The sequence below is a fragment of the Artibeus jamaicensis genome, unplaced genomic scaffold (genome assembly GCF_021234435.1).
Source record: "Artibeus jamaicensis isolate MK-2021 breed Jamaican fruit bat unplaced genomic scaffold, CSHL_Jam_final contig_447, whole genome shotgun sequence".
Taxonomy (NCBI): Eukaryota; Metazoa; Chordata; class Mammalia; order Chiroptera; family Phyllostomidae; genus Artibeus; species Artibeus jamaicensis.
This window is the reverse complement of record NW_026521834.1, coordinates 3193157-3260496: the sequence shown is the minus strand read 5'-3', so window position 1 is coordinate 3260496 and position 67340 is coordinate 3193157. Positions and strand designations below refer to the sequence as shown.

Here is a 67340-nt window from a genome sequence, read left to right as displayed (position 1 = left end):
AAAAAATATTTAGACATATGTTATGTAGGCCTCTCGCCCCAGCCCCACAGACCTGAGGGGCAGGCCCACTGGCTGCTCCTCCAAACCCTCACTGAGGGCAATGGAAGGAAAGCAGAACACAGATAAACGGCCGACTGCTGGAGGTGAGGCCTCTCCTGGGGCCCAGAGGCCCCTCCAGGTCACACTCCTAGTCCACCTGCAGAGAAAAGAAAGGGTTACCTGGTAACCGGGTGGAAACCCGCCTTCATCCTTTCCCCAGAATAATAAACCCTACCAAGAGAGGGTGCTCTCGCTCTGTGGCCGCAAGTACAGCAGACTACATTGTTTATCCATCTGCTAACCTGAGGGACACTCTGACAGATGCACCGTCCCTGACCTCATGCTGGCTTCTATCTAGTGGGGAGGCGACAGCATGGTCACACAAATTAACTGTGCAAGCCCATCCGGTCCAGATGAATGAGCCCGGTCCAGACTGCTCTGGCGTCAGCATCTCCCCCTAAGCAACACCCGTGAGGGTCCTGCCCTTGGACCTCTTCACTCAGCTCTGGATGTCTGCATAGACATCAGCCCACAAGGACAAACAGTCTGTTGCTCCGTGTCCTGTAAATTCACACAGATTCCAGAAAGAATCCTGGCTCCACTCTACACGGGAGCTGATATTACCAAACGGAAGGGCTGGACGGCAGTGGGTTCGCTCAAGTCCCCTCGACCTCAGTGCTCCCCAGGAGCACAGGGTAAATGCTCACTTACTTCATGTGTTTGTAACGAAAGGGACCCTTTGGGCAATTCCCTGAAACAAAGGAACTGCCTGCTCCAAACATGAATTGAAGTTACTACCTCTAGAGACAAAAACAAAAACTTCTTGTGACTTTTCAGTGACAATTTTTCCCTTTTTAATTCAAGTTCTCAATATCTGAGGGTCCACTCTCAGCCACGGCTCCGTTTCAGTCTGAGCCCTGAGGGGTGATGGGTGAGCAGCGGAGCACCCATGTAAAGAAGCGAGAAAACTGGGAGTCACCGACAGCGAGATGAGCTCACCAGAGAGAGGGGGGAAGAGAGAGAACAGAAAGCAGGGCCAGAGGAGGAGAAGAAAGGAAGAGTCAGAAATAGACAGGCAGGAGCAGAGAGCAGGAGAACCAGAGAAGGGAATTTGAGAAAGAGGGCATGGGTGATGGTGTGGGCTGCGTCAGGCACGCGTGAATGGGAACTGAAAACTCTGCATCTATGGCAGGTAACCTGCAAGAAGCTATTTCAGTGGAGTTGGGAACAGAGGTCAAATCCCGAAGTGTTAAGAGGTGAAGGGGAGGACAGAGCTGAGACAGTACTTGAGGGCTCAGGAGACAGAAGGAAAGCTGTTTCAGGATAGGGGAAGGTGAAGAAAGTGGAAATTCAAGGGAGAGAGACTAACTGATGCAGCGAAGTCCGAGTGGGGCCATGGGACAGCAGGGGAATGAGGGTTGGAGAGAACAGGGGCAGGCTTCCCCCCACCGAGGCAGGCGGAGCAGCAGAAGACCAGAGCCGGGCTCAGCCACGCTGGCTGCCATCACCTGCCCAGCCTTCCTGACGCCTGAAAATAAGCAATGCGGTCATGGCCACCCCACCACTGTGTTCCGGGGGTCCGAGCTGCGGTGCCGCGGGCCCCGTGACCGTGAGGCCCAACTCCTGCTCGCTGGCCCCACGGTACGCACTGCCCTCTCCCTGGGCGGTAGGCCCCGCGCTCCGTGCGGGGCTGTGTAAGGGGCCAGGCCCCGACCTCGCGGAACTCCGCAGGGAGCACTTTAAGCCGAATTCCACAGCGGTGGTAAGGCTAGATAGAGGGTCCTGTGGACTCTTCATATTGGGGAGGGGCTGCCGGGAAACAGTAAAATAGGAAAAGAGATGACAGATTAGTAGAAAACCGAATCTGGGGAGGAGCCAGGAGAACAGAAGGGGCAGGGCTGGCCCAGGCGGAGGGCACAGTACACTCAGAGGTGCGGAGGCGAACGGCGGCCGGAGAGCAGAGCCGAGCTTGCTCATCCAAGGGACGGGTCTGGAGTCATAGGATCAGGGCCATCTGTTCTATTTAGCCAAGAACACAGAACATAACAGTTGCCTAATTAGGAGTACAAACCTCCGTAGGTCACTGTATCCTGGAGCCAGAACACCTGTGTATGTCGTGTGCTGAACAAAACGCGTACCCTTGCAGAGGCGAAGCCAGTGCCCGTCAGACGCATGGGAGGGAGGGAGGGGGGTAGGAAGGGCCCGCGCTGGGCAGGCTTGGTGGGACCCGAATGTAACTGAGTGTATTGTGTTTTTGAACTGGTTAAATTCAGTCCCACCAAATGTACCAGACGGGAGGCCTATGAAGACTGACTGACAGCGGGAAACCAGGTACAAACAAGCCCCGAAGTGCCCCCGACTCACGCTTCGCGTCCACTACCATCCCAGGTGTGGGCCTCGCAGACGCACCACGGTTGTCGGTTTAAAAACCTGCAGCCCGTGGCCCCGGCCGCTGTGGCTCCGCGGCCTGAGCGCCGGTCTGCAAACCGAAAGGTCCCTGGTCCGATTCCTGGTCCCGGCACATGCCTGCGGGCGACGTTTCTCTCACACATTGATGTTTCTCTCCCTCCCTTCCCCCTCTCTGAAAATAGACAAAATCTTAAAATAAAAACAAAAAAACCCCGCACACCAGGGAGGCAGCAGCTGTGCTGGGAAGCTGCTCTGGGCCGCCTGCCGGTGCAGCCGGCCACAGCCCCCGGTTCGCCGAGGGCGCAGGCCGTCCGTCTGTGAGTCCACCGTAAAGGCCACTCTCGGAGCAGGTTGGAGAAGCTTCTAGCAGGGCCTAAGGATCGTGGAGGACCTTCCAGGGAGCCCGTGCGGGTCGGGGCCGGCCGGACACGCTGGGAGGGAAGAGGCGCAGACCAGCCGAGACTCCGGGTTGCGGACGAGGCGTCTGGGCTCGGCCTCCATTCACGTGTTCGTTTTCGTAGTTCTGTGTTTCCCTTTGTTTCATAGGAATTCCTTCTCCAAAAATGGTAAGTTTGCCTCCCACACATCAAAGGGTACGTGGGGAGAGGGACACAAAGACGGAATCGAGGCTCAATTCCCGTCCCTGCTCCTTGGTCTCAGGGCGCCGGGCTCGGGGCGAGCTCACCGAGCGGTGAACGGCGAGGTTCCCGCGCGCGGGGAGGACTCAGGCCAGAAACGGACGGACCCGCTCGGGGCCCCACAGGTACCAGTGGCAGCGGGCTTTCCAGCCCCACTGCGACGTGGTGGCAAAGCCGCCTCACATGTCTGCGTCCCAGTCTCTTCAGTTTACAACGGGCGCAATGATAGAGCTACTGCGAAAATGAAGAGGGTACACGTGAAAACACGCGGGGCTGTCTCCCCACGACCCCTCCTGACGACCAGGAGCCAGGGCAGCCCCTCCCTCCCTGGCGCTCGCAGGGGACAGGCCCCGAGAATGACTCCGCCAAACCGAGCGGAGGCCGCGTCTCCCTGCCCTTCCTGGCTCCCTCGGCCAAGACTCAACAGGGTTCAGCACACGGTTCCTGGAACATCCTGGCTACGCTAGAACGATGCCCGCCCAGGCCAGCTGTTCAAGGCCCCAGACAGTCCTGCGGCCCGGCCAGCTGCTGCAGCAGGAGACCCACAGTGCCAAAGCACTAGCACAGGTCTGGACGTGCCTGGACACTCCCTGGAGCCATCATGACAGGGAGACACGGCTGGGAAGGCCTCTGCTGAGCAGACTCTGTCAAGGCCCAGACGGGAAGAGCCGCCGTGAGGGCAGGGTCCCCTTGCAGACACCAGCCCCGCTTCTCAGGAACAGCGGGTGTGAGAGTCTGCAGCCGCCCTCCCTCCTCCTCTCCTGGCGGGCCAGGTGATTCCCTTCTGGGAAGTTGCCTCTGTGGCCTCCTCATCCTGGTACAGCTTGATTTACCTAAACAGGACATGCCAGGTGGCTTAGACAAGGGACCTGGCCTCCTCGGGCAGGTGTGGAAAAACCCAGAAAGCAGGGAAATGGGCCAAGGTCCCGAGGGCTCCAGCCTGGCCTTCTCTGCCACCCCCCAACAAAAAGAACAAGGCCGACCCTCTCTCAGAGACCAGAAGGGCAGAGGACGAGCCCCAAGTGGAGAGTCGGGAGCCCTGGGCCCTCGTCCTGGCCCTGCCACCTGCCACCTGCTGAGTGACCATGAGCAACTGCTCCCCCTCAGTTTCCTCCTCCACGGCCAGAAGCCAGAGCCAGATCAGCGAGGCCTGTCACAATACTCGCTTTCTGGGACATCGTATATTTTGGTGACCTCCCAGAAAGCTTCACACAGTCCTCAACACCAACCTTCCACAAGCCCTGACACTGGGAAGCCATTGAAGACAAAAGCAAGCAGCCAGCAGGCAGCAGGTCCACCCCTCGCCTCCAGGGGAGGCATCACTGCCCGCAGCCTCGGCTGCTCCTTGGCTTTACCTGAAAGAAAAAGGCGAGACCCCCAAAGTGTGGAGAGGAACTCAGCACTTCACTTGGCCTTCAGACTACGAGGCACTGTGCAGATTCCAAATTAGGCCACGAAAGTGGCAGCAGATGATGTCCATATAATAAAAGTTGCTAAACTCTGTCCCCTGTTCATCAGATCACAGGGGAACATGACAAAGGCCATTCATCACAACTCTCTGCAGCCCAGCAGGGATGTTCGAGGCCAAGTCCAGGGTCCTTGGGTCCTTCCCGGCAGCCTCTCGTCAACACCAGCAAAGAGGAGGCTGGGCAAGTAGGAGGCTCTCTAGCCGCCAGGTCCTGGCAGTGAGCTCCAGCGAGGATGACCCCAGAACAGGCAGGAAAGCTTGGCCACCTTAGAGAAGCCCCGTAGTCTCTGGGCCTTACTTTACTTGCTGTAAATGAGGTTAAGAATAATGATTGGGTTCATGCAAGAGAGAAAACATACAATACATAGATGTGTGCTGTAAAAAGGGCCACCCAGAGGAACTGGTAATGGTGGAAAACCAGAAGAGGTATAGATTTTTTGCAGTAGTGTAAGGGAGCCTGCTTACAAGAGCCAATTTTTAGGTGTTCAGTAATTTTGCTAGTCAGCTGACTTCACACTGGTAGCTTGAAATCACCTATAGTGGAAGTATTTACACCAGAGAAATAGTCAAACACTAAAAATCAAGACTCCTCGGCCACCCTCCATTATTTAGGATTTACCAAGACACCATTGCTGGTGATGCAACCGGAGTCAGTTTGTTGCTGCTTCAAACACACCATAACTGTTCATGTTCAAGTGGATGTCGACTACTTCAAGATGGTAAGCTTGGGGAGTCCTGTCAGTTCCTAACATTTATAAAACTTTTCTATCTCTACATTTGTTGTTACCTACTATGTGTCAGGCACCAGACCAAAAAAAAAAAAAACCCACTCTTTCCTAAAATGCCCCGGCAGCGGAGGAATGAGAAAGCACTCACTGTAAGACACTCCAGAGGGGGAGGCCCATGCCCCAGCTGTGGGGTCCGAGTCCAAGCCACTAGGAAGGGCACTTTAGACAGACAGAATGGCATATGCAAAAGCACAGAGGCATGGGTGATAAACCAACTTTTTTTCCCCTTTAATCCTCACTTGATATATTTAAAGGGAGGGAGAGAAAGAGCAAAACATCAATGTGAGAGAGAAACATTCATTGGTTGCCTCCTCTGTGCACCCCAACCAGAGATCAAACCCACAACCCAGATATGTGCCCTAACTGGGGATTGAACCCACATTTTGGTGTATGAGAGGGTGCTCCAACCAATTGAGCCACCTGAAGACAGCCTTTTTAATTCCTCACTAAGAAGTGGCTTTGAGGACGTTTTAGAGTTGTTACATTACAGGTATCATTCTAGCAAGGAAAAAAATGCATCCCTCATCCTGCCCTCTTCATCAGAATTTAGCACCGAATGCCCTTTGACTGTTTCTGAAACCCACGTCCATGTTCAGTGGGTGGAGCTGAGACCAGCTCCTCAAAACAAAGACTGTTTCCAAAAGACATGTGAGAGCAACACCCTTGAAGCGTCTGAGCCCAGACTCTCAAGGGGACTCCTCCAGGCTGCAGCAGGCACGCACACGTCCTGGACCGTGCACTTTCCATCTCATTGCTCATTCCCAAAGCATTACTCAGTGACGCTTTCAGGGAACGAGGAGTGCCAACTTTTTTCTCTTAAGATGTGTCTACATTCTGCCTGGGAGAATGCCAGAATTTAAATTTCAAAAATGAAGGCCAAAAAAAAATCTAAAAGCATCCAGGCAGGGAAAAAAGTTTACCTTCAGGGGAACCAAAGTCAAGGTGACCGGAGACTGCAGCATTAAACACTATTAGACAGCAGAACTAGGTCATGAACTCCGCACCAGCCACACCTTTGTCCACGGGTAGAGGTAACAGAATGTCATCCTCTAATTCACAGGAGTTCAGAAAATACACCACCCACACTCTGTTTTTGGAGAAAAATATATTTGAAAGCACATCAATGGTCTGGAAAGGAATTAAAATACAAAATTCAAAGATGGAGAAATTGAGGTATCATGAGAGTTGAAAGTGAGCAGCAAAAATTGGATGTTAACCATTCATATGAAATTCTAGAATACACAAAACTAGTCTATGGTGAAAGAAATCAACAGTCATTGGTTCCAGAATGACAGGGATTGACTGGGAAAGGTTTTAAGGAAACTTTTTTTTTTATGGAAACTTTTTAGAGTGATGGAAATGTTCTTTATCTTTTTTTAAAAGATTTTATGAATTACTTTTAGAGAGAGGGGAAGAGAGGGAGAGAAACATCAATGTACAAAAGATACATTGATCGGTTGCCTCTCATATGCACCCAACTGGGGACCTGGCCCACTACCCAGGCACTTACTTGCCCTGACCGGGTATTGAACCAGTGACCTTTTGATTTGTAGGCCAGCACGCAATCCACTGAGCCACACCAGCCAGGGTGGAAATGTTCTCTGTCTTAAAAGGATTTGTGTTACACAGGTGTGCACATTTATTTAAACTTGAACTGTACACTTAAGGCCAGTATATTTCACTGTATGCCATTATATCACAACTAAATAAATAAATATCTTAACATTGAATCTCCTAATCTATTAATATAGTATAATATCTGTTTCTTCAGGGCCTCCTTAATTTCTTTCAGCAATGTTTTAGTTTTTAATATACAGGTCTTGCATGTCTTATCAGATTTATCACTATTTCATATTTTCATGCTATTGCAATTGGCATTATTTATATTGACTTTCAATTTTTCATTGCTAATGACTAGAAATACAACTTATCTTTTAATTATACTTTATTGATTATGCTACTACAGTTGTCCCAACTTTTCCCCTTTTGTCCCCCTCCACCCAGCACCCCTGCTCCCTCAGGCAGTCCCCACACCTTTGTTCATGTCCATTGGTCATGCATATAAGTTCTTTGGCTCCTCCATTTCCCCTACCGTACTTTACATCTTCATGGCTATTCTATGACCACCAATTTGTACTTCTTAATCCCCTCACCTCTTCACCCATTCCCCCACACCCCTCCCATCTGACAACCATCAAAACACTCTCCATATCCATGATTCTGTTTTTCCTCTTTGCTTAGTTTGGTTTTTTATTCAATTGTTGATAGATATGTATTTATTGCCATTTCATTGTTCATACTTTTGATCTTCTTTTCTTAAATAAGTTCCTTTAACATTTCATATAATAATGGTTTGGTGGAATTCCAGCCAAGATGGAGACATAGGTAGAAATGCTTTGCTTCCTCACAAAACCAAAAGAAGGATAACCACCAATATAAAAACAAAAAACAACCAGAACTGCCAGAAAATCAAACTGCATGGAACTCTGACAACCAAGGAGACAAAGAAACATTCATCCAGACTGGCCAGAGGGACGGAGACAGGCAGTGGGGCTCAGAGGACGTGAGGCAAGACAGCAGACTGCGAAGGAGAGGCGGCTGGTGGATCGGGTGGTCCCACATTCACATGTGGAAAAAATGGGAGAAACACTGGGGGAGCAAGACAGACCTTGAAACCCAGGGTTTCAGCATGGGAAACTAAAGACTCAAAACATCTAGCTGTAAAATCCTCTTGGGGTTGCGAAGGTGGGTGAAACTCCCAGTCTCACAGGAGAGTCCATTGGAGAGGCCCACAGGGTCCTAGAATGTACACAAACCTTCTTACCCAGGAATCAGCACCTGAAAGGACTGAATTTGCTTGTTGGTAGCAGGGGAAGTGATAAAAAGTGGGATGAGAGCTGAGCAAGTGGCATTGTTCCCTCTCTGACCCCTCCCCCACAGACAGTGCCACAATGCAGTGACCTGGGTTGCCCTACCCTGGTGAATACCTAAGGCTCCACCCCTTACAACGTAACAGCTGTGAGACAAAGAATATGGCCCAAATGAAAGAACAGATCAAACCTCCAAAAATACAACTAAGCAATAAAGAAATAGCTAACCTATCAAATGCAGAGTTCAAAACACTTATAATCAGGATGCTGACAGAAATGGCTGAGTATGGTTGCAAAATAGAGGAAAAAAGTGAAGGTTATGCAAAATGAAATAAAGAAAAATATACAGAGAACAACAGTGATGGGAAGGAAACTGGGACTCAAATCAACAGTTTGGAGCAGAAGGAAGAAATAAACATTCAACCAGAATAGGATGAAGAAACAAGAATTCAAAAAAATGAGGAGAGGCTTAGGAACCTCTGGGACAACTTTAAACATTCCAACATCTGAATCATAGTGGTGCCAGAAGGAGAAGAGGAATAGCAAGAAATTGAAATATTATTTGAAAAAATAATGAAGGAGAACTTCCCCAAGCTGGCATAGGAAATAGACTTCCAGGAAGTCCAGGAAGCTCAAAGAGTTCCAAAGAAGTTGGACCCAAGGTAGCACACACAAAGGCACATTATAATAACATTAGCCAAGATTAAAGATGAGTAGAGAATCCCAAAAGCAGCAAGAGAAAAGAAGAGAGTTACCTACAGAGTTCCCATAAGACTTCAGCTGATTTCTCAAAAGAAACCTTGCAGGTAAGAAGGAGCTGAGAAGAAGTATTCAAAGTCATGAAAGGTAAGGACCTACATCCAAGATTACTTTATCCAGCAAAGCTATCACTTAAAGGGAAGGGCAGATAAAGTACTTCCCAAATAAAGTAAACTTAAAGTTCGTCATCACCAAGCTCTTATTATATGAAATGTTAAAGTGACTTATCTAAGAAATAGAAGATCAAAAACTATTAACAATAAGATGACAACTAACTCACAACTATCAACTACTGAACCTACAAAACAAAAACAAAAATTAAACAACTAGAACAGGAACAGAATCACAGAAACGGGGGTCACATGGAGGGTTATCAGTGGGGAGCAGGGGTAGAATGGGGGGAAAAGGCACAGAGAATAAGAAGCATAATCAGTAGGCATTAAATAGTGGGAGGTTAAGAATAGTATAGGAAATGGAGAAGCTAAAGAACTTAGATGTACAATCCAATCCATGGACATGAATGGAGGGGGAGAGCATACCAGAAGGTGGTGGGTTGTGGGGTGAAGGGGGATAAAGGGAAGAAAAGAATTGGGACAACTGTAGTAGCATAATCAATAAAATATGCTTAAAAATAATAATGGTTTGGTGATGATGAACTTCTTTAGTTTTTCATTGTCTGGGAAGCTCTTCATCTGCCCTTTGATTCTAAATATCTTTGCTGGGTAGAGCAATCTTGGGTATAGGTCTCTGCTTTTCATGACTTTGAATATGTCTTACCAATCCCTTCTGGACTGCAAAGTTTCTTTTGAGAAATCAGTTGACAGTCTTATGGAACTACCCTGTAGATAACTGGTTTTCTCTTGCTGCTTTTAAGATTCTCTCTTTATCTTTAACCCTTGGCATTTTAATTATGATTTGTCTTGGAGTGGGCCTCTTTGCATCCATCTTGTTTGGGACTCTCTGTTCTTCCTAGACTGGTATGTCTATTTCCTTCACAAAATTAAGGAAGTAGGACCCAATTTCTTTCATTATTTTTTTTAAGATTTTATTTATTTATCTTTAGAGGGGAAGGGGGGAAGGAGAGAGGGAGAGAAACATCAATGTATGGTTGCCTTTTGTGCACCCCCTGCTGGGAACTGGCCTGCAGGGAACTGGCCTGCAACCCAGGCATGTGCCCTGACTGGGAATCGAACCGTGAGCGTATGGTTTGTAGGCCCACGCTCAATCCACTGAGCTACACCAGCCAGGGCTCATTATTTTTTCAAGTAAGTTTTCAATCTCTTGCTCTTCCTCTTCTTCTGGTACCCCTATGATGCAAATGTTGGACTGCTTGAAATTGTCCCAGAGGCCACTTACACTATCCTTGTTTTATTGGATTGGTTATTCTCGTTGTTTTGATTGGTTGGGGTTTTGTTTGTTTGTTTTATTTTGTTTTGTTTTGTTTTACTTCATCATGTTCCAAATCATTGATGTGATTCTCGGCTTCATTCACTCTACTGTTGTTCCCCTATAAATTGTTCCTTACTTCAGTTAATGTATCCTTTGTTTCTGACTGGGTATTTTTTATGCTATTGATCTCCTCACTAAGTTCCTTGAGCATCCAAAATACTTGAGCAGTGTTTTGAGCTCTGCACCTCTTAGATTTCTTATCTCCCTTTCATTTAGTTCTTTTTCTGGAGTTTTGATCCATTCTTTCACTTGGGCCATGTTTCTTTGTCTCCTCATTTTGGCAGCCTCTCTACGTTTGTTTCTATGAATTAGGTAGAGCTGCTATGACTCCCTGTCTTTGTAACGTGTCCTAATGTAACAGTTGTCCCATAGGGTCCAGTAGAATACCCTTCCCTATCACCAAAGGTGAATACTCAAGGTGCACCCTTCATGTGAGTTGAATACACCCTCCTCTTGTAGTTGAGATTTTATTGCTGTTGGCAGGTGATTGGGTGGATTTACCCAGGACAGTCAGCTGCAAGGACTGGCTGTGACCACTGACCACCCACCTCCACCCACCATGGATGATCAGCTATGCAGGGGCAGGATGTTGATGCTCTGATGTGATCTGTAGTTTTCCACTAGGTGCACAGGCTCTGGGGTTTCCAGGGTGGTGCAGACCAAGGTCAACCCCTACCTGTGTTCTACCCAGGGCCACCCTACATGAGCTACGAAGCAATCTGCAGATGGTTGCTACTTGTGCTGGGCTTAGTGGTTCCCAGGTGAAGTCAAGCTGTGAAACTAGGCTGGCCACTGTTAGTGCTGGGCCTGGGGCCACTTAACAAGAGGTGCGGGTGCTGGTGGAGGCTCACTGAGACCAGCTGTTGATTGAGAGAATTTAGGAACTTGTGAAGCATGAGCCAAGACCAGCCATTCATGTGGAAAACCTGCCTGCCAGCTCTGTGGCTGCCTGTGGGGAGGCCTCAGAAAAGGTACAGTGGCTTTTGCCCACCTTTCTCTCTGGGAGAAAGCTGTCCCCCAGATCTCACCTTGATGCCAGACACTTCAGTTCCTCCCCATACAACACTGGTGCCTTTGAAGCTGCTACCCTGGTGCTAGAGCTCAGAGTAAGTCCATGTGCGGGTTAAGAGGAACTCCTGCGTTTCTTCCACTGACTCAATCCCCACTGGTTTTTGCAACCAGAAGTTATGAGGACTTATCTTCCTGGCACTGGAGCCCTGGGCTGCAGGACCTGATACAGGACTGAGACTCCTTGTTCCCAAGATATTCCTCCCAATTTTTTATCCACCACAGGTGGGTTTAGGACTGTGTCTCCACTTCTCTGCCCCTCCTACAAGTCTGAATGAATGTGGTTTAATTCCATAGTTGTCAGACTTCCATTCAATTCAACATCTGACAGTTCTGAGTGATGGTTCTTCTATAATTTAGTTGTAATTTTTATGTGGTTGAGTGAGGAGGTGAGCTGTGTTTACCTATGTCTCCACTTTGATTGGAAGTCCACAACTGATTTTTATATATTGATCTTGAATCCTGCAATCCTGTTGTATACAATATTAGTTCTAGTACTTTTTTTGGAGAATCCACCAAATAGTTGACATAGATAAATGTCATCTATGAATAAGACAGTTTTACTTCTTCTCTATTGAATGCCTTTTATTTTTTTCTTATTGCATTGACTGGAACCTCAGTATAATACTGGATAAGTGATGAAAGTGGACATCCGAGCCCTGGCTGGTGTGGCTCACTGGACTGAGCACTGTCCTGAAAACCAAAGGGTCACCGGTTTGATCCCCAGTTGGGGCAGATGCCTGGGTTGTGGGCCAGGTCCCCAGTAGGGGCTGCACAAGAGGCAACCACACGTTGCCTCTATCTTTTCCTTTGCTGATGTATCTTTCCCTTTCTCCCTCCCTTCTCCTCTCTCTAAAAAATAAATAAATAGAATCTTTTTTAAAAAATGAAGAAGGTATTCAGCCAGAAGAAATGAAAGCAAAAATCCACACAAAAGCTTGTACATGAAGGTTCACAGGGGCTTCATTTGTCACACCCAAACACTGGAAGCAACCCAGATGTTCATCAGCAGGTGAATGGCAAACAACTGAGCAATAGTCACACCACACGCCACTACTGAGACCTGAAATAATTATGCCGAGTGAAAGTAATAAGACAAAAAATAATGTCTACTATATGATTCATTTATATAAAATTATTGAAAATTCAATCAAGTCTGCACAGACAGAAGGCAGACCAGCGGCTGCCTGTAGATGAAGGTGGGATGTCAGGGCGAGGGAAGAGGAGGGGAACATGAAGAAGCTCTGGCGGTGATGCGATGTCCAGTGTGGTCGTAGTAATGGTTTCATGGGCATATAAAAACATCAAAACTTATCAAATTGCACACTTCACGTGCCATTACTACATGCCAATTATATCTCAATAAAGCTGTTCAGAAATGGAATAATAAAATGTTAAGACAATGTTAGTGCAAATTATTACTAAAAGAACATATTCATATTACAAAATAACTTAGTAGCAATACTCTGAGGTTAACCACAGACAAAGCTAGGAAACACTAGTGGGGTGGGAGAGAGTCCTAAAGTAAAAGCAGCTAAAGCTCCCATTAGCTATCAAATGTCGGGGTTATTCTTGATTTTGATATTTACAGAATATCAGGGCTTTTTTAAGGAAGGAGGAACTTCCAGTCCAGTGGCAGCGACTCTGGTTAACCACTGGGGCCTCCCATTTTAAAAGTCATCAGTGCCAACCCAGCCAAGACTGGGGACAGGACACTGGCTTCCCATGTCACATGCTGTGACTCTTCCAAATTCCCAGAGGCAGGAACCAGGGCAGCAACCTCTCCAAGGACACATAAGACCCACCAACCCCACCTCCTCTTTCTGCTTCATCTCTGCCTCCTTGATGTTTAAAATTAATGCAGTCAGTGATCATCCAGAAATCCGACTGCTGAGTACACACCTGAAGGAAAGGAAATCACTCTCTCAAAAGACATCGCTGCACCCAGCTTCTCTTCCTCTCTTTCTCCCTCCCCCTCTCTAAAAATAAATCAATAAAATCTTTTAAAAAATATATGGTACATTTTACACATATATGAACACATATATATACAAAAATACACTGGAATATTATTCAGCCAAAACAGAGGAAACCCAGCCTTTTGCTACAACATGGATGGAGCAGACAGCATTTAAGCAAAAGCAGAGTGGTGACTGCCAGGACCAGGGATGGGGATGAGGAGACATCAGTCAAAGGTGCAAATTTCCAGCCATGAGACGGCGAAGTCCTGGGGTCGAATGCGGAACACGGTGACTATACTCAGCAACACTATAGCGTATGGTTGAAAGTTGCCAAGAGAGTAGATCTTAAATGTTTTTACCACCAAAATATATGTATAGATGTGTGTGCGTGTGTATAAACATACATCGTGTATGTGTGTGTGTAGCAATTACGTGGTGTAATGAAGGTGTTAACTAACCATATTTTGTAGTAATCATTTTGTAATATATACACAAACCAAATCATGTTACACAGCTTGAAATTATACATGTTATCTGTCAGTTACATCTCAGTGAAGGTGGGAGGAAAACCAGTCAGTAACCTCTCGGTCTGATTCCACACTGTAGGGTTACATCCATCCTGAGCACCGAGTCTCTTCACGGGCGCAGGCAGGGAGGGACCGGCTGCTTTGAAAACCAGGGAGGTGGCCCTGTGCCCCTCACACTGCCAAATGCAGGGCTTCTGGGCACGGGCTTTGGTGACAGATGTGCTGCCCCGGTGCTGGCTCTGCAGTCACTCCTTTGCCCACAGGCGGACCCACGAGGCCCTCAGATCACACGGGAATAAACCCCCACCCCCTCGGTATGAAAGGCTTTTTCACAGAACCTAGCAAATGGCAATCCTGAAAAATACAGGTTTGTTATTATTATTAAAATTATCATTGAGGCGATGTCTGTTAAACCAACACCTGAGAGCTTTAAATTTGGTCAATATTTTTTTAATTCTTTTTCCCCCCATTACTTATAAAGGCTCTTTCCAAGGCCGTAGGCTTTAAAATACCTGAAGGCTGGTTGGGGTAAGCACTCAGTGGTCACTGCTCATCCCCTGCTGCCACTGCCCTCGCTGGGGGACAGGCACTAGGGACACAAAGACAAACAGGGCTCAGGCTCATTCCCCAAGGAGCTTTCCATCGAGGGGAGAGGGAGAGGTGCACCCCAAGGTGCCGGGGAACCAGAGGTCAGTGCCACGGAAAACCCGTGGGGCTCTGAGGGAAGGAGGCTGGGATTCCAGGTCCCCGGGGCCGACGCGCCTGTGAGCGCCGTCCAGAGTCCTCGGGCACTGCCCCCGCTGCCTGGAGATGCCCCTCACAGGCGCACTGCAGACGCGGCCGAACAACCCCAGTCCTAGAAACGCCAGCGGTGGGGCCAAGAGGGGGAGTCAGGAAGGTGCACTCCCTGGGCCACAAACTTGGGATGAATATGAGGTGCTCGGAGGCAGCGGGCCGGCTCACAAATGGCCCTGAGAAGAGCCCCTCAAAGGGCCAGAGCTCCACCTTGCAAAGGGCCTGGCAGCCTTCAGACCAACCAGTCCCAGCTCCAGCAGCCGAGCAGAGGGTCCAGGCCCTGGAGCTGGGGCGGCGCCTCCTGGTGGGGAGCAAGGGAACAGCGCTGCAGGGAACGACCGCCTACTGGCTTCCAGGTGCGTTCTGGAGCCCTGCCTCAGCCTGCACTCCGATGCAGACATTTTCTGAGCACCACTGTGAGCCAACACAGCTCTAGAAGCTGGGGACACACTGTGAGAGACACATGGCCCCTGCCGTCAGAGAGCTGTTTATCCTCCAGTGAGAATCCCAGAAGGAGACACAGGCAGGTCAGGTTAACAGAACCTGGTGACCAATGGGCCCTAGCACTCGGGGGATGGAGAGGAGCCCACAGTGACTGTCGAGCCCTTAGGCCTGGTTCACTGACGTACCAGGAACAGGTGATCCACAGGGGGTGTAAAGTTCAATTTGGGTCACCTTGAGTCTGATGCAATTTCTTTGGTTGGCTCATCGGTGGGAACCAACAGAATTTGTGGGAGGAAAACAAAACCAGGGCCAGAGTGGGATGTTCAGGCTGGGCCTGAGGATGGCAGGGAGCCATGGACTCTGTGCTGTACCCACAGGCAGGGGGCAGAGGGACCCAGCCTGTGTTCCAGTCTGAATGCTGACACCCATTCCCCTACCCCAGACAAGCTGTTCCACTTTCCGAGCTCTTGGCATCTGCTAAATGCAGGTGACAAAACTCTCCTCGCCTATTTCACAGGGTGGCTTTGAAGAATCTGGAAGAAATGTACGAATTGTATAAGGCTCTCTAAATAAAAGGGGCACTGACGTCTGGTACCTCTGCCCCTCTGCCATACCTCTGCCCCCAGGGTACCTGCCGCACTGAGCCTCTCTTGGCGGCCATCCCAGAAGATGAGACCCTAAGACCCCAAGCCTGCCTCCAACACAAACAGAACTGCTGCCTGCATGGCTCAGGCCAAGGTCAGCCTCTGCAGGACATGTTCCAGCCCAGGTGGAAGGCAGCGCAGGAACCCAGAGCCACCTGGACTACCCACCTGGACCACCCAGGGCCCCTGAGTCCCACCCAGGCTGGGAAACAAGAGATGTCCAGTTCTGAGCATGTGCTCCGAAGAGGTTTATTAATACCCACATTCTTGCCAAGAACGAGGGGCTAAAATCATCCTGCTGGGGAATCAAGGCCGCCACAGGCTGACAGGCCGGACACCGATGGGGACGGTGGTGTTTCTGCCTCAAGCATAGCCCTTTGCCCTTTAAGTCCCCTCCCGTGAGGCAGAGCAGTCCAGTTCACAGAGAAATGAGGTCTTGGAGGTTTCTTGACTTGTCTGACATCTGCCAGCCCCCCAGAAAGCTAGACCCAGACCCTCTGTGCGCTCCCCACCTTGGCCAGAATCAGCAACCACACGTTAGGCAGAATCGCCAACCACATGTCAGACAGAATCGTCCCCATCCTCACCCCTGCAGCTTCTGGTGCTCCCAGAACCTGACAACTACAGTCTGGTGCGGACAAACTCGACCAGGTCCTCCAGCTGCTTCTCCAGGCGCTGCTCATCTCCATGGTTCTCGATGACCCAGTCGAAGTCCCCAAAGTTGTCCAGGCCACATTCTGACTCCCCATCATCCACTCCTGTAGAAGAGGCATGGGGAAGTCAAGCCCGCTCCCTCTGGACAACCAGGCATCGAGCATGCGCGCAGAGGCTGACCGCCCGGATGGAGAGGCCCCCTCTTCAGCCGCTCTGGAGCCAAGCTCCACCCACCCAAAGCGGGTACTTGCAGACCTGAAACACCCTGGGGGCAGGTTCAGTAACCTGCAGCCACCTGAGCCCTCAGAGGGTTCTGCCGACTAAACTCTTCACTTGTCACTTCCCACAGAGGGGGGACTGGGCCATCTGAAGTCACGGACAATGCAATAGCGTAGCAGGTCCCCAACCCTTTAGGCACCATGGACTGAATTCATGGAAGGCAATTTTTCCACAGACAGTGGGTAATGTGAGTGAAGCTTTGCCCACTAGCCCGCTGCTCAGCTCTGGGTGTGGGGCCCAGGTCGTCACGGACCACGGACTGGCACCAGTCTGAGGCCCAGGCACTGGGGACCCCTGTGACAGGGCACTGCATCCTCACTTTATGTGAAGCTCAGCATGTTGCCTGCTTTCTGTCCCTAAATCTCCAATTCCACCCTCTTGGGAGGCAGTATATGCCCCCTCATCTGACAACAAGACGAGTGATACCAGCATCACCGGTGGGTGTGATGTATCTACAAAATGAGCTTCAAAGCACTTAGTACAGGCCTGGCCTGTGGTGAGCGCCAAGGAGACGAGCAGCCATCAGGAGGGGTGGGACCCGGTGGATCTGAACTCTCCCAAGCCACAGTGAACTAGGGCAGGAGGAGGCCTGCGCTCTGCTTCTGAATTGCCGCAGAGCAGGTCCTGGGCTTGCACCACCAAGGCTGCCTGGTCCAGCTTCCTCCGGCCCAGCCCACTCTTACTCAAACAGCAACGAGTTGTCAGGCCTGCCTCTGACCCACTATCAGCCCCAACTAGGCCAGGGATGGGTTCCAGACAGACCTCCAGGAGTCCACTGGCCTAGGAAGGACAGCCCAGGTAAAGGTATAAAGCCAGAATCATGGGGAACCTCTACTCCCCGCCCCACCCTACCACAGGACGCCTGCCTCTACCCCACACCAGTCTGACCTGGGGACACTTGTAAGTCTCAGATCCCCTTTTCTTTTTATTTTATTTTATTTATTTATTTTTCAAGAGAGGGGAAGGGAAGGAGAAAGAGTGGGAGAGAAACATCAATGTGTGGTTGCCTCTTATGTGGCCCCTACTGGGGACCTGGCCCACAACCCAGGCATGTGCCCCGACTGGGAATAGAACCGGCGACCCCCTGCTTCACAGGCCTGCGCTCAATCCACTGAGCTACACCAGCCAGGGCTCAGATCCCCTTTTCTAATCCTTCAATCATTCCCCCACAGCCTACCAGGGAAAGAGCAGGTGGCCTGGTATAAAAGTGAGGTATACCAAGGTCTGGGGGCAACGGTTTTGTCCGGCTCACCTGGTGTGAACACCCAGCCCCGCTGCCGTCGGCTCTGCTCCAAGGCCACCACACGAACTGTCCGGGTCACAGCCCCGTAGCTTTCCCGGAACCACTGGATGTCAGACGCCCTCCGAGTGTCACTCACCAGCTGCAGGGCAGGAACACAGACAGGTGACCATGAGGACACGGTGCAGGGAGCAGCAAGTCAGGGCACTGAGGGAAAGGGGGAGAGGGGAAGACCGGCCCCACTCCAAGTAAGCGGGGGCACGACAAGCCGGTGGGCGCGCTACGGAACCCAGACGGGTGCCTCCTCCCCACTGTCACGCTACCAGCTGGGACAGACACCCCCTCTTCCCTCCAGGCAGCCCTCCCTGGTTGCTGCAGCCCACAGCCCACTCTGCCCACACGCTCTCTGTCCTGGACACACGCGTGTCCGATGGGCGTGCTGGTCATAGCTGTGCTACAAAAAGGGCCTCGGGCTTTGAAATCGGTTCAGCCAGTTCAACATATTCATTTCACAGATGAACAAACTGGGCCAGAAACAAAGATATGGTCCCTGCTCCATCCCAGCGCCTATTAAATCATAAACATGACTTTTGTCAGTCAGCCCCCTGCCCTCAACCTTTCAAAGGCTTCTTCTCATCATTCTAATAAAATCCGAAGTCCTCACCGTGGCTTACGAGGCCAGATGTTGTAACCCCTGGCACCCACTTCACGCCACCTTCCCCTTGTGCGTCCCACGGCAGCCGGCCGACCTTCTCAGTGTTTCCGACGTGCCAACCAGGTCTGCTCCTCGGCGCCTTTGCCCGCCTTACTCCCTCTGCCTGGAATCACAAGTAGGCTCCCTCGCTTCATGGAGGTCTCTGCCCAAATGTCGCCCCCTCGGAGAGGCTTTTCCTACCACCCTGGTGCCCTTCCTGGCCCCCCTGATTCTGGTATGCTACTTATTTTCCTCTGAGTACTAAGTACTCTTAAAAGTATCACTATTTATTTGTTTGTACGCATGCTTATTGTCTGTCTGCCCTACCGAGAGTCAGCTCCATGGAGGAAAGGACTTTCTCATTCACTGCTATGTCCCTGGCCCCTAGCGCACTGTTCAATGAATGAATGCATCAGCAATTGCCTGTTACATGCCAAGCACGGGGGATAGGGTGGAGAGCAAAACAGAGTCGGTGCTTGCTCTCTCAGAGCTTATGGTTTTGTGGGAGACAGACCCTAAGCAAGCACCTTCACTGACAACCACATGATCACGGTGCGCAGAAACAAGCATCTCAACCTCACCGCTGCCCAAACTGAACTCCTGATTTTCTCCCCAAACCTGTTCCTCCCACACCTTTCCTGTCTCAGAAAATGACAACTCCATTCGTCCAGCTGCTCAGAACAAACTCCTTGGCACCATCTTCTGTCCCCACACTCCACAGCTAACACACCAGTAAGTCCTGCTGGTTCGATCTTTAAAATCTGCGCAGAATCAACCGCTTCTCTCTCCTCTCCTTGCCACCATAGGCTGGGCTGTGGCCACTTTGCCTGCCTGCAGAGAGATCCTCTGCCTGGCTCTCTGCTTCCACTCTTGCCCTTCCCCCTGCAGCTAGAGCGAGAGCCTTTAAACCTTAGATCACATCATGCCCCTACTCTGTTCAAAACCCTCCACTGAGTCACCATCTCACACAAATATCTAGGCTCTTTCAAAGAACCTGCATGATCTGACCTCACTTGCCACTCATCCCCTCACCCACAAACATCTGTTTGGCTTATGCCTTTACCTCCTTCGGATCCTGCTCAAATGTCACCATAATGGAGAGGCCTTCTTATACCCTTAACAAAGCAGCGGCCCAGACTTCCTCATACCTCTGGCCTGCTTTATTTTGCCCTTTATTACTTATCTCCAGCTGACAGTTTCTATATTATGTTAGGACCTACCTGCCTCTACCCCCAGCTACAACATAAGCTCCCTGAGGACAGGGCTTCCTGGCATGTTTGCACTAATGGATCCCCAAGTCACCTAGAACCAGGCTTCATCCAGGAGATAATGCCAAAATGAATGTGGACAAAGAGGGTAAGGTGCTGTGGGAGCACCTGCCAGGGAGCATCAGTGAAGACCTGGGTGTCAGGGAAGGCTTCCCTGCGGAGGTGCCACGGGAGCTGAGCGAAAGCTAGCCAGGTGAAGAGGGAAAGAAAGGGCAGTCCAGGCAGGCAGAAGAACATGTGCAAAAGCCCTGATTCCACAAGGAACTCAACTTATTTGCAGAACAAAAAAAAAGGCCAATGTAGCTGCAGCTTAAAGAGTAAGGAAGCTGCCCTGGCTGGTGTAGCTCAGTGGATTGAGTGCAGGCCTGTGAACCAAAGGGTCACTGGTTCGATTCCCAGTCGGGGCACATGCCTGGGTTGTGGGCCAGATCCCCTGTAGGGGGTGTGCAAGAGGCAACCACACAGTAATGTTTCTCTCCCTCTCTTTCTCCCTCCCTTCCCCTCTGTCTAAAAATAAATAAAATCTTTTTAAAAAATTTTTTTGAGTGAGGAGGTTAAGCTGGATCTTTCAAGGCCCAAAAATTCATGTGAAGGATTTTGGTTTTGTTCATTAGAACAATGAGATAAAGGAGTGACACGACTTGGTTTGTTCTTAAACGGCCACTCTGGCTGCTCCGTGATGAATGACTTAAGTGGGACAAAAACTAAAGCCAGGGCCAGTGTGGGGCTGCTCGGCTGTCTGGGGGCGGGAGTCGGTTTGGGCCACGGGAGGCGGCAGTGGAAGCAGAGACGTAAATGGGCGCATCTGAGATTTTCCTGGGGAGACGAAGCCAGGAGAAACGGGCGTTCGTTAACGCTGCCCTGCAGCACTTACCCAGACCGGCTGGGAGACGCCCTGCACGACCTTCCTACAGAAGAAGCCGGGGTCAGCCTGGCGCTTCTCCTCGCCCCAGAGGATCATGTCCCTCCGATAGGCCTCCTTGTAGGTGCTGGCGTCCAGCAGTCTCTGGAAGTCCAGTCCGTGCTCCTGCCCAAAGCACATCATGTCCATACCCCAGCCTCTCCACCTCAATGGCCTCTCCTAAAACAGAGGAGGGGCCAGCCCTTCTCTCACCTGCCCTCCCCCCGCCAAGACGATGCAAGGGCCAACAGGGTGTCCACCAAGACAGAGTTCTGCAAGGGAACAGGCTCTGGGAACAAGGAAATCCTGAACGTGGACAGAAGAGAGGTCTTGGGGTAATTTTTCCACTTTTTTTAAATGCACAATGTGGTTGTGTGTTTGTTTCTTTGTTTGTTTGTTTTTACAGCCGTTTTACCTTCCCAATTATTTCTGAGTTAAACTAGTCCTGAAATTGTATAGTTTGCACCCCCTGGGCACAGGCTTGGCCTTCAGCTCAAGTTGGAACTAGGAAAACACTGCATTCCATGTCCTCCCACTGCCCGCTCTGGCATCGCTCGCCCCGTCCCAAAGCCCAGGAGACACGGCTTCCCTGCCTCTCTCCTTTCCCTGTTACCCCCATCCTCACCCCCAATCCCTGGCCCAGCTGCTGAAACAGCAGCACTTGCCTTGGCTCCAGGGCCTCCTGGGGCCTCCCACACCCAGAGGACCCCTGGAGAAGAAGGCACTGCCCTGATCCCCTGCGGAGCTGCTTCCCTCCCAACCTCCCTTTCTCCAGTGACACTGACAAGCAGGAGGGGTCCATCCAGAGCGTCCCAGAACAAGAAGGGTCTGAAAAACACCACTCAGTTCGGGTTCTAGCTCTCCTACTAACTCGCAGCAACAAGGCCTCTAGCCTCGGGCACTGTTTCTTCACCGGCAAACTGAGGCGCCGAGACCTGGCCAGTCTCTTCTACCTGCACCTCTGGCTCTCAGGTGATGCCAGCAGCCACCTTTCCTTGTAAATTTGTTCAACTGCTCTTCACGGCTGTCAGGAAAGAGAAGCCGCTAGGAGCATTATGGTCTCCTTGTCGGTTATATTTCCCACTGTGATTTAAATCAACGCATCAACATTTAGTTTTGTTTGTGTGTTTGAATGAGAATGAGGTGTAGTGCTGGACTTCCAGACCAAGGAGCAGGCTGGCCTATCAGAGCCTCCTACTGAGTTTTCCAAAATGCAAACTGCCGACCCTCTGACCCCACCCCACTCCCCAGTCTGGCTTGAGCCAGGCATAATCTGAGAACTCTGTGGAAGCAGACTATGGTTTTCAAACTCCTCAGAGCCCTGGGGTGCCTTGGCAGTGCCTGGGTCCCACTGGGGAAGACTGAGTGCCCCCCAATCACAGTCACTCCTAGTATGTCTACTGAATATGAGGAACTTTGTATCCCATAGTCCCTACTTAGAAAAAAAGAAAGAAAAAGGGAAAAGTGAAAACTACTAACCCTGTACGCCTGGGACCCCCCAGGCTGCAGTTCTATCGTGGGGCCTGTTTAACTGGAGGGAGAAGCCTTTGTGGTACAGGAGAACGCACCCCATGAGAGAGGGGAAAGGGGGGCAAATCCATCTTGGGTGGCCCCAGAAGGCTCAGTCTAAGTGACCAAGGGACCATGAGCACAGATACCTGGAAGGGTGTGCCTAGAAGTCAAGGACGAAAACACAGGCCGCCATGGGGCCTTCATCGTGTGGGAAGCTCACCTCTTTACATATTCTAAGTCTAAGGTTCTAAGAGTGCCTGCTTATTTTTTTAATCCTATGTTAACAATCCTATTTATTTTTTATAAAACCTGCATGGTTCAAAATTCAAAAAATACACAGTCACTTACAATGAAAAATCCTTTCCCAGCCCTGTCCCCAGCCCGTGCAGGCCACCAGTGGTACAGCCTGGCATGTGTCTGCCCCAGCTCTTAATACACCCCAAGCTCTAGAGCAGTGTTTGATACGCCGCGGGCACGCCATGAATGTCTGTTGGATGGCTGAACGTGTGAGCAGATATTCTTACATTTTCCCCACTTTTGTACAACATTCTCAATACACTGTCCCAAATCTTGTTGTTTCACTTGATAACACATCTTGACAATTCATGCAACTGAGCTGCTCAGGGGAGAGTCCCTGGACGAGGCTGCAGCAGGGACGTGCCACCGTGCTCCACTTTCCGGCTGACAGCGAGCGTGCAGACCTTGCTAATACCAGGGCGCCAGGGCTGCTGACTTGCCTCCGCAGCCTTCCCTCGACGGGCTTTCTTGAAAATGCTCTGAGGGAGTGGCCTGAAGTGAGTGAGGCCGAGGGGAAAGAAGTGCAAGCCGAAATGCCCCCACGAAATCCACCCACAGAAAACCAAGAGCTGGCCACTACCCTGCCAACGGTGGTCACAGGGACCCTACTAGTGACTTAAACGACAGCCACAGGTACCAAACGCAGGGAGCTAGCTCCTTCCGACCCACCAGGTGTCACAGAGAGCCACCACCTACCTGAGCGTACTGCTCCTTGAGTGGGCTGGAGAGCCGGAGGACAGCACAGACATCGGCCCCAAGTCTGTGGGATGGGGAGATCCAGACCCAGTTAGCCTGGATCTTCTGGGCCGCAGAAGAGTCCAGAGGCCTGGGGCGAAGTCCCATTTCTGCTCCTGGTATCTTTCTAACTGTGTTAGGTCTCAACATCCCTGACTCTATTTTCTCATCTATAAGATGGAGATACCAGTTTCTATTCTGTCTCCCACAGGATCATTATGAAACGTAAATGAATGTGAAAGCGCCCTGAAAATAACAGGTAAAACAAATAAAATTATGACAATGTGGTATTCTGGCTAGATTGGGTTACTGTTGGACCCCTGACTGTCTCTCAGCAGGGGTATCTCAGTCTCAACTGATGGGGTCACTGCAACACCAATTCACTCATTCAGCTCAGTTTGCTCAGCCAGCCTGTATTGTACAGTGCTGTGTGCTCACACATTCACTCAAGCACTGACATAGCCAGATAGGTATTCTCATTTTCATGTTTCAGATGAGGAAACTGAGGTTGAGTGAGTGAGAAGTGACTCACCCAAAGCAATGCTGCAAGTAATGAAGCCAGTGTTGTTAAAATGAAACTAATAGCTAACATTTAGTTCCTGCACCTTTATGAGGTGTCAAAAATTGTTCTAAGCCCTTCCTTCACATACATTATTTCATTTAATCCTTACAGCCAACCTATTATTACCGTGGTCCCACAAATGACAAAACTGAGGCACAGAATGGATAAGAAACTTATACAAGATCACGAACTAGTTAAGTGATGAGTCAGGATTTGAATCCTGGCAATATAATTCCAGAGCCTGTGCTTCTGACAACTATTTAACTTCTGTGTTTCTAGGTAAGGAGAAATGCAGTTTAGGAATAGGTGGTGGATCCTTGATGGTGAAAGATTCAGGCAGTGACCTCTGCCCTGGGCTTCCCCGCAACCCCTTAGAATCCCTGCGGTGCCCGATAGCAACCTCCAGGTGCCCCCACCACACTGGTCTTCCAGAGGAGAGGAGGCCCACCCTGCTTTCTCCCTGGCCCCTCTCCTCTCCCAGCCCATGGCTCCACAAAAAATGCTACCACACAGAACATCTTGCTTTAAAAGAAAGGTATTATTTGGAGGACAGTGAGGTAGAGCAGAAAGAACCCATTCCTTGGAGCTAGTTTAAAGTTTGAGTACTGGATCTGACGATGACTTTGTGACCTGGCAAATTAGGGTTTTGTTTTGCTTTACTTTTCAGAGCCTCAGTCTCTTCATCTGTGAAATGGGGACAGTAATACTGCCACACAGTACCTAACAAAGAGGTTTGGGGGATTAAATGAGATACTACATACACACAGTGCCTGGCACAAAATAAAGCCTTGATAAACCCCAGTTATTAGGCAGTGTGCTGGGCAAGGATTTGTCTTTGGAGTATGACACAGTTGGGGTGTGGTCTTGAGCAAATCCTTTATCTGTGACTCAGTTTCTTCATCTGTCCATTCTGTGCCTCAGTTTTGTCATTTGTGGGACCAGGGTAATAATAGGTTGGCTGTACGGATTAAATGAAATAATGCATGTGAAGGAAGGGCTTAGAACAATTTTTGACACCTCATAAAGGTGCAGGAACTAAATGTTAGCTATTAGTTTCATTGGTCCGTAGATTAAGAATGGTGTGTAAAAAGTGACTTGGTAGTAACTGCTATTAATGCTTCTTGACAAGAGAGACCTACAGTTTACAGTCTTTGGAGAGGTGGCCACTTGGTAATTTGAGGTGGACATGTATCCCGCCCCCCCCCCCCGCCCCTGCCTCTTCCCGCGGCTCAGTGACCCTCCCACCAGTAACCCGGGCGGGGACCCCCCACACACACACACACACACATAGATCATTCCATCACACCCTTAACACAGCCCCCGTGTCACGTGACACGGCATTTCCTCCTCCCCTCTTCCTCCCCGCCTCTCCGACACCTGCTCTGCAGCGCCTCGGTCACGAAGTCCTTCCCGGATTTCCTCTTCCCGCTGAACAGCAGCACCAGCCGGGGTCCTCCTCCCAGCGGGGTCATGAGGGCCCCCGGGCTTTGCGATTCTGAAGAGGACACTCACTACTTCCAACCCTTAAATCGGGCCACCGGCGCGAAATGGATGCGGCCACTAGGAGGAGAGGCAACAGAAATGGCTTCCGCACGTGTCTCCTCCACAGCTGTAAAGAGAGGACCGCCAGCTCTCATACGACTTCTGAACATTTTAATTAACATCTAAACTAATTAAATACGGAAGCAAAGAAGGCTAATTCCCAGAGAGGCCTTCTCCGCTGCAGAAGCTCCCCTCCCAGCGCTCGTTTAGAATAGTCCAGCCCCGCCCTGACCCTGACGTCATAGCCCCGCCTTCGTAGCTCACAGGCCTAGCGAGGACTGGTTGCAACTATTTTCCTGCTAAGGAAATGAAGTTTTAAATGATGTGAGCGACATCAATAATACAGGGTAAAAGCGGGCCTTGAAGCCGCCCCGGCCGCTATTACCTACTTTTTTTCTGGAGTCCCGCTCTCAGCCCAAAGTTCAGGGGCAGACTCAGCGGACAGCCAGCCAGCCCCAGCTGAGTGGGGAGAATTGTCTTTAGCCATGACTCGCTGTCTGCTATTTCTCTGAGCTCGTCAAAACAGAGCCTGTAACCCGTTACCGCCTCCGTTTGAGGAGCTATAAAGTCTTGAAGTCATACAAAGAGAAAAAGTGAGGTGTGGAGGCCTCTTAGAGAAACTATTAATTCCCTGGATACTGAAAACATGGCACAGATGCTCAGGAAAGAGGGGTCGGTGGTCAGATGCAAAAAGGACTGGCTTCGGGAAGGTCTTTGTCTTCTTTAAGCAGCTCTGAAAGCGTCGCACTCATCAATGCACTTAGAAGGCAGCGTAGAGTGGGGTTTGACTCCAGCTTTGACACTTGGCAGGAACGCCACCATCAGCAAGCCAGGCCAAGTTCATCATTGATAATGCCCACCTCACAGCGTTCTGTGAAGGGATTGCGGAAAATATGCTAAAATACTTGGTAAGTTCTCAAATATCATCCAAATGTGGAGTTGTGGTTTATTCTGAGCACTTTCTGACTTTAGAGTTTATAATTCAACCCAGGATCAGATTTTCCAGCTCACCTTCCAAATATTTATTTGGAACTCCACTGAAAGCCTGAACCGCACCTATGCCAGCGGAAACGCACAGGATGACCTACACTCACACGCCTGCTTCCCTGAGGCTCCATGAGAAAGGACTCAGAACCACCCCTCAGTCTCCACGCCTACGTGAGCAAAAGCACACGCTGCCCCTCCCTCTGCCCGCTGGAATGGAGCCCCCGGGAATTCCCAGGCAGTGATCAGAAGTGTCCTAGCCTCTTCTCAGAAGTTCTGCTCTGCTCCCTGACTCAATGGAACCTCACTATCCCCCACTGTCCTCTCAAGTGGGGGCTTTTTATGTTCTCCCAGCCCTCGCAGTTCAGCACAGACTCTGTCTGGCTGGGGCCTCCCTCCCTCCCCATTTTGGCCTCCAGATTGTTATTCCCTGACATATACCACCTGGCTGACCCACCCTTTTTCCCCTCCTCAGTACTGACAACCACCAATCCCGAGACTTACCCTCATTTACTGAGACTTGGTCACTGGTGCCTGGTCATCTCCACCTGTCATCAGTGTCAGTGACTTCTCTACTTGCATGGTCAGCCCACCCAACACTCTGACCATTCTGTGCCTTGGCCTCAGGTAACCAAAGGCTTTTTCGTCCTCTCCTCAGACACTAGCTCCCATGGACACACCCAGGGCCTTGTCATCCCCAGAAGCCGTTCACCCTGCAAGGTCACTTTCTCAAATACTGCCCAGAGCAATACTTCCCTCCCAGGGCACCACTGGCCCATGAAACTCTTTACATTATATAACACCTGCTCTCCTTCCTTCCACAACCAAAGAGAACATGGAATGAGTGAAGATGTGTGAAAAGCCTTTGTAAGCTGGACAGGGCTGCACAAATGTGAGGTAGTGTTTTGGGGTAAAACCGCTGGTCTGAAAGTTGGGGTGTTACTGAGGGTGAGGCAGGAAAGTGGAGAGCAGCAGGACTGTCTGACGGGAGTGGAAACAACCTGGGAAGGGAGCGCCAGGGCGCTTGGGAACTGAGATGAGAAGCCAGAGGTGCCGGACACCCTTGCCTGATGGAAAGCCCGGAGACAATGCTTATGAAAGCCAGTGCTGGCTTCAGACAACGGAGGAGTGCACCCAGAAGTGAGGCACACAGTTACCCTAAGGATCACCTCACAACAGGGGAAGACCATTTAAAAGACACGTTTGTCTCTCCGACCCAGAGGATGGCCTGGAAGTCAAATTTAGACATTTTAAGGGAGCCTGCTCACTGTGTTAACACAGCCAGGAGAGCCTGTGCCTGCAGGGGACCGGTTCCTGCAGCTCTGAAGAACCTGGAAAAGCTGGGCATTGTGTCTGCCCCTTCAGCCCTGCCAGGCAGAAGGAGTCCTCAGCAGGGGTGTCCCAAGGTCCGTCTTTCCAAGGCAAGCTTGTCCCATAGTGGAAGCAGATGTCATCCTGGCACATAACACCACTAACTACCCTTGCTTCGACTCCATGATTCTGGTTCCAATATATCTTCCCATGGTCCTTGTCCAGCTGCACCAAGTGTGCCCTCACCAGTGTTTTTTAGTGTAAAAGGGCTTGCGAACCAGTCTCATGCATTGGTGACCATTGCTTTTGGCCAATGGGGCCTGGCAGCGGAGGGACAGAAGAGGGTGAGGGTTATAAGGAAGCAAGACAACAGGGGAAGAGAAGGAGAGAAGAGGGGTAATCTGAGTTGTTGGGGAACTAATGGGAAATAATCTTATTCATTCTTGTATTCATTCAACATGCATTCAAATGTCCAAAATGTGCCAGGTACTGCTAGAGACAGAACAGTAAACAAAACAGAGCCTGCTTCTAGAGAAGATTCATCCTCATGGGAGACAGGCAATTATGAGGCAGCTAAAAAGTAGGGCATGAGAGACTTCATCCCAAAACTGGAGAGAGAATGATATAAATTAACACCTGCGGGACGCTGTGGCATAAGCTGTGAATGGCTGTAACTGTGTATCTGCCTGTTGCCCCCTCTGCCTGAAAGAACATTCCTTTCTTTCTTCTGTGAAAAGCTTCAGCTTGTTCGTCAACACCTAGCTTGTCTGCCTCCTCCAGTGCGCCTTCCCCGACTCACCACCCCCTTGGCACTTAGATATGTTTTCTATGCTCCTAACACGCCCTGTACTCAGCTATATCATAGCATCTTATGCTGCACTAGAATTAGCAATTTACTCATGTCTCCCCCAGACGGCTAATCGGGAACATTTGTTGAGCATTTACCACGTGCCAGACCTTCTTCTCAATCACGTGACAGAAATACTACCTCCCCTACTTAAAAATGAGACAAACGAAGCTCACTATAGTTAAGAGATTTGTCCAGGCATTTGTCAAAACTATTGTACATATGCACCCCACCTGGGACCCCACTCCAGAGAGAAGGAGCAGAAAACGTCCAAACAGACAACTAAAAAGTTAGAGATGGCCCTGGCTGGTGTAGCTCAGTGGGTTGAGCATGGGCCTGCGAACCAGACAATTGTGGTTCGATTCCCAGTCAGGGCACATGCCTGGATTGGGGGCTGGTTCCCTGCAGGCCAGTTCCCAGCAGGGGATGCACGAAAGGCAACCTTACATCGATGTTTCTCTCCGTCTCTCCTTCCCTTCCCCAATAAAAAAAAAGAAAAAAAAAACTTAAAGACGTAGAGTCCGCTCCTCTCAGGATGTGTGAGCTGCTCAGTGAGAAAGATGGCTCCCACACTTGTTACAGTGATCACTCTGTAAGGTGTGCAAATGTTGAGTCGCTGTGTTGTACACCTGAAACATAATAATATATGCCAATTATAATTAAAAATGAATTCAATTTTAAAATACAATTAAAAATGATTATTTTAGAAAATCAGTGAGAGACCTGACTGGTGCGGCTCAGGGTTGGGCATTGTCCCACAAACTGAGAGGTTTGATTCTGGGTCGGGTCCCCAGTAGGGGGCGTGCAAGAGGCACCCCATTGATGTTTCTTTCCCTCTCTCCCTCCCTTCCTCTCTCTCTAAAAATAAATAAATAAAATATTTTTTTTTAATCATGGGGATGAAGGCAGAGGAACTGGAGGGCACTACCAGCTCTGACTTTGTAGGGTCTCCAGCTCTCAGAAGCGCCACTAGCAGATATTCCTTCAGGTGAGAGGCTTGAGGAGGTGCCAGGTAGCTTCCAGCTTCTCCTGGGGCAGTGCGCCCCTCCAGCGCACCACTGGCAGGCTGGATTCTCCTATTCAGTCCTTGGTCCACAAATCAGTGCCATCAGTATGAGGAAGACGTATTCCCTTCACTTTCAGCACCGAGGACACTGAGGCACAATCCCATGAGTAGAGCACAGTGCGGAGGAAATCTGAGCGATCTTAACACCAATTTAGCCGTGCCTCTAGCATTCAAAGAGGATTTACTATAGTATTCTGTGAATACTTGAAGTTCATACCCTTGTTTTATCACACCCGTAATGTAGGCAAAGCAAGGGTTCTCTTATTTTCAAAAGAATCTTTTGTCTGTGAAAAGCTCCAACTTGTACATTAACACTTAGCTTGTCTGCCTCCTCCAATGCGCCTTCCCTGACTCCCCACCCCATGGGACTTAGACTTGGCTATCTGTTTTATATGTGCTAACACACCCTGTACACACACCGGAACCTTTAAGTAGGGCATTCATGGTGGTGGATACATTTACATCTGGAAAAGGATAAGTGGACAAAGATTTTTTTAAAAATAAAGATTCATAATTTAGAGTAACATTTTTGTTTTCCTGTTAGATTATTTCATAGTGAATGTAAACCTTGGAGCTGGGGAACTAATTCCACTTCAAATACTATTAAGAGTGACTTAATTGCCCTAGCTGGTATAGCTCAGTGGATTGAGCACAGGCCTGTGAAGCAAAGGGTTGCCGGTTTGATTCCCAGTTGGGACACATGCCCGGGTTGGAGGCCATTTCCCAGTGGGGGATGCATAAGAGGTAACTATACATTGATGTTTCTCTCCCACTCTTTCTCCTTCCCTTCCCCTCTCTCTAAAAATAAATAAAATATATTTTTTAAAAAGAGTGATTTATTAATTTCATTTTACTGTGGGGTTTTTTATCCTTGCCCAAGCATATGCTTATTGACCTTAGAGAGATGGAAAGGGGAGGAAAAAGAGAGAGAAACATCAGTTGGTTGCCTCTCACATGTGCCCCAACCGGGGACTGGGGCTCAAACCCACAACCTAGGCATGTGCCCTGACCAGGAATCAAACCCATAACCTTTTGGTTCATGGGATGATATTCCAACTGAGTCACGCCAGCCAGGGCTCATTTTACTGTATTGTTTTTGTTTTGTTTTGTTTTTAACAATCTTAGTGATAAAGGTTGATGTTTATTTTGAAAAGGAAATTAAGAGACTTGCCTCAAAGTCAGGACCTATATGTTGTGAAGCCGGGTCTGTGCGTGTCCAAAGCTAAGAGTTTCTGCAGGCAGGGCGGCCTCCTGGACCTGCGGGCCCTGCCTCAGCAGGCGGGGCAGTCACTCCTCCCCAGGTCCTCCCAGCAACACTGGACTCAGCACTGCTGGAAAGCCCGTGAAGAGGTACCCGCCCAGGGCCAGACTCCGGGTGAGTGCTTCATCAGTGACTGATAGGTGAATGAATGAGCGAAGGAGTGGGGACTCTGGAGAGAGCTGGGAGGCCAGGACTTCACTCCTGAGGCTAAAAGGGCCCTTTGTGTAACCCTCAAAGCTGAGACCTCGTAACACCAGACCCGGCTGCTCAGTTTGCTGGGGCAGCTCCTGGAAACCCCTCTTTCCCTCCCATCCCGGACCTTGGCAGGTCCAGCTTCCTGTCTGTCTTGCTACTGCCCCCCTGTGGCCACTGCCAGACGTCTCTGGAAATGGAGCCATGAGTGAGTCACCCACCACCCTTCAGGGACAAGAAAAGGAAACTGTTGAGTAGCAAGCAGCTTCTGCAGACCTCACCTGGGAGCCTAAATGCCCAGTTTGAAGAGCCAGAGAGAGGAGGAGTGGAAAGGAGGAGGAAGGGGGGGCGCTTAGTCAGGAGTCTGCAGCTGTGGGCCTCAGTCTCCACTCTGTCCCCTAGCTTCGTGACCTTGGACAAGTCGCTTCCCTCTTTGGGCTTCAGTTTCCACCTCTGAACAACAGAAGAGGTGGGTGTGATGCTTATGAAGTCTTTCTATGGCTGGCCTTCTCATACCCGCAACCTGGGGCCCATTAAGGTGGCAGCTGGTAGCCAGAGAGGAGCTGCCTCCAGGACCAGGTGCTCAGGTAGCTGACGTGGGGTACACAGGCCCAGTGAGGAGGGGTCAGCTAGAGACACACAGGGAGAGCCTAGATATCGCTTCCAAACTCCAGGTCAGCGGACAGGGAAGGAAGGCGGGGAACAGCAGTACCGGACGTTCCAACTGCCCACTGAGGTCCTAAGGGCTGCCTGGCAATCAGTCTTCCTATACTGCCACTGTCCAGCTCTGATGGGACCTTAAGCAGGTCACCTCGTCTCTCTATCTCAGTTTCTTCATGTCCAAAATAGAGATATTTATGGTCATACCTTCTTTGCGATCTACTTCTCAGTGAGATAAAAGGTACAGAATTGCCCTGAAAGGTTCACAGCCTGAGTAGATGAGTGAGGGGCCTGTTTCTCTGCAGGCCTCGTGCCTTGGTTTCTGTACTGGTCCCTCCGCAGCCAGCTGTGTGGGCAAGGGCCCGAGGCGGGTGTATTCGTGCCCAGGGGTAGTTGCCCTTCCAAGACGGGGCTTATAACATTTTCTTCTCCTCAGCTCTCAGGTTTCTGCCTCTCCAGCCACAGTCCCATGCCTGTCCCTCTGACTTTGGAAAGGGTCACTCCCCTCTGCTAGGTGCCTCCCCTCAGGCTTAGTCAAGGGAAGGACCTGGTGCTGGTAAGAATGTCTCCAAAGGGCCCTGCCCTGGAGAGGAATTGGGGGCGTGACGAGACACGAAGCAGCGGCTTGGAGCAGAGAGGTGATGGGCTGGGACGGTGGCTCCGTCCAGTCCCTTATCCTGTAAATCAAGCCCAGCAGCTTCCCCCCACAGGCCTTTCCGCCTTTCCCAGCATTGAGGGAGGATGTCGTCACCCCCCTGTCCTGAGGCTGGGAGCTGAGTGTGTCCTTGACTCCTCCCTCTCCTCCCAGTCCTTGTGCCACCCGTGGCCAGTCCATTCTAATTTGCTAATCTAAATCAGGCCCCTGTCACCTCCCTCCTGGGCTGTTGGCGGCCACCCCCTCGATGCCTCCAGATTCCCATCCCTCCATTCCACCCTCTGACCGCTGGCTACAGCGCACCCACTTGTGCCTCAAATGCCTTCAGTGGCACTCTCCCCATTTCCTCTGGGAAAGCTCCCCCTTAGACCCGCTGGCCAGTCCTGTGGGGGAATTTGCTCCCTTAGGAGTATGAACTTAACCCTCTGGCCACACCTTTGCCCAGTATGAAATCTCCAGCACAAACCCTATGATCTTTTAAGACCCAACTCAAAGGGCACCACCTCCTTCCTCTACAGCTCCTCGGCTGGCCCCTCCCTGGCGCCACTGGAAAAGTACTGCTAAAATTCTGCTTTGTGTGAAACTGATCCACTCAGCCTCAGGGACAAGAATTGGGGTATAGCCCTGACTGGTGTGGCTCAGTGGGTTGGGTATCGTCCCACAAACCGAAAGGTCACTGATTCGATTCTAAATCAGGGCACACACCTGGGTTGTGGGCCAGGTTCCCAGTTGGTCAGTGTTTCTCTCACACACAGATGTTTCTCTCCCTCTCTTCTCCTCTCTCCAAAATACATATTTCTTAAAAGAAGAACAAGGGTCCCCATGGCACTTTGTGTTGGGGCGTGAACGCTAGTGCCTTTTCCCGGCCAGCTGCCGCTGTGGGTTTGAGAGCCAACACCCTCTGCTCCCACATTAGTTCGCGGAGGCCCCAGCTTCCCCCCTAGAGCTTAATGCAAAAGAACTACTATTTTTAACAGTACTCTACAGTCTGGAAAAACCTTTTCATTTATTTTCTAGTGACTTATTTTATCCCCACAACAACCTATGAAGGGCTGCAGTTTCCACTTTAATGATGGGAATGAGAGGAGGGGCACCTTGCCCAAGGTTCTAGGTAGGCCATGGTGGGTCCCCAAGACTGGGTTTCCTGATCTCAAAGCCTGCCCAGGCCAAAGGTCTAGTTAGAAGTGAACTGGGCTGGGCCTCCCTTTGACCCAGAGTAATTAACAGGTGATTGGGAAAAGGGCCCATTTTTGTCCTAACGTTCAGGTCCTATTCTGGAAGGCAAGGATTGCTGAAGAGATGGGCAGCACCCTTCAGGGAAAGCCCACAAGGGGAGGGGGAGAGAACTCAGGCAATGCAACAAGAACTGGTGACAAGGGGCTTCTGCAGCTCAGAAGGCTGAGTGGTGAAATGGGAGCGAGGGGCCTGCTGTGCTCTGGCAATAGCACCCACCCTGCCCCGCAGTGTCCCTGCCAGACCGCTGTGGGCATGTGAAGTGTGACGAGACTGGGGACGTCTGTGTCCCAGAACAAGGCCAAAAGAGATGTCCCCGCATCAGGGACGCCCTGGAAGGTTCCCAAAGCAACAGCTAGCCAGTCCAGCATCTGCCCTTGGGCCCAGCTTGGGTGGGAGAGCGAGGGGGTACCGAGGGGCAGTTATCAAGAGGAACACATGCCTCTGACCCTCAAGGGGATTATGGGAGTGGTACCAGCTTAAAGGTGACCCACCACCAAATTTCAGCCACCTCCCCACCCACCACCCTGGGATGGGCGGGGATGGGCGGGGACAGGAGCAGTGGACAAAACCTCGGTCCTGGAGGAGCTGGGAGACCGACAGAGAAGGAGCCTGGAGGAGTTAAGGGCTGGGGGGAGGGGGGGCATGGGGAGAGAAAGCTGAGCCGAGGACTGTGGGTAAGGGCAGCTCGAGGAAAGGAGCTGCGGCTAAAGAATGAAGGAGAGTCGGCAGACTGGGGGATGGCAGGGAAGTGAGGGCTGGGACCTGGCCAAAGGAAGCAGAATTTTTCCATTTAAGAGGGAAGACACAAGAGGGCCACTCCCTACTGGAGCAACTCCCCCGAGGCGCCCAGAGCTGAGCTCCGAGTTGGGGAATTCCAGGAGCAAAGGGGAGGCACCAAGGGCCCGAAGAACCGAGTCCTTGCCCTGGAAGGGCCCAGAGCAGGCCTCCCATAGGCTTCCTGTCTCCCCGCCCAGGAGCGAGCTGTCCTCCACTCTGAGGGAAAGAGGGTGCTGCTGCCCAGTCCCAGCCTCCCTCGGCTTACCTCCACACGCTGGCCCTTAATCAGGAGCACATCCTATTGTCTGGGACCTGGGCACTGCCCCCCCCCCCCCGCCGTCTTAGACAGTGCTAATGTGGGTGCATGGATGTGATGGAGAGAGGGGCCAAATGACCTATGATGGGCACGAGGATTGTCTGCCAGAGCACCCCAAAGGGTCACCACAATGGCCCACATCCCCACTGCCCTGGCCCTCCCCAGTATACCCCTTGGGTTCCTGGCTCTTTTTCTCCCTGACCTGATTCAGCAATTTGAGAAACCTGCAGCTCAGCGTAGCTACTTCCTGAGTGGGAAAGGAAGAGGGGGTGCTTGGGGGAACTTCCTAGCCTGAGAGTCCGTTATGCAAACGACCGAAACGGGCCCTAGAAATGGAACTGAGAAGCCCCAAGTGGCCAAAGTGAGAGTCAACAAACACCCTCTGGGAAGCCAGGGAGGCCAGACTGTGTCCCCTCCCTACGTAAGCCCAGTTCGCTTCCCCAGACACAGGATCCCGCCTGCCTTCTAGTCTGCATCCCTCTCCCATAAACCGGAGCTGACCATCAGCACATGTTTTGAGCCACATGAACAGCATAAGCTGGCTTCCTCAGGGGAAACGACAGTCCACAGAGCTGGGATGCCAACTCCAGACTCTGGCCCTCCACCGACCTGTACTTGCTCCTCCCAGCCCCTTCTCCAGAAGCGGAATCCTCCTCTCCTACAGCACCCCAACCCCTAGCATCGCCTCTCTGCCTAGGAGGACGTTCTTCATGAGGTCCCACTGCTCTCTCTTGCTGTAGAAAGCAAGTACACAGCAGACAGTATAAATGTTTGTTGACTGTGTGGTCCTTGCTGCATCCCCAGCCAGCCCTGCCTTCACCCCGCAGCTGAACTCAGCTGATACACTCACAGCCCTTTAACAGAGAGGGGCACACTGTGAAGGTACACAGTGTTACATAAGCTCTCACTACCCATCGTAGCCCCTTCTGGATGGAGCCTGCAGGCTCTCTCCCCTGTACTAGTAACACTTCTGACCTCGCCTGCAGTCACACCTCATCCTGCCCCCTGGGGGACTGATTCCCAGGGGATCAAGAAGCCCCTCAGGATGGACTTCCTAAAGCATAGCCCAAGTGAGACTTGGTCTTCTTGGAAAAGCTCACCAGTGAGCAGCTCGGGGTCAGTGGGGTGGGGTCCGATTTGGGGGGAACTAAGTAGTGGGGGAGCCAAGGTGTGGAGCAAATGTGGGGCCAGGGCGCCACCTAGTGGCTCCCCCACCTCCCCAACCCAGAAGCCTCAGGATAGGGGGGCAGTAGGAAGGGTCCTCCCCTCCCTCAAGAGTGAAATAACTTTTGAGTGCCAAATTCTGGACAAACGTTTTGCTTACATTGCTTTATTTAACGTCTCCCCAAGCCCTTCAATCCCCTTTTATGAGGATAAGAAACACAAGGTTCCTGGAAATAACTTGCCCAAGATTACTCAGCCTGAATTTGAGCCCAGGGCTCAGATGCCAAAACCCTCACTCATTTTTCTATATCTTACAAGGGTGCAGGCAAGTCTGCTGCAAGCAAATGGGGTATTCCAGCCCCTATAAGCAAATGAGGTGTTCCAGCCCAGAGGGCCTGAACTGCTGGGAGGGCAAAGAGAGGGGAAATGAGTATATGGGAGGAGGGAGGTTACAGTGCCTATGAGGTGGTGGAAGAGTGTATCCCTGCCCTTAGAAAACACCCCAGGTGACACAGACCCAGCCAACACCACAGCTTCAAAAGCTCTTTACTGGGGTCTGAGTTCACAGTCCCAACCGGGAGGTGAGGCCAAGTGAGAAGCCAGGGTAAGAAGGGGACTTCACGCCCTGGGGATAGCTGCTTCCAAATCTAATAAAACCCCAGGGAAAGCCCTGATTCTGGGCCTCCAGCCAGCAACTCTCGAACCCCAGATGGCATGGGCCAGGGGTTAGGGGCCAGGGGGTAGGGACCGGGGGCCCACTCTGGGGCAGCGCACACACAAGAAGCGGGAAGCTCTTTGGTTTCAGAATCAGACCGCCACCCCCCACCCCAGCCCATTCCATCTCCCCATAAAACAAGCTTCTCCCCCATCCCCTTTCACATTCAGCATGACTCAATCAGACTGCCAAGGGTCCCAGCCCAGGGCCCTGGACACACGTGCATATTTCCACAGACGGCAAGGCAGGCCCAGTTAAGGCCTTTTTCTAGAGAAAGTGGCATCAGTGCAGGACTGGGTGATTTCACTCTCCTCTGTGAAGGACATTCAAGGACACCAACCAAGCCAGGAGAGATGGCAGTTTCTAACAGTCCCCAGGGGTCAGAGAACAGCAGGCCTCAGCCCCTGCGGTGGTGGCTGCGTTCCTCCCTGGGCCCCACAACTCTGGGGCTCCGCCAGTGTTTGTCTTTCTTCCCAGACCTGTGGGGAGGGGGCAGGAAGAGGCCTTTAGATAATAATGCCACGTGCTAAAAAAGGGTTCCCTGAGGAGAAGGGGGCCCTGTTTCTGCTAAGGTGGCCAACACGGAGAGCCGCCCCAATCCCATTAAGGGCCAGACCCAGTCTCCCAGAATGAAGGCCCCGCTGGGGAGGCAGGAAGGTGGAAGCAATCTCCCTTACGCCCTGGGCCAAGCCGATGTAGGCAGGCCAGGACAACTGGGGAAGAAAAATCCCCTGGCCCAAAGGGGACCACCTTTTGGGGGAGCATGGGCAGCTTCCTGCCCTCAAAGACAGGAATGTATTTGGATGCCTTCTTAAGAGAAGCCAGAAAGGACTAAAAGGGGAGATAAGGACCCATACTGAAAGGCCCTGGACTCAGGACCCTTGCTCCTTCACACACAGCCCCCCACCGCTCCCTTCTCCTCTGTCCCACCAGACCCGGACCCCCACAACTGCCCACCTCTTCTTCAGTGCTTTGTCTCCAAAGAAGTGGCTGAAGATGAAATCCTCGAAGTCATCCACCTCATCGTCATCACCTGTCTGCCTCACCGCCACCTCCTCTAGGCTGTCCTCCAAGGCATCCACGAAGTCCCGAAAGCGGAGGCGGTCGTGGCGGAAGATGCCGTCCTCACCAAAGTAAGCTGGCGAGAGGGGTAGCTCCTCGGTCAGTTGCCCAGCCCAGGGCAGCCGCGCCAGGTATGTCCTCAGCAGAGAGGCCATCTCCTGCTGCCGCACCGGGGCTAGCTCCACGCCAAACAAGGCCAGACCCTCCTGTCGGGCACACTCGTGCACGCCCGAGCAGCCCTGGGGTGCCCGGTACTTGTGCCTCCGTAGCTCTGCCCAGAATGGCTGGGGGTCATGTCTGTCTTTAGCCCCTTCCTTCCACTGAGGGTGCTTCTGCTTTTCTCCAGAGGAGTGGAGGCTCCCACTTTTCCTGAGTGGCTCCTTGGGACTCTGTCGCTTACCATCCTTCCTGCCCGACTCCTCTGCCCTCGGCTTGCTCTCCTTCCATCTCCCTGCCAGCTCCACGTGCTCCTCACCCCTCCAGCTCTTCTTCCTTTCCCAGCCAGATTCCTCCTTTTTATGCTTCCAGGGCCCAGCCTTCCGGTCCTGCTGCCCATCCTGCCACTTTTCCTTTCCACTCCTCTCTCTGGAACCCTGGAAGTGGGGTTCCTGATGCCAGGCTTCTGAGGCATTGGCGGGGACCCCAGTGTCCTGGCCCCAGTTCCCCAGGCCCTGCAGCTTCTGGGCCAGCCTGTGGCCCAGCTCAGCAAGGCCAGGGCGAACTGGGTCCCCTTGGCCTGCATCCCTCAAGCTCCGCTCCAGGTCCTGCTGCACAGACCCCAGGAGCTGCCGCTGCCTCTCCAGCTCTTGCCTTAATGCCTGGGCCTCAGTCTCCAGCTGTTCTTTCTGCTCTAGGAAGCCAGTGCCCTGCCCCCAAGGGCCTTGATCCTTGGTAACCTTGCCACCCTGTGAGCCTCTGCCCGAGCTGAGGCACACCCCATCTGTCCCCCGGATGCAGTCAGCCTCCAGCCCCTGGAGGCGGGCCCGCAGCTGCTGCAGCTCTGACTCCAGGGCCCTCTGGAAGGCCTTGCCCTGCTGCAGGGCCCCTCGGAGCTGGACATTTTCCTCTTCTAGCCCTTTGGGCTGGTGCATCAGGCTCTGAAGCTCTTCCTTCTGGGCCTGAAATGGTGTAGAGATGGAGAATACCACAGGAGGGTATTTTCAGGATGAGTCCAGTGCCTCCTACCCCAATTCTATTCCAGTACAGTGGGCAGGTGGCCCAAGGCCCTGTTATGGCCTGGGACACTCAAGAGGATTTGGTTTTAGTCCCCCTCTACCATTCGCAACCTGCACCAGATCCTGGGGTCTCCATATTCAATCACAGGCCCCAGCTTCTATGTCCATATATAAGCACACACTTCAATTCACCTAAGGACAGCCAACATGTGGCTCTCATTAACCAGTTTTTACCTCCTATGCCCAGAACTGACATTACTAATCAATCACAGTCCTTCCTTCCCATTGAGCCTTGGCAAGTTCTTCAAATCCTCCACCCAATGCTCTAAGCAGACCATACCAATCAATCAGAGGTGGCATGCCACATGAAACAGGTATGCCAGCCCTGGCCTAATCTTTAGCATGAGAGATGTGAGCAGAGAACTAGGAAGATGACCTCACTATAGTGGAAAACAGACAGGGTTAAGATATACAGGTAAACAGAGAAAGCTTCTTTTTGAGGGAGGACGGTGGGACACTCAACTAAGGAGGGCTTGCCTACCCCACTGCTCCCTGCTTGCACCTACCTGAAGCTGGGCCTGCAGCAAGCGGATATCCTGGTTCTCCTTGGCCAGCTTGTCTAGCAGAAGGGCCATGTTCTGCAGGCTGGGGATGCTGTCAGGGGGCACTGAGGCAGGCAGCTGCTGCCTTAGCCCATCCTGAGGGCAAAGGAGCCAATTACCCTACCCTGCCCCACAGCCCGGGCAGCCCTGAACGCCCCGACCCAGGCCGGCACACCGAGGGGCACAGTAACACAAACCTGCCCCTCCCCCACAGCATGCAGCATCTCGGAGTCCACTGTGGCATCTGGAAAGACCTGCAGCTCCACTTCCTCCACAGGCCCTGTGGGACACCGAAGTCCTGCAACTGGCCCCAAGACACACAGAACCCGCTCCTCCCACACACACAGGGTCACCGTCCTGCCCTGGACCCACCCGACTGAGAGGTCCAGCCAGCTAAAGAGCCAAGGGTTGCTCTGAACAGCTGACAAGGCATAACTGAGCAATACATGTACAGCCCCCAGCATCCCCACTTCTGACCCACACTGCTGCCCCCATCAGCCTCCCCTGGGGTTGGGAGGGGACAGACACCAATGAACCAGGGCCCTCCCCACTCACCGTTCTCCAACTCTGAGAGGCCACCTGAGGACAGAGACAGAGCAGCCCGGTGAGACCCCAGAGAAGGACGTGACAGGTGGGGCCAGGCTGGAGGCTGAGGGCCCCAGGAGGGGAGGCGCCACTCACCAGAGAAGAGGAGGATCCCTAGGCCCAGCAGAACCAGGGCCCCGAGGAGGCACAGGTTGAGGGAGAGGCCCAGCTCTCCACTTACGCCCTGGCCTCTGGCCTCGTCCTCCACATCCAGGGGCAACGCAGGCTGAGGAGCGCTGGGCTCCCAGCCCCGCCGTCTCCGCAGACCCTCCGTGTCCATGTCAGTGTCATCCTCGCTGCTGGTGCAGGGTGCCTCCTCCCTGATCCACGCTGGAGGAAGGGATGGGGACGAGTCAGTGAGGCAGCTGGAGCGTTGGGACACAGGAAGAGGGGAAGGCACAGGGAGCCACTAGCCATGATCACAGACAGGGCCTGTCTGCATGAGCATCAGTGACCGCCCCTGCCCAGTCTGGAGATGGGAGACTGGTCCTTTCAGTCTATAAACTACAAGGGCGGCTTCATCCTAAAAGCACCTCTTACAGGACATCTCCCATCACGCTCCTATAGCCACCACCATCCTCCAGGGCCAGTCCTAACTCTGGCCACTCCTGTTCAGTGCCTCTCTGGCTCCACCTGGTCCAAAAGGTGGTGGTCTCCTGACACCACTTCTATCCTCTACTCTTCTCAACGTACACACAGTCCCTGCTGTCTCTGCCCCACCGCCGATGGCCCCCCCGGAGCAGAGGAATCTGTCTTGCCTGACCTGGCCTCCCTAAAGGTCCAGGTCCAGGCATCTCCTGCCCACCAGTCACTCCTGCCTGGATACCCCGCGGGGACCAAACACTCAACACACTGCCCTTCAAACTGGTTCTGTTCTAGTGTCGCCCCAATTCAGGGAAAGGCACGCTCTGACCCTCCAGCCAACTGAAGCCTTCGCATCACATCCAGACAGTTTGACACTTCAACAACTTGACATTGCATGCCTTGTTTGTGCCATGGTTCAGGTCTCCGTTGGCTTTGCCTGGCCACTTCAGTGGCCCCCTAAATGGCCCGAGGCCCTGGCCTCTCCCTCCACCCTGTCACCTGCGACACAGATGAGTTCATACACTCTCTGCCACAAACCTCAGATGCAGCCTCCTCAGCAAAGGACAGGCGGCCCCCAGCCCTTGGCTGACACTGCAGCCAGGGCGGCCTGCCCTCTTCCTCCCGCCCCACCTCCTGGAAAGCCTGCTCTTTGCTCCAAGCTCCACTCAAACGTCACCTCCATCATCAACCTTCCCCAACCACCCCTGCCTCTCCTTTCCCCTCAAACTCCCTCAACCTGTCCCCTGACTGAGCCACCCTCCCCCTCCTGTGGCAGCAGCTTAATTGTACGCTCCCTCGCACAGGCTAGGGACCATCCACTCTCCCTCCTCCCCCCTGCAAAGCACTAACATGCGGTAAGGACTCAGGGGACGAGAGATGAATCTAGAGGCAAGAAAAGAGGAGGCCCCGCGGCAAGGAGAAGAGTCAACCCAACCTGGGCACTGCCACTTCTCTCCTATGTGACTTCGGTCAAGTCACCTAACCTCTCTGAGCCTCAGGCAGAGGGGGTGAGCACTCCCTTATACAATTTAAGAAGCACCAAGCTACCAATTCCAGGCGCCTGGCCCAGAGCCGTGCTCAACAGTGAGGGCCACTCCCGCAAACGTACCTTCTGAAAGGGCACCGCCAGAGGGAGCCGAGGAGGACTCTCACCTGCTTTGCGGGATGAGGGCAAACTCTGTTCCGAGCTCTGATCCTCCAGGTCCTGTGTCTCCCCTCCCAGCTCTGCCACCACGGGGGTCTCCTCCAAGTCTCCCTGGGCCACTGTGTCTCCTGAGCCAGGGCACTCCACGCCATGACCGTCACCTTCCAGGGCACCCTGATTTAGACACAGCTATGAGCAGCCCCCGGCCCTCCCCACTTCCCTCCCTCCCTCCCTTCCCTCCTTCCCAAGGTAAAGGTCCTCACCTTGGCCTCAGTCTCCTCTGGCAGAGTAGGACCAGACTGGGAGCTTTCACTTTGGCAGAGGGTCTCTGTAGTGAAAGAAAAGGCCCAGGGAAAACACCACAGCCCCTCAACTAAACTTCCTACACAGCCCTCTCGCTCCTGCAGGCCTCAACTGGTTGGAAGAGGCAGGAAAAAGCCAAGATAGAATGAGGGGAGAGTATCTTAAGCCGAGATTAATGTGGGGATTAAGACTAACCAGCTTCCCTTTCCCTGATGAAACTCGTACCCTAGAACACGGAAGAGAGAAGGTTGCACCCGCCCTCAGCAAGGGTCTTTTACCTTCTCCATCCAAGGTCCCAGCCAGTTCTTCGCCATCTGCCTTGGAGGAGCCCCAAGGGGTCTGGGGAGCTCCCAGAGGTTCTGGGCCCATCCTGGACTCGGGGCCCAGCGTCTCCACAGGCAGGCTCTGAGGGAAGGGGAGCAAGAAGGAGGTGCTCCAGAGAAAGGACAAACCAGAGTCCCTAGGACCAGCTGCGGGTGCCACTCAGGGACCCCAACCCACGCGTCACAGAAATACAGCACACTGAGCAGTGAGCTGATCCAAAGTGAGGCAGGACCAGGGGTCCACCAGCACTGCAGTGTCATCGCAGCTTGATTGTGTCCGGCCCTTCCTCACCTCACCTGCCACTCTGAGGAACCTTCAGAGGCTCGGTTATGCTTAACGAAGAAGTGCCACTGGGCCACGGCGCTGAACACCAAACAAACCTGCCCCCCGCCCCATGCAGAAGCTGGGTGCACAGAGCCTGGGTCTCCCTCCCCTCCAAGATCGTCAGCACTTCCCTCCCTCCCCACAAATGGCCAGTTACTGGTTGCAAGGTGAAAGGACGGCAAGAGAACAAAGTCCCCTGGGTGCCTAAGGGTCACAGTCAGGTCCTCCACAGGCTACAACTGTCCTCAAATAGTTGGCATGCCCACTTCACTTACATCTTCTAAGCTTTTCTGGCTTCCCCACTCCCTGCCCTCTCCCAGTCGCTGCTTACAGAAGCCTGGCCCGCCACACCCACCCTCGCCTGTCCACCATGGTGCTGCGAGCCTGGCTGTCCGGGCCGGCCTCTTCTCTCCATGTGCATTCCTTCCCAGGGGGCCCATGGCCTGCTTACCCTGTCCACGGCTCCCGCCACCCCTCCGAGAATAATTTCTGACCTTAGAATGTTTCTTTGCTATTCTGAAATCACTTTTTTCTCATGGCCACCTCTTCAAGGCAAGAATCACAACCCACTCTTTTCTCAGGGGAAGACAGCAAGGCACAATGCACAACCGTCCACAAAGGCACCCCAGGGCTCTGAGAGGAGAGTGTCCACCCCCTCCTACTGGTGAGCCCCCGTCCATGTGTCCTGCTCCAGCATCACCCCCGAGGTCGGCTCCTTCTCCCTACAGCCGGGTTCCTCCAGGGTACTCAAACTCCATGTGCCTAACTCTAGCTCCTCGCCTTCACTCCCGGCAGTTCTAACACACCAAGCTGCTGGGGTTGGATCCCTTTACAAACTTCTCCAGCCCCTCAGTCCCCCATCCCACCAGCCCCTCCACCCTTCTCAGTGGATTCAGGAGCACAAGAGTCCACTGGGTCCAAGCCACACCAACTACTACCTGTACTACAGGATTTTTAAAACATCCACCATCTGTGCCCCCCAAGCCTGCAGAGGCTCCACCCTCTGCCCAGGCCATGAGTGTCCCAACTCCTTCAGACTTGGAGCCCTCAGCAATTTCCCAGCAGGATGAGCCCTGAATGCCTGACCCAGGCCCATCAGAGCTTGTTTCCCACAGGGGTCAGGCTCCGCCCCTGGCCTCACTCCAACACTCTGGCCCTTGCTGCAGCCTCACGCGATGGGCCTCCTCATTGCCTCCGCAGAATGGCTTTCCCGCTGTGCCTCGGACCCCCTGCTCAGGCTGGTCTTCCCACCAGAATTTCTTTCTGACTTCTCACAGCTCACCACAGCAGTCGGTTCCCTATTTTCCAGGCATGGTCAAGTCCCGGCACCTGACTCATGAGCCCTGACTTCCTTCCCCTTACACTAGAGTCCCTTTCGCAGGTGGCAGGAGGTGAGGCAGATGACCATCAGGACCAAGGAAGAGACAGACCCAGAAAGCAGCCCAGACCTGCAGGAACCCCCCTCCATGAGGTTCCAGGCCTGTTTTTCCTACCTCTGAGCTAGCAAGCATCCAGCTGTTGTCTGAATCTGGGCAGGAGGCCATAGTTGCTGAGGTTCCTGAGGCTGCTGGGGCTGCCACCTGCAGAGAAAAGCTTCAGCACCCCTGCTCCCTTCAGGAGACGCAGGATGCAGGGAGCAGCTTTGGCTGGGTTCCAAGGCTTAAGGGCTGGGCAGCAGCTCCCAGACCAGCCTGGGTCCAGTCCTCCTGATCCTAATGCTTGGACTCTGCAGGGCAGTATTTGTCTTGCAAATCAGAACCTATGGGCAGCCAAGGAAGCTTGGCTGTCCCAAGGACCAACAGGGTTTCGGGAAACTGAACTGACCTTGAAAGCTCAAGTCGAATCAGAGGGCTTGGAAAGGCTTTGGGGAATAACAGAGACAACTGTCTCATGCCATGATCAGGGCACATGGAGGCAGGCCATTAAGTGGCTGATGTGACTTGCAAAGGCAAATGGTGAAAAAGAGTAAGGAACACAACCCAGCCCTCCCTTTACCCGAGTAGGCTCCCCCCGCCAATCACTGCCTCCTCTCCCAAGGCTAGGAAGAGAAGACTCCACTGCCTCCTTCAGCCCTAAGTCTCCCCATTCACCCACCCTCTATAAGTCCTTTGTACAGTCTGGCTCAGGGGCTCTCAACACTGGCGGCACACTGAAATCACCTAAGACTATTTCAATTGTGGTCAGGGACAGGTGCAGGCAGGGATCTCTTTTAAAACCTCCCAGACGGTTCTCGCCTGCAGCCAGGGTTGGGCATCTGAACCTGCCTTAAGTTGCTTTTCTGTTACCCTCTCTCTCCAGTTCAAATTCTGTTCCCCTCTGAGTAACCCCTAAGTTTCAGCTAACGGAACTTAAAGCTGATTGGGGAAAGGGCTTTATGACGACTGTCATGTATAAAGACTTTAGTTTTCAAAGCATGGACAGAAACCAAGGCTGTGGTCCTGCCCAGGTGGATGTGCTCTGACTTGGCAGGGTGGGGGCGGGAAGTCCCTCCAGCTTCCAAAGCCTGGCACAAAGGAGGGCAAATAGAAAAGGACCTGCCCCTTCATCCAAGGCCTAGAGTGTCCCCTCAGTTGGGCACCCGCAGCTGGAATCTGGCTGGCATAAAGGTGGAGGAATAGAGGGGCTGACCCCCCAGAGTCTTGAGCTATGATCCTTCATAGGAGGACAAATAGCATATTACTCGGGGACTAGAAGAGTGGCAAGTAGGAAAGGACTCTGTAAGGAAACCCTGGGGGACAGAAGTGAGGCTGGGAGGGCGGATGGCAGTCCCACCTTCGGAAACCACATGCTGTTCCCTATGTGTGAGTGGGTGTAAGGCACACAGTGGGTCTTCCAAGATCCAAGCCCACGACAGATCAAGGACACCTCAGTGTCTCTCCCTGTGCCTATGTCTCCCAGACACACACAACCCATCCTGTAAGGAAACAGAACGGCTGCAGTGACTCCCCAGACCAAGTCCCACAGCCCCACCTGCTGCCGCCAGCCAGCTTCTATAGGCCTCCACAGAGCCATCACTGGGCAGCCTCCTGCCCTCAGGCCCCTCCTCTGCTGCTCTGTCACCATCTCCCCATCCCCGTTCCTGTGTGACTGTTAACAGGTGGTGGCGGGAAGGAAGTGGCAGCAGCTTAGGCTGAAGTCCCTGTTTATCCCTGGCTGTGTACAGCCTGCTCAGGTCCTCCAGAACCAAGCACTATGGTAACCAGCTTGTGATGTCAGACCACTGTCTCCATGGAAACCAGCAATGGTATTTGGGTCAACAAGACAAACACTTCTGAGACCCAAACAGGAGACAGTGCTGGAACTGTTGCACGCAGGGTTCTAAGCCCTGGTACCTCTCTTGGTTGGGTTCACCCAAGATTCCAAAAGATCCCCCTGTTCTCCCAAAGTCAACATCTCATGCCTTATTAGGAACTTCCTTCTGCTAACCCCTACCCTTTCCCTCTGTCCTTTCAGATCTCTTTCTTATCATCAATCTCTGGGAAGAAAACCCATCCCCATCCCCTCCTCCCCTGCCCCCTCTCTCTTCAGGCAGAAAGCAACAAAAACACCCTTTAAGGATTGTCAGAGATTTCTGCTATTTCAACAAAGCAGCTCAAGAGGGAGCTCTCCCACTCTGCTCAAAGATGGGAAGTCTGGTCTAGCTAAAGTCAACTTCTCTAAGAGTTGTCCCCCCAAAGCTCCAAAGCAAAGCACTTAGGGCCACAAGTACTTGCCTGGGGGACCCAGAGCGAGTTCCTGTTTTGGCAAAAGCAGCCCATGGTCCCCTTTCCCCTATTCCAGCCGTTGACAGCAGCTCTGAAGACTCCGTAAAGCACGAGCCTTTGCGTTTGGCCCTTCTTCCCCATTACCCTCCCTCCCGCAGCAGATCTGCGGGCCCTCTCCGCTCTGGGTCATTACCTGATCCAGCTCTGGCTTCTGGCTTCTGGCTTCAGTCTTCAGCTGAACTTGTTGTGGCCTCCCAAGGTTCCCAGCCCCAGAAAGCAGGGTAGTCATGTGACCCAGTACTGACCAATGGGAAGTCAACTTCATTGAGGGCGGGGGTGGGTGGAAACTTTTGGCCAATGAGAACTAGAGTTGAGGGTCGGGGAGACGGAGAGAGAAGGGGCACGGCACAGCCCTAAAACCTGGGCTTGCCTCCTGGTGGGAGATTGGAATTCCAACAAATTGAATTTTGGGTGACCACCCCTCCTTTCCCAGTGTCTATTTACGAGAAGCAAGACTCAACCGAAAGGTAAACGGTGGCATCTCCGGAGAGGACAGGGACAAAAACCCAATTTGTCCCAGGATAGACACAGGCAGCTGCAGGATGGGGGAGGGGAGAGTGGCAAGTCGTGGTTGGAAATAGCCTTCCTGCCGCCCTCCCCTTTCTGCTCCCGTGCAGATTAAGGGTGTCACCCCTTGTTTAAAAGGAGAGGGGCCTGAAAAGCATCCCCAAATGACATCTGCTGAGCCAGGCCGGGGCTGCCCTTTCCCCCAACCCTTGGAGCTACATTCGACTCCTAACCCAATAACTGGAGGTTGGAGGGTGGGCGCTAAAGGCACTTGCTTCCCTGAGGCCTAGGACACAAGCCTCTGCTAGGGTCCAGGCCGGGCCCAGGAATGTGCTCAGAAATCTCCTCGTAGCAGGGACGGAGGGAGAGGTTGGGGGAATGCGAATGTAAAAAGGGGGCGTGCAGGACGCCCTCCACCCAGGTTCAGCTACAAGGCCAGATCTTTCTGCCGTTCCCACTAACTAGGACCCCCACCCCCAGTGCCCTCCCCAGCAGTGACGTTTGCCCATCCCAACCTTCGTGCACAGCAACAGCAGCGGGTCCCTGTCTGGGTTTTAAAATCATTTTATTAATCCAACGGTACAAAAGACCCCTCTCCCACCACCACAACTCTGCCGCCCCCACGTTCCTCCAAAACAATGAGGGAGGGACTGAGCAGGCTTCCCACAGGAGCCACTTTACAAAATGCTGATGTGGGGGAAGGCAGCACAAAAATAGCAACAGATGAAAGGGGACAACAGAACCACAACACAAAGTTGACCAGCCACTCTCTGTTGTTTTAGAGTGGGGGACAGGACGGGGCGGGACCGGTGTCCTTTCTTCCCGAAGCCTCAAAGGCGGCTGGCCCCAAGTAGGCAGGCAAGCTGAGTTCTGTCTCCTCTGCACATGCTGGGGTCTGGGCAACCACTACCCTCTCAGGCTGCCTTCCCCACCCCACTGAGCAATGTGTGCACAAGCTTTTAAAGTATCAGTGGTGAGGGGCACCCAGGCCCATCTCTGGCAGGCAGTGCTTTAAAGTAACAAAGCACAGAACAGGACTCTGGCTGAGAAATGAGTACTAGAACACCAGGCCTGAGAATCTAACGAGCAGGGAAAAAGAGAAGAAACACCCAAGCTCTGAACTGCGTTTTCAGTACCTTGGCGTGAGGGCACTGCTGCCTCCCCCACCCACAGGCTGTGACAGGGATCCTTTTATCAGAAGAAGTGAGGTATAAGGGCCCTGTGCCCTTTCAAGCTTTCTCCTACAATCAAGCCAGAGAGGTGGGGGAAGGAGGGCACCAGAAGTTGAGGGCCAACACTGAGAACAATGTGCAACAGCTGGGCAGGGCCGGCGGTGGGTGTACAACACAGTACAGGCTTCCAGGGCTGTCCAAACTTCCAAATACTCTGGTCTGTCAGACCACATATCCCAATTTTTGGCAAAAGTAATATGGTCATTAGCAGAAAAGCTCGAGAGGCTGAGAAAGGACCAGCGACTTTGGTATACGGGAAATGTGTCCTGACAGCACCCCTTACTGTCTCGAAGCCCCAAATCACCGAGAAAATGCCATGGCCAAGAACTCTCCTGTTTCTTCAGGCTATTTGGTTCTCCGAGCCAGGAAGCATTGAGCAGGTTTTGGAGGTGTTAAGGGGAAGTAGGAAAAGGGGACAACCCCTTTTTCTTCCCAAACGCTGTCTCTCAGAGCCCATGGAAGGGCTACTACCGTAGGGAATGGGAAGAGATCCGAACTCCTCTGGCCGGAAACCTTTTAACACTTGACTCCAAAAACTAAGGCTGGAGCTGTGGGGCTAGATAGAGGCATGTTAGGCACAGGTGTTCGGGATGTCCATACTTCTGCAGAGGGGACACCTCTGCCTTCCAGATCTTTCTCCAGCCTCTTTTCTCTTGCAGCCATACCCCTAGAGGCTTCTAGAGACTGCCAACAAAAAATGGCTCTGCTCAGCAGGGCTTTGGTTTCCTGGATCTCTGTAGATCTCCACGGGAAAGTTTCCGCAACAGTGAGCGACCCAGGCTCTCCTGCCTGCCCACCCCAGTCCCTCTTCTGCCCTCAGGAGCCACTGTTTCTGCTCCAGGGGGACGGGAAGCCAGTGGAAACAGGGACTAAGAGCCAGACACGAAACATTCACCCTGGAAGAGCAGGGAGGAATGTATGCACTTCCCTGGGTCACCTGGCCAGCATCACCCATCGTTGGCAGCCACCAGCTGCCCCATGCCCTCGCGGATATAGACAGACTGGATCTCCTTGGTCTTGAGGCAGAGATCACAGGCCCAGACTGCAGAAGCCTCGGTGGTCAGCAGCCCATAGGCGCTCTCAGTCATACCCGTGCACTCTCGGTGGAACCACTTCTGGCAGGAGGCCTCACACAGAATGGCATCCTGGTCGTCGTTCACCTCGCTCCGACAGGCACCACATGGATACACCAGGCCCGGAGGAGGCTGGGGCCCTGAGCCCCCACCTGCCTTGCTGGGGGGTGCCAGACTGTTGGCATCTGGAGTGCCCCCACTGCGCCCACTGCTGTTTGGGGGGAAACTGGGTTGGCTCCCATTAACAGCAGCAGCAGGGGAGCCTGAGTGGGGCTCCTGAGGAAAAGCAGTGGGAGCAGGTGGATTCAAGGGCTTCCCCCCATCCTCACCACCAGTGCCAGGAAAGCCAGGATCTGGACCGGAAAAGGGACTTGTGTTGGGGGGTAGGCTGGGGAGCCCCTGACCAGGTCTCTGAAGAGAAGGGCCAAAAGGTGCCCCTGGCTGGGCAAAGCGCTGGGGGAGAGGAGGACCCAGCTCCCCTCTGGGAGGTTGTCCCAGGGTTGGAGAGATCATGGGACCAAATGCCCCAACCGGGCCCGGCATCATCTGCCCACCAGGAGGGCTGAAGTTCTGGCCCAGAGGCTGGTTGAAGGGCTGGCTGGAAAAGTTCATGTTGCCCGGGGGTGGGTAGCCAGGGCCCTGTGGGGGCATGTTGAAAGCAGGGCCCATAGGGTTAGGAGGGAAAGGGGGTGGCTGTCGACGAAGAGGCTGGGGACCCCCTCCACCTCCAGTGCCGTAGCCTGGGGGTACTTGGCTTGCCATGCCCCCCTGAACACGGAAGCCTCCAAAGGGGACAGGACTGCCAAGGAATGGAGGGGCCGTGCCCCCCACCTTAGGGGCTCCGAAGTCATCCTCAAAAGGGTTGGATGCAACCAGGTGATCCACCATAGGAGTCGGGGGTGGTGCAAACTCTGTCAGATGTGAGTATGCAGGGCCCTAGTGGAGAACAGATGAGGGAAAGAGCAAGTCAGGGAGGGAAGTGCAGACCTCAACCAGGAGAGCACCAGAAACAGAGTGCACATTTTGGAGGCTGGCTCCAGCCACCTCAGATCTAAAATCAAGACAGACATTAGAACGTAACAGAGAAACAGGGGGGAACGCAGAGCAGTAACTGTGTTTTTAAAACGGGCAGAACTCTGCTGAAATCCCAGCTCTGACACCGAATAACCTCAAGACCCTCAGATTCTTTATCTGCAAGAGTCAGCTACCCACCTCCCAAAACTGTTAAAGCAGTACCGCACAATCCTCGGCACCTAGAAAAAGTCAGTGATGGGTGCTGTAATTATGAAGGAACCAGAACAGGAAAAATGGCAGAGGAAGATTCTAAACCTGACTGATAAGGTCTTCAGTCAAATCATCTCATCTCCCAGCCCCCTGCAAACTTGTTATGAAGCTGAAGGACAGGACCAGGCCAAAGAGACAGCTTTCTCTTCTCCCTGCCCAAGAAAGACACTGGAGTGACAGAGTGGAGAGTACAGGGAGGGAGGGCTGCTAGAATTCTCACGCCCACCAACCACCATTCACCTGAGTATTTGACTTCCTCCGCTTCTTTTCTGGGCTCTTCATTTGCAAACCTGGAAGAGCAGCAAAACACAAACAAGTTTCCCTGAGGTTTCCCCAACCTCCTTTCTCCCAGGCATGTTCGCAGGAACTCTCCTAATATGAAAATACGCTTACTTATTTACAACAGATAAGTACTTACAAAAGTGTAATATGAAAAGTAAGTTACATTACCACATTCTCAGCTGCCTCTTCCTTTAAATGAGACACCCCATCTCTTGACACTATCAGATTCCCAAATGACTCCTGAAATTCCACGTGCCTCCAAACCAGGACACCTGCCCCAAACCCCTGGAGGGCTTGGCTCACACATCTTCTCCCGGCCTCTCGGCCTACGGACTCCCGCCTCCCCCGCCCAATTAGTCTCCCTCCAAGACCCCCAACTCCTCGGCTTCTCCAACCTCCAGCCCTCTCAGCGCTCTCACCGGCCTTGCCCTGCTTCCTCCCGGTGCTGGGTGGCACAGGGGGCGGCGCGGGGCCGCCACCTCCCTCCAGCTTGTCCGGTGGGGGCGGCGCCGACGCGGCCATGGAGTGGGGGACCCGGGTCAGCGACGGCAGGGGACGGACGCGCCCTCAGGCCGTACCATCTCCCGGAAAGGGGGTCGGGGGCAGCACACGCCCCCGAGCTGTGGCCACCCAGAGTGTGGCAGAGGGCAGAAGTTGATGTGAAGTGGTAAGAACGCGCAGATCCCAGCTTCACTGCCCGCCTGCGGCCACAGCCACCGGAACCGGAACTCAGCTTGGCCGCCACCACTGAGTTGGCTAGGGGGAGGCAGGGTCCGGGCTAGACCTTCCCAGAGCTCCGCCAGGGGGCAGGGCCGTACCACCGCACGACCTGGGCGGGGGAACGTGCAACTTGAGGCAGCGGTGCGGGCTTGTGCCCTGGAACAGGCGGCAGTGGGCGCCCCCGCCCTCGGCTGGATCGTACCATCCAGGGCCGGAGGTGCCACGGCACAGGGGAGTGTGGCCGTGAGGCCAGGCCGCTCAGACCTCAGTCCCCATTGGGAACACAAAAGTGCTCCGGACGGTGGTCCCAACGGTGCTACCCTGTCGCACCCTCCCGGCGCACCCCTGTGGTCACGCGGCCAACAGCTCGAGCTAAGCCAGGCGGATCCCACCACCCCAACTCTCCACCACGAAGGGCCCAGAGCGAACAATAGATAGCGACAGTGACTGAGAGGCTGAGGTGTAAGAAATGTATTTTAATGAAGATTTCTTTCCCTTTGGTATAAGTGAGACCCGTGAAATCATCCAAACAACAAAAAGGAGGCGGATTCAGTACAGTCTCCCCTAGAGACGGGGCCCGGCCGGCTTCCACGTCATTGTGGCTGCTCCAGACTCGACTGGGTAACTGCGGGTTTTAGGTTCCCCGCCCTCAGCCCACCAGAGAAACGGTGAAACTGACGGTCGGCCGGACTGCCCCCTGCCCGCCATTCGGTAAGGGGCCCAAGTGCTTCCCGCCCTGTCCGCCCCACAGCGGACTTCTGACCTGGGGCTCACAGAAAAGAGAACGACCCGGCCCGCTGCCTCCCAGGGGCCCGCTGCCTCCCAGGCAGGGGTGAGAGAAAAGCCAACTGTTGTGAAAGGGCTTTGAAGTCGAAGAGGTGAATGTATAAACGTAATCTATTACCATCATTTTGTGCTCAAGAATAAGCCGTGGGGAACAAATTAGGAAAGTATATATACAACCCTAAAATATATGCATAAAATAAAAAATAAATGCAGTTACAAATCTGTAGGCAGTACTTGGGGATTGTCTACTGCTTTTGAGTCTCGGCGCCCAGTCCTGCCTCCACCAAATCCATCTGGGAGAGCTAACAGTCCGGGAGGCCCCAATTCTGTCACACCCCCACCGCCCTAGCACAGGGCGGCAGGGTGCAGGACCCAGGAGGAAGGGCGACACTTTGGCGGTAGAACACAACACGCATGCAACACGGAAGGGCTAGGGATGAGGGGCATGTATATACAGACCCCTGGAGTCAGGAGCTCCGCCAGGAGGCACTGAACAAAGAAGGAGTCCATCTCCCCCCAGCTGGGAGGGGGGCTCTGAGGAAATCTGTAAAGGTGGCATATGCCCAGGGAGAGGGAACAGCTGCCACCTGGGGCCTCTGTTCTCCCCAGAGGAGAGGGTGCTGAACAAGGAGAGGACAGGTCCCAGAAGCCAAGGTGTCAGCACCCCTATCCTTGACCTCAGGGGCCCGAGAACTCTGCATAAAATACAGTATCTTAACTAGGAGATGGTCAAAGGCACAAAGTTTCAACACTGGGAAGGGAGAGCTGTTGAGATGGGCTGGAGTACCCTGAGCCCAGGGGTGGACCACAAATGTGATTTGCTCCCTGTTCCTGGAAGGGTGACTGCCTAACACCACAGGCCACTTCCCACCGAGGCACACTGCCCGGGCCTTGAGCACCCACCTTCCTGAGGAAGAGGGTATCGGGTTGGCACAGGAAAGGCCCTGGGAAGGGGGCCACTCTAGGTTAATACTTTGGTGAGGTTTGGGGACAAGTAGGATTCTCCCCCAGGCTCCTGACTCATACTTTCTCCCTGAGCTGGGCACCAAACCCAGTGTCCACACCGCCCCAGCTCCTGCACGAGGCCAAGCCCACAGGACACTCCAGAGTGAGGCCCTGAGAGGAACAGTGGAAGGGGCTGAAGGGTGTCTTCTGAAAAGCACCTGGGACAGATCACAATTTTCGCTCCACAGGTTGCTGTAGACACAGTTCGCTGCCCGCAGAGATGATGGGCAAGTGATTGTCCATGTGGTAACTGATGAGGTGACTGACACTCTCGAAGCGGTGATCTTTTGTCCGAACCTGGGAAGTGGGAAGGGAGAGGGTCGATTCTGATGGAGAGTCAAGTAAGACTCAGCCCAGAAGCCAGAGGAAGAAGCTACAGTATTCAAGAAGACTGGGAAAGGAGAAAAAGATGCCAGGGGCAGGAGGCCGTGGGAATGGGAAGGTCACGAACTGAGAACAGGCCAAGGGGACAGGAAAAGTTGTGAAGGGTATCTACTCCTCCCTTAGAGGAAGGTGGCAAATCTCAGGGGACAATATGCAGTACAGAAAGAATGGAAAGGAGGCCAAGATTGCTGCAGGAGAGAGAGCAGAGTTATGAGACACAGTGGGGCAATGCAAGTAAGAGCAGGACACTGGCCCGAGCCCTGAGGCTGGAGAAGGGAGGGGGTCCATGGCTCCCTTATAAGAGGAAACTTGGGATGTCCAATGTAACCATCTGACACTGAGCACAACCTCTCCAGGATGGTTACCTCATTTATCAAGAAAGGGGCTCAGGTAAGATAAGCACCTTTTCGCTCTCCTAGGCATAGTCTGGGGATTTGAGGACTGGCCAGGACTAAAGAGAACACAGCTCCAGCTCAGGAACGTGAGAAGGAAAGGAACCCTAAGCCAATGGATGGGGGATGCCAGGCACCTTGAGAGCAGGAAAAGCCCATATCGAGGTGCCCAGCTGGGAAAATCTAAGGAGCAATAAGGGCAGGAACAGGGCTGCACAAGAGGGTACTGCGCCTCCCTTTGTGCCACCTCCACCTGTACCCCTGCCACACTCACCACACCCTCAGGGTCCACCAGTAGCAGGTGCTTGGGCTGCCCGCTCTGCAAGCCAGTGAGCACATACTGGCCAGGTGTAGTCGTGCTTTCCCGCACCAGGAAGTCCCCGTTGAGCTGCAGCAGGGCTTCAGCCTCCCGCCGGCTCAGCTTTCCGTGGAACCAGGGCTCCCCTCGGAGCTGCTCAGCCATGGCCACTGACTGGGGAGGTGGAGGCACCCGAAGGGCATCTTCGAAGGGCTCTAGGGGTGCAGAGAAAGGACTAGACTAGGAGAGGCGGCTGGGACAACACATGCTCAGGACCCAGAACCTTCAGGGAGGTGAGACCAGGAAGGAAGGAGCAGAAGGAAAGTAGGCAGATGGAGATGCAGAATGGGAAAAAAAGCACTCACTCATGTCAAAGAGGTCTCGAGGCGCACTGCCATTGACAGCAAGGTTGGGGGGTCCAGTCCCACCCCCTGCTTGTCGGACCTTGTCCAGGTTCTGGACGTTGACGTAGGAAGGATCATCAAAGAGCTCTCTGCCTGCTGAGGAAAGGGAGGTTTTCAATGGCCCCAGCCCTGCCTCCTGCACCCCCAGTTCTGTCCCAGTAAGCTCCCTCCATACCTGGGCAGGGTGGCAGAGGTGGCATCTGCTTATGGACTTCTGGGTCTGGCCCCACAGGCTGCCCCACAGGCTGAAAGTGACAAAAATAAGGTGAGACCACTCCTATCCTGGGCCCAACCCACCTCTATACAAGCAACTTACCAGTGTAGCTCCCAGGTGGCTGGGGGTCTGGGTACTGGGCAGAGTGGGTCGAGCAGGCCCTGGGGGGGCTCCTTCCCGAAGCCTCATGTCCACCACCCCCCCAAGAGGGGGTTCCTTCCCTGGGAAGTCATTATAGTACTGATGGTCAGGTGGCTCTTCCTCCTCCTCATCCCAGGCTGAGCCATCAAAGCCAGCCATCCTGTGAGGAACAGGAGGAAGTGAAGAATGTGGGAGGGAGGAGAACAGAACAATGGTTGCCACTACTGGGATTCCCTTCAGGCAGGCCCTAGGCTAGGTGTTTTATATAATCATTTCATCCTCTCTCACCCCTATATGGTAGGCAGTACTTCCTTCCCCAGTTTTATAGATGAGAATGAGGAACACAGGTGAAAACATTTGCCCCAGGTCTCACAACAAAGGTGGTTCAGCTGAAATGTAAATTCAGATTTGACTTGAAAGTCAAATCTTGATTACTGTGCGCAGCCTCCTCCAGGAGGGGAGACGCTAAACCACAGGGAGGGGCTGCTCCAGATCACTTTAACCTCCCGTCAATACTCAACACCTACTGGCCTGAGGAAAGGTAGGGATCTCAGGAAAGAGCCATCCTCCCTCACTCAAACTTTCAATGACTTCTAGGGGAAGGAAAATCAAAGAACTAGGGGTGGAGAATGGGCAAGAAAGAGGGACAGGCCAGATACAAGGCAGTAGGGAATGAAAAGCCAGTCCAGCCAGGTCCCAGACTACAGCTCCACCACAGGCAAGTGAGGGGAGAGCTGGCCCTGCAGCAACCCGGGCCTCCAAAATAATTTCCTGATAGCCACCGGAAACTTAAGAATAGCAGGAAGTGGGAAGCAGGGGCACACAGGTTATTTCCTTCCCTGAACCATTCTGAGCTCAAGTGTGGGAATAGCAGACGTACTTTCCTAGTTCTGGTCTGGGGTCCAGTAACTCCCCCTCCCTCTTCTACCACTCACCTGTCGTGGGGGGTGACCAGCTTGGGTGGGTTCCTGAGGTATTGTTTGAATCGTAACTCAAAGGCCTGGCCAATGGTGCTGATGACGTCCTGAGCAAGCCCTTCGGGACACTCCAGGATGTGGCAGGCTGAGGGCACAGCAGAGGCTGTCAGTGAGCTGTGAGGTGGGGTTGCTGGGAGGAGGTGCAAACAAGAACTCGTCCTCCTCAGCCAGAGCCCCTGCTTAGCTTCTGGTGCACTGCTCACCTGCCTCACAGACAGCCGGCCCTACCCAGTGCTCCCCACCACGCCTCACCTCTCTGATTCACCGGGTCTTTGGCAACATAGGCGACATACTCAGCGGTGTCCTGGGGTGAACAGAGTCAGAAGAGGTCAATTAGCTAAATTTGATAGCTCCACGTCACTCCTAACCCCTAAATCGCAGTCCTTTTCAGGTATCACCTCCATCCTAGTATGCCCACTTCTCTGGCCAATGTCTTCCCAATCCCTGTCTCTTACTCTTCTCCCACCACCTTTGCTCTGCTCCCCAACTCACCGGATCCCCGCCGGATGCAAATGAGATAGACTGCATATGGTGGTTGGCAATGATCTGAAGGTTAGGGCAGGAGATGGAGAAGGAAGGGAATGATAAGTGTCAGGCAGCCTCAGGACTCACCTGAGCACCCCCACCCCTAGCCCAGAACCCTGGAGACTCAGTCCCATCCTTCTGGCTTCTTGATTCATGTCCTCCTAATCTCCTCCTACCCTACTATCCTGCTGCTCCTAGTTTCTCGCCCTCAAGGCCAGGTCCCCGCTTAAGCCCTCCCATCAGTGTTTCTGGTCCCCCTGCCCAGCTCCACCAACCTGTTTGCAGTCTGCGGCCATGAGGTTGAGGCTGCTGGTGGAGACGGTGAGAGTGATTGGCATTCCAGCAAATTTCAGGTTACTCCTCCCCAGAATGGAACTGAGTGGGCGGCTACAGGGCTAAGGAAGTGCCCAAGGGTCTCAGAGGCTGGAGATTCCCAACACCCAGAAACCCCCACACTCCTGCCTTTTGGCCTTCTCCCCCATGTCCCACACTTGCCTTTGCCCTGCCCCTCCACATCTCCCAGAAGCATCCCTAGCCCCATCGACCCCAGGTACCTTTCTCCTTCTTGTAGCCCCCTTAGCACCTGGCACAGCCTCACACACCAGACTGATGGCCTCCCTGGGGAAAGAGGGGTCGTCAGACCCAGAGCCTGCCTCTCAATCCTCTCAATCAGCTGGAGCTGCCATGAGGCTGGGGGAGGGGAAGGCCAAGCCAGGCTCCAGGGGCACTCCAGGCTCTTTGTCGTGGTGGATTGAATTAAGGGCCTTTAATATTTGATGACACCGAGAAGCCGCTTCCTGGCTGATTGGGTTAGGGCCTCAACAGACTGGCCCCACCCCCTTCCAGCTACCAAATGTCCCATTCCCTTCCCGAAGGCAGCAGAAACCTTCCATCTACCCCTGTTTTCTCCTCAGCCACCAGCTGCCTCTGCCACCTCCCCGCACAACTCCCAAGGCTGGAGGAGTAAGAAGGATCCAGTCCGGAGTTGCCTCTTTTCACTCAAGACTCATCCTCACTCCCCTAACTTTCTCTCCATCCCCTTTACCACCCAAAGACAAGCCACCACTAGTGTCACCAGCAGCTGACCCGCCCCTCCTCCCCTCATGAGCTCCAGAATGCCCACATTCTGCACCCTCCGCACTGACCTGGTGACTTGAGTTCGGGTGTTGAAGTCTAGGGCACGCATTGACTGCAGGACCTCCACACAGCCCATGTACTGAGGGGAGGGACGGGAGATCATGCGTCAGCCACCTCCCCACAGCCCCTCCCCAAAGGGTCCTAGGACTTTTCTCTACATGGTCCCTAGGAGAAGTAAAGATGAAGTTCCGCACAGCCCACAACATGCAAGACAACAAGGAATGAGTAGGGAAGGAAAGAGCAAGCTGAGGGGACCTCATGCATCTGGGAAGAGAATTTGGAGGAGTGACAGTCATTGGGTGGGATAAAGTGACATCTCTAGAAAGGGGGAGGAGACTGGAGAAACAATCAAGAGCCGCTCATTCCAATACTTACTAAGGGCCTCCCATGGGCTGGGCATTGTGCTAGGCATGGCACGGTGGGGGTGGGGTAGGGGAGTCACAAGAAGGAAAGGGGGCCCAGGCAGAGCTGGAAGGGGCCACAGAATCAGAAAAGCAGGACAGATTTAGGGAAAAGGACACTGAAACCAAGGGAGTTGCTGGGGGAGAGCAGGGAAAAAGAGACCCCAGCAAAGCTACAGCAAGCAGAGGAACCAGAGGGAGGGAGGATGTTCACTCACCCGAACCAAGTAGGAAACCCCAGGTCCCATGACTTTGTCGTTAGGATGCAGCCAGCCCCTCGTGGGCTTATTGACAAAGCTCCCGTGGCGGGTCCACTCCTCGCCCCCCAGCTGGCCCCCTTCCACCCGAGTCCTGCGCCCGCCGCCTCCACTCAGCTTGTTCATGTCCTGGAGGAGGGGCAGGGGGCCTGAGTCTGGCATGGCTGCCCCTATAGTCCCCTCCCCATCCTCCACAGCCCTGCCTGGCTCCCCTTTTGGCCCCGGGCGCCCCCCGGCCGGGTTGGCCAGCTTCAGGTTGCTCATCCGGGGGAAGAAGGAGCACAGGGTAGTGGGACTATCGTCGCCAGGCAGAGGTGGCAGGATGGGCCCCAGGGAAGAGGCTGATGGGGAAGGCAGTTCCTCCGGTGGGGTGGACCCCGAAGCCCCCTCTTCGAGCGATGACAGAGACTCATTCCGAAGTGGATTGTACTTGGGCTTGGGGGGCAGGAGATCCATGGCTGGAGTGAGAGGGAGGCTGCTGCCCAGCCTGGCCCCCCTGCCAGTCAGGGCAAGGGGGCCAGGCAGGGGGCATCCCCAGGCCCTTAGCTTGATTAGCTCTTTATGGTCCAGGGATCTCAAGGGTCCTGGGAAGGAAGAGGGACGAGTGTCTCCAACTCCTCTGGCGTCCCCAGCTCAGACCCAGGCAGTTTCAATCCCCATCCCCGCCCAGCCTGGGGCCTCTTCTCTGGCTGAGAGAAGAACAGGCTGGACCTACAGCTGCCTGGCTCCTCCCCTGAGGCGGGGAGTTAGGGGAAAGACCAATCCCAAAGACAGTGCTGACTCACAGGCTCCGAGGGGCTGAGCCCCCACCACTGCCTCAACCTAGAACTCTTACAGAGGTAGAGCTATCCACCCCACCCCACCCGCAAACAAACTAGTATCTGGGGAGACATAAAGTGGGGGTGGGACGGAAGGATGGAAGAGTGAGAAGGAAAGGAGCAGGATAAGAGGAGATCTGGCTCAATCCAAACCGGACAAGGGCAGGCCAAATGGAGCAGGAAGCTGAGGGAGGGTAGGGGAGGAATGAGGGAGGAAACAGAGGCAGCTGGGGAGTAGAAAAGGGAACGGATCCCCGAGCTCAGCATTTTCCTTCCTGTTCTGGTTAAACACTCAAATTCCCCCTATCTTCCAGCCCAGGCCACCCCACCACCACCACTAGTACCACACACAGGGGTGGTAGCCCCAGGGAGCCCGGGCCATTAGCAACCTCTGCTTCCACAGCAGTGCACAGAAGCTAAAGAAATGGGGAAAGGAAGGAAGTGATCCTGCTGGATGAAGAGAGGGGCCAACGAGGGCACAGCTGATGAGGTAAGGGGATAAAGTCCAACCTGGGTGGTGCATCAGGGAAAGGAGCTGGAGAGGAGAAGGCAGGCTGGTGGAGCTTTTTTCTCTGTGCATGGCACCTACCACGCCAAGGAACAGTGGCCCACAGACAAGCACTCTTCTACCCCCTTTTTCACAGGCCTAGTTTGCAAAACCAGCTGTCAAGGGTAGAAGTAGGAGCAGAGCAATGACACCAGGGTCTGCCCCCCAGACCTGCCAGGTATGCCATTCCCCTCCTTTTGCAGTGGTGACTGGTGAGGATGCATGTGTCCACTGGGGAACACAGTTCCTCTCACAGGAGGGGTGAAATCTGGTTGGAGGAGGTGGGAGGGTGAAACAGGTAGGAGACCATGAAGGGATGGAGAGGGCAGAAGACAAATCTGTGCAAAGTAGAGGAGAAGGGGGGTGCCAGGAGATGGGCTTAGGCTGGACACAGGGAAACCATCCCAAACCCATTCCTTCCACCCACAGCTTCCTGCCACAGCTCTGCTTGAGAAAGCCACAGAGGAAGTTGGAAAGTAACCAAAAAGGAAGTAGGAAAATACATATACTCCTGAAACTCACCTTGGAATTACCTATTTGTAAATTACTTCAGAAGATAAAAAGATGCAAATAACCACTTGATTACAGTGATAAACAATACCAGCACTCAAAATCTGTTGGATATTATGCTAAGCTCTCACTTCCCCTCAGTCCTCATCAGAGGAGAGCTTTGTCATTTCACCCACCACTCACGAATTCTCTCACGCCATTTCCTAAGGCTCAGTGCTCAAGCATAGAGAGCATAAGGAGAGGGCTCAGTCATAACCTCACACTCTCGACACCCGCCAACACACACTGGGATGTCTTCATCTTTACAGATGGGTGTTCTGTAGGAGCCTACTGCATCGAAAGGTAGGGAATGACCAACAGGTGTGAGCATTTGTAAGAAAAGAAAGAGGAAGAAATAGGGCTCATTCTGCATAGAGGGAGAGGAGCTTGGCCTACTGGCAGTGGGGGTGACTGACTGGGTGCGGGGGAGAAGCTGCATGTGCCCTCTGCCTTCTCAGACCAGCAGGGAGGAGGCAGCAAGAACTGAGGGAAGTAGCAGGAAATGTCGAAAGCCTCAGGAATGTTTCCAGAAAGGAATATCCAGACAAAAACTCTGGTTAGGGGGAGGGTAAGAGCCAGAGGAGTGGTGAAGGCTGAGCAACTCCTTAAAACAAACAAACAAAAAGCAAAAAGAGTAACTGTCCTCTACACCCACCCAAGTCACTATTTTCTGGTAGTAAAAAACTTTTGCTCCTGTCACACACCAAATCCCCTGGTATACATATGAAACATTATAGCTATTTCTGGGGTGGGTCGATCCTGCGAAGGAAAACTCAGGGAGTGGCACCAGAAATCTATGAGCAAGTGTCTCTCCCCCCCTCGTGCCAAACCCCAAGTCCAGCTTCCTTCAAATAGCCCCCCTTGGAAGGGTGTACGGAAAAGGAAAAGGAAAAGGGATGTCTCTAATCTCTCACTCCTCAAACTCAGAGATGGGAATTCTGACTTCCCATTTGACGGAGTACGGGAAGCTCAGGAAAACAGCCCAACGCCCAAAAGAGCAAACAGACAGGAAAATGTGAGCAGATGGAGTTTATGGGGCTGAAGGCAAAGCTCCTGAGGTAAAGACCTGGGTACCACAAAGATAAACCTCCTTAGGGAGGGTAATCCCCTAGGACCGCTGTTTTGGAGGTTTATAGGAGGCAAGGCTTCGGGAAAATCCGACGTGGATTAAAGAGGGGGCGGTACTTCAAGAGGGGCGGAGCCCCTAGGAAGGTGTGGCTTCAAGAATTCGAATACTGTAATTTTTTTGAGGGGCAGAGTTTAGTCCTTTTGGGAGGTAGGCTTTCTGATAGGCAGAGAATCGTAGCGCTGAGGCGGGAGTTTCAGGGAATTGGAAAGACTAGCGTGGAATTTCTTGTACTAGGGTTTGGAAGCATGTCTAGGGGTGGGACTTCCAGGAAAGCTGGCTACAAGGTGGGGTCAGGGACAATAAACAAAAAACAAGTCGGGGTTCAGGGAGCCCCCTGAAGCTGGAAGGTGGGACTTCCGGGGAGGGGGTCTCAGGGGGCGGGACTTATAAATGAAGGCCGGAAGTAGGGTCCCGGGAGAGGGGTTCCGGGGCGAAAGAGTGGGTCACCTCAGGAGGAAAACAGTCTCAACTTACCAGGGCCTCATGGAGTCTCTGCACCGCACCGCGGGCTGATTTGGTTCTGGATCACGCCACTGCCTCCTTGGGTCGCTGCTCCAACTTTCTCCCCGGGCAGGCCTCCCTGGAGGAACTTTATTGCACTCACTTCCGGCCTTGCTAACCCCTGACCCTCTACCTCACCATCCCTCCTACATCCGTCCCACTTTCCGGAGTCAGCCAATGGCAGTGCGATAACTCGCGCTAGCCAGTGAGAGGCCCATTTCTCACCCAAGACGGTTCTTGAGAAACGTAAAAAGTGCCCTCCAATAAGGACTTGACGAGGAGCAAATTTAAGCCAATAGGCGACTGGAAGGTGGAGTTGTCCCGCCTTAGGCCGAAAGGGCCAATAGGAAGCGCGGGCGGTGCGTTTGAAAGTGAGGCCAAAGAGGGTGGGAGCGCGTGCTGCTGGGAGTTGTTTGGAGGTTGGTGGCGCGGGGCTGACGGTCTTCGGGCGGAGCGGTCATGTCGCACAAACAAATTTACTATTCGGACAAATACGACGACGAAGAGTTCGAGTACCGGTTAGTGCCGGCGCGGGGGCCATGAGGAGGTCGTAAGCTTTGACAAGTGAGGGCACGAGGAGTTAGTCACTAAGACTAAGGAGACAGACTCAGCGCATGCGCAGCAGGTTAACGGGACTGGTGATCGTTGTGAGCGTAGATCGCATGCGCGAGGAGTACTAGTAAGCGATTGTAAAAGTATAATAGCGAATTTGGAGCAAGCCCTCTCGGGGAATGATCAGGGTGTTAAGCCTGCTGACCACCTTTACACTTGGGGTCCCTGAATCTTTCTAAAATTATTGAGCAGGTTGACTTGCCACCTTGAGACTATCACAGCAACACCATGGAGTCACAGAAGCAACTGGAAAAGGGCAGGGGCGGAGCTCGAATGTTCCTCTCGTCTTAGATGCAAGGGGAGTTGGAGAGCCTGAGTGTCGCTCCTTAACTCAGGGAAAAGGGGCGTGGTTGTCTGCTTGTTTTAGGAAGAAGGTTTCGAGGAACTGGAAAGTACAATAATAAAACTGGCCAGGAGCATTGAGAAAAGACTTAACGTGGATCTAATGGATACCCTTCAAATGTCTGAAGGGGATTTATTTAGGAAACCAATTATGGAGTGCTTATAGGTTTCAGGTGTTCTACTAAAGTGCAAGGGTCAGCATGGTCCCCGCTTTCAACAAACCTAAAAAAAAAAATCTGTGGAAATAGTGACAGACTTAAGAAAGAAGGTAATAATTGGTATGGCAGAGATAGATATATACCGGTTGTGATGGGAGCACTTAGTACTTGCCAAGGATTGTGAAGAAAGGCATCCCTACGGAGTCTACATTTGATAAATCCTAAATTCATAATTCTAGATTGGAGAATTAGGGAAGACAAGGGATTCTACAAATGTTGGCATTCCACTAATTGTATTAAGTGTAACACTTAAGACAACTTCCATGTTTGTTTCCTGTCTACTTGATTGAAGACCATAAAGTGGAATCTTGCTTGTGTTTCTTCTCCAGCTTAGTACAGGGCTCTGGGCACTATGGAGAATTCATTGTGTGCTGACAAATGCATTAATCATCTTTATGTCGCGTCCGCCGGAAAAGACCCCAGGTTCTGCTTGGACCCAGTTAACTTTCGATCCCTCGGCCGTTTTCCTCTACAACTGAACCAGCTAACTAAAACTATGTGCTTATAACACATTGCAGGGCTAGGGAGGAAGTCACTAGTTTAATCCTCTAAGATTTGGCAGTGATATTTAGGTTTAAGAAAATCTTTGGGTTTTTATGGGGGTTTTTTATGTTGTTTTTTGTCTAATTAGGTATTGAAGCCAGGGGTATTTGTGCTGGGGACTTGTTAGAATTTAAGTTATTTTTAGATATTTAAACTGGAATTACATTTCTGTTTAGAAAAAAATCATGTTACTGGTATGATTTCATTGAGCATGATGAAGTCTATCTATCTAGGTTAGCCCAGTTCAAAGCAGAGAAGTAATTTCCTGGCCATGAAAGGAGACTTGGTTAGGAAAGCATGGAGTTTCCCAAAGGAAGTCTCATAGCACATCCCTTCAGAATTAGGAAAATGAAATTGAGAATAGATTTAAAGGCTAAGACATTGACATTATTTCATCCTTTGTGATGGCTTTTCTACACAGCACCTCGTAAGAGACCTTTCTTCTCCATAAAAATCACATCTCTCCCTTACCAGTCCTGTGTAAAATCACCTTTAATTATTAACACCATGTGTGCTTCAGGAGAATCAACTAGAAGTTGGGAGAATCAACTAGAAGACTAAGCTCCGGGAGGGCAGAGGCAATGTATCAACAGTGCCTGGAATTTAGTGCCCATTCACTTGAATTATTCATTAATTTGTACTTTTAAATTTACTTCCTTGAGGATCTACATATGTTGGCCTTGATTTCTAGCTGCCTCTACCCCAGAATAAGATGATATAAACTTGCTGCTGACAGAAACTGGTTTCTCTTTTCTTTTGTGTCTCAGCTTTGTATTCAGGCTTTTATACTCGTTGGCTTTTGTACTTGTCGAACAAACCATACCCACTAGTAACACAAATGCCCTTTCTTCCCATGTTTCCATTACAGGCATGTCATGTTGCCCAAGGACATAGCCAAGCTGGTCCCTAAAACCCATTTGATGTCTGAATCTGAATGGAGGAATCTGGGTGTTCAGCAGAGTCAGGGATGGGTCCATTACATGATCCATGAACCAGGTCAGTGCAATGGCTGAAATAACCATGTAGGGCTGCTTCACTGAGGGAGTGATAGATTGTACAACCCAAAGAAATAAGGTGAAGGCAAGAGTGGTTTACCGTTTGTTAGTTTGTTTGTTTGTACCCCACCAGTCATCTAAAAAACTGGAGTGGCCAAAAATAAGAGTAATGCAAAATATCTGGAAAGTTCAGCGACAAACTGTCACTGAAAAACTTCCTTTAATATCTAATTTACTCAGAGGGTACTCTCTTTTTAAGGCCATGTATATCCTGGGAAAGGTTATGGCCCCTGCTTCTTTCCCCATCAGAAATAGAATTCTTGGATGTGTTCCAAATAAGCCAAGAAGCCCTGGCTGGTGTGGCTCAGTGGATTGAGTGCCAGCCTGCAAACCAAAAAGATCACTGGTTTGATTCACAGTTAGGGCACATGCCTGGGGTACAGGCAAGGTCCCTGGTTGGTGAGGGGTGTGCAAGAGGCAACTGACATATATCTCTCACACATGGATATTTCTCTCCCTCTCTTTTCTTTCTCCCTCCCTGCCCCCCTCTCTAAAAAACTTTAAAGACCAAATAAGCCAAAGAAAGTATAATTCCTGATGAGACACCAGGCTGTCAGGCAAAACTAATAAAGCCCCCTGCCACTCCCCACTTCAACCCTTGCTTCACAAACATGGCAAAAGAACTCATTAACAATTCTATACTTGGCAGATAAGTCAGGCATATGGGTTCTGCTTTAGTGTTTGCTTAAATCTTAATTTAGTTATTAAGATCTGAGTGAGTGACAGCTGGAAAATGGGAGTATGGTACCCTATAGATTGTGCACAGAATGGCGTGAGTTTGTCTCTTAGGTTTCACTCACTCTTTCAGAGCCTCACATCTTGCTGTTCCGGCGGCCACTGCCCAAGAAGCCAAAGAAATGAAGCTGAGGAACCACCTTTCAGCCTCAAGCTTAACACAGCTGTCCTCACTCGCTAACATTGCTGATACCATTATTGTGTTGCCTTCTTGTTTCTCACTTTGACATTTAAACGATATTTAAAATACACTGTTTGATGTGCTGGTGACTGCTTTGCTCCTTGAGCAGAGCCAGCAGCACCACATCCCAGCCACAGGAGCGCTCTTTGGGCTTTGCCACCTCTGCTGAGCACGACCCCAGAACCGAGGAGCTCTGTGTCCAGCAGAACGCACTTGGCAGACAGAGGAAGCATCTGAGAATAAGACCATGGCTGTTACAGGGATTGTGTAAACTTGCTGTGTTGTTTTTTTCCTGCCGGGTGTTGTATGTGTGGTGATTTATGTTTCAATGTATTGGAAACTTTCCATTTTATTCAAGAAACCTGTTTCATGTTAAAAGCCTTGATTAAAGAGGAAGATTTTTTATAATCAAGTTCTCTTCTTGTAAAGGCTTTCCCCTCTCAGGGTGAGCATCACATTCAGTATCATGGTTCTAATTATATGCCCTTCAGTAGCAAAAGCCCAGCTCTTTGCTGATAATGAGGTTTATTTCAACATTCAGGTAACTGGTTTTTAATCTAATCTTAAAAGCAGACATGCTGTCAAACATCTACTGACATAATATTTTGATCTAACTACTGGCTGAAGATAGGCAAAGAGGGAGATTACATAGGGGTAACATCATCTCATCAAAACAAGTTAACCGTTTCCCACAGTCAGGGATGCTTTCTTTAACATGGTCCTGATATTTGAAGGGCACATGAGGCTAAATGGGGGGTGGGGGAGGCTATCAGCTAGAGGCTGCTACTGTTCTCCACTTCCTGCCAGGCCTAAGGCCTGGGCACATTATTTGGGGGTTGTTTTCAGTGGTTCTCACTTTGGCTGAGCAACGGAACCACCTGCAGGGCTTTAAAAGTACTGATTCATAAATCATTCCTAGAAGTGTTGACTTAATTGAATTGGCCTGGATGTGAGGATTTCAACTATTCACGTATAGGTAGTTACAGCACTAACTTTTGAGATTATAGGTGTAAACTGGAGCTGTCCAAGAAACATTTCACCAAATCATAGTTTACCCTGTACTTCAAAAAATAGTAATATTGGCCCTGGTCAGGTAGCTAAGTTAGTTGGAGCGTCATCCCAATGGGCCAAGGTTGCAGGTTTGATCCCTGGTCAGGGCACGCAGAAGAATCAACCAATGAATGCATAAATAAATGAAACAACAAATTGATGTTTCCTCTAAAATAAAAAGTTTAATTATAAAAAGATAACTGGTAGTAAATAAAGGAGATTGATCTACCACCTTTTACCTGTCTTCCATCCAATTATTCCAAGAGCCATAGTTCAGCTGTGGTTCCTGGCCCAAAAGCACCAACATCCTCTGGAAACTCATTAGAAATGCACATTGTTGGGCCTTGGCTGGTGTGGCTCGGTGGATTGAACACTGGCCTGCAAACCAAAATGTCATGAGTTCAATTCCCAGTCATTGCACATGCCTGGGTTGCCAGCCAGGTCCC

The 67340-nt window shown here is 52.4% G+C and overlaps 5 protein-coding genes and 1 long non-coding RNA gene across 14 annotated transcripts; 2 read left to right on the top strand and 4 right to left on the bottom strand.

Annotated features, from left to right (window-relative positions):
• Nucleotides 1-12591: 12591 nt before the first annotated feature.
• On the bottom strand, nt 12592-25739 carry PMVK (phosphomevalonate kinase). 4 transcript variants are annotated; one of them, XM_053666291.1, is made up of 6 exons: nt 25379-25739; nt 23401-23464; nt 20869-21021; nt 18045-18174; nt 16447-16617; nt 12592-14330 (listed from the first exon to the last, which is right to left on the bottom strand). In XM_053666291.1, the coding sequence occupies exons 1-5, from the start codon at nt 25471-25473 to the stop codon at nt 16481-16483; spliced, it is 579 nt and encodes a 192-aa protein (XP_053522266.1). In that variant the 5' UTR covers nt 25474-25739; the 3' UTR covers nt 12592-14330; nt 16447-16480. The 4 variants fall into 4 exon arrangements, with proteins under 4 accessions (XP_053522266.1, XP_037018371.2, XP_037018370.2 ...); XM_037162476.2 differs by lacking the exon at nt 12592-14330 and adding an exon at nt 14337-15748 and having other exon boundaries at nt 25379-25738; XM_037162475.2 differs by lacking the exon at nt 12592-14330 and having other exon boundaries at nt 16093-16617; nt 25379-25736.
• A 10410-nt stretch (nt 25740-36149) lies between these two features.
• PBXIP1 (PBX homeobox interacting protein 1) lies at nt 36150-46817 on the bottom strand. 3 transcript variants are annotated; one of them, XM_037162473.2, is made up of 11 exons: nt 46729-46817; nt 44325-44411; nt 42462-42588; nt 42144-42208; nt 41889-42054; nt 40248-40481; nt 40122-40145; nt 39764-39846; nt 39531-39662; nt 37685-38907; nt 36150-37206 (listed from the first exon to the last, which is right to left on the bottom strand). In XM_037162473.2, exons 2-11 carry the CDS (start codon nt 44373-44375, stop codon nt 37125-37127), a joined length of 2187 nt encoding a protein of 728 aa, XP_037018368.2. In that variant the 5' UTR covers nt 44376-44411; nt 46729-46817; the 3' UTR covers nt 36150-37124. The 3 variants fall into 3 exon arrangements, with proteins under 3 accessions (XP_037018368.2, XP_053522267.1, XP_053522268.1); XM_053666292.1 differs by lacking the exon at nt 46729-46817 and adding an exon at nt 45604-46234; XM_053666293.1 differs by lacking the exon at nt 44325-44411.
• An 833-nt stretch (nt 46818-47650) lies between these two features.
• Nucleotides 47651-51788, bottom strand: PYGO2 (pygopus family PHD finger 2). Its single transcript, XM_037162401.2, has 3 exons — nt 51393-51788; nt 50932-50981; nt 47651-50343 (listed from the first exon to the last, which is right to left on the bottom strand). Exons 1-3 carry the CDS (start codon nt 51493-51495, stop codon nt 49282-49284), a joined length of 1215 nt encoding a protein of 404 aa, XP_037018296.2. The 5' UTR covers nt 51496-51788; the 3' UTR covers nt 47651-49281.
• A 361-nt stretch (nt 51789-52149) lies between these two features.
• On the bottom strand, nt 52150-62250 carry SHC1 (SHC adaptor protein 1). 3 transcript variants are annotated; one of them, XM_037162399.2, is made up of 13 exons: nt 62132-62250; nt 58576-59198; nt 57965-58035; nt 57374-57437; nt 57095-57214; nt 56787-56840; nt 56547-56598; nt 56253-56379; nt 55279-55477; nt 55138-55207; nt 54924-55058; nt 54535-54773; nt 52150-53781 (listed from the first exon to the last, which is right to left on the bottom strand). In XM_037162399.2, exons 2-13 carry the CDS (start codon nt 59068-59070, stop codon nt 53653-53655), a joined length of 1755 nt encoding a protein of 584 aa, XP_037018294.1. In that variant the 5' UTR covers nt 59071-59198; nt 62132-62250; the 3' UTR covers nt 52150-53652. The 3 variants fall into 3 exon arrangements, with proteins under 3 accessions (XP_037018294.1, XP_053522218.1, XP_037018295.1); XM_053666243.1 differs by having other exon boundaries at nt 58576-58743; nt 62132-62246; XM_037162400.2 differs by lacking the exon at nt 62132-62250 and having other exon boundaries at nt 54924-55055; nt 58576-59512.
• On the top strand, nt 59399-60826 carry LOC119061765 (uncharacterized). 2 transcript variants are annotated; one of them, XR_008391809.1, is made up of 4 exons: nt 59399-59453; nt 59747-59922; nt 60077-60157; nt 60409-60826. It is a non-coding gene; the product is annotated as an uncharacterized LOC119061765 (long non-coding RNA). The 2 variants fall into 2 exon arrangements; XR_005084851.2 differs by lacking the exon at nt 59399-59453 and having other exon boundaries at nt 59511-59922.
• A 111-nt stretch (nt 62251-62361) lies between the features above and the next one.
• Nucleotides 62362-66252, top strand: CKS1B (CDC28 protein kinase regulatory subunit 1B). Its single transcript, XM_037162402.2, has 3 exons — nt 62362-62676; nt 64742-64869; nt 65737-66252. Exons 1-3 carry the CDS (start codon nt 62618-62620, stop codon nt 65787-65789), a joined length of 240 nt encoding a protein of 79 aa, XP_037018297.1. The 5' UTR covers nt 62362-62617; the 3' UTR covers nt 65790-66252.
• The last annotated feature ends 1088 nt before the right edge of the window (nt 66253-67340 follow it).

Excerpts from the sequence above, each read along its gene's own strand:
- PMVK (XM_053666291.1), bottom strand. The coding sequence starts at position 25,473 with ATGACCCCGCTGGGAGGAGGACCCCGGCTGGTGCTGCTGTTCAGCGGG. Across the intron at positions 23,465-25,378 it reads ACCGAGGCGCTGCAGAGCAG|ACTTGGGGCCGATGTCTGTG; the intron begins GTGTCGGAGAGG and ends CCCATCCCACAG. Across the intron at positions 18,175-20,868 it reads GCGTCTCCCAGCCGGTCTGG|CTGGTGAGTGACACTCGGAG; the intron begins GTAAGTGCTGCA and ends CCTGCCCTGCAG.
- PBXIP1 (XM_053666292.1), bottom strand. The coding sequence starts at position 45,894 with ATGGTGACAGAGCAGCAGAGGAGGGGCCTGAGGGCAGGAGGCTGCCCA. Across the intron at positions 40,146-40,247 it reads AGGGATCCTCCTCTTCTCTG|GTGGCCTCTCAGAGTTGGAG; the intron begins GTGAGTGGCGCC and ends CTCTGTCCTCAG. Across the intron at positions 39,847-40,121 it reads CCTCTCAGAGTTGGAGAACG|GGCCTGTGGAGGAAGTGGAG; the intron begins GTGAGTGGGGAG and ends GGTGTCCCACAG.
- PYGO2 (XM_037162401.2), bottom strand. The coding sequence starts at position 51,495 with ATGGCCGCGTCGGCGCCGCCCCCACCGGACAAGCTGGAGGGAGGTGGC. Across the intron at positions 50,982-51,392 it reads GAGGAAGCAGGGCAAGGCCG|GTTTGCAAATGAAGAGCCCA; the intron begins GTGAGAGCGCTG and ends CTGCTCTTCCAG. Across the intron at positions 50,344-50,931 it reads GGAGGAAGTCAAATACTCAG|GGCCCTGCATACTCACATCT; the intron begins GTGAATGGTGGT and ends GTTCTCCACTAG.
- SHC1 (XM_037162399.2), bottom strand. The coding sequence starts at position 59,070 with ATGGATCTCCTGCCCCCCAAGCCCAAGTACAATCCACTTCGGAATGAG. Across the intron at positions 56,380-56,546 it reads AGACCCGGTGAATCAGAGAG|CCTGCCACATCCTGGAGTGT; the intron begins GTGAGGCGTGGT and ends CTGTGCCCTCAG. Across the intron at positions 53,782-54,534 it reads TGGTGGACCCTGAGGGTGTG|GTTCGGACAAAAGATCACCG; the intron begins GTGAGTGTGGCA and ends CCCACTTCCCAG.
- CKS1B (XM_037162402.2), top strand. The coding sequence starts at position 62,618 with ATGTCGCACAAACAAATTTACTATTCGGACAAATACGACGACGAAGAG. Across the intron at positions 62,677-64,741 it reads GACGAAGAGTTCGAGTACCG|GCATGTCATGTTGCCCAAGG; the intron begins GTTAGTGCCGGC and ends TTTCCATTACAG. Across the intron at positions 64,870-65,736 it reads TTACATGATCCATGAACCAG|AGCCTCACATCTTGCTGTTC; the intron begins GTCAGTGCAATG and ends TCACTCTTTCAG.